Source organism: Armigeres subalbatus, unplaced genomic scaffold, assembly GCF_024139115.2.
Source record: "Armigeres subalbatus isolate Guangzhou_Male unplaced genomic scaffold, GZ_Asu_2 Contig1310, whole genome shotgun sequence".
NCBI classification, from domain to species: domain Eukaryota; kingdom Metazoa; phylum Arthropoda; class Insecta; order Diptera; family Culicidae; genus Armigeres; species Armigeres subalbatus.
In genome coordinates this window covers 1,164,014-1,225,580 of record NW_026942078.1, presented here as the reverse complement: position 1 = coordinate 1,225,580, position 61,567 = coordinate 1,164,014, and the positions used below count along the sequence as shown (strand labels likewise).

The window sequence follows — 61,567 nt, the reverse complement described above, 5'->3', positions numbered from 1 at the left end:
AATGTCATCCCTTATTTTTGATGTGTTTGTTATTGTTCAAAGATGTTCTAGTAGCCTACAGATTTGAAGATATCGACAGAATTCTAAGAGAGAGAATTCTGAACAAAATATGACCAGAACACATCGAAATAGGGAGGTTATCAAGATGTAGAAAGACCAAATGTATGTAGACCGAAGGAATCGAGAATACCATTGTCATAGGAAGAGATATCGAGACCGAGAGAGATATAGAACGTCGAGATGTAGAGGGTCGACTTTTACTCTCGCATAACAGTCCCATACCGTTTTTCGCATACTGGGATAATAGCCATTGAAGTTCCCAATGCATCCTCCATGAAAAAACTTCAAAACAATCTAATAAATTGAAGTATCATCGGATCTTGTTGAAATTTTGCTGAGTTGTTCATTATTCGATAGATTACTGTAAATAAACGATTCAGTTTGATCGATACATTTTTTGGTTTTGTGCAATCAGGTCATGTAAGTTCTTAACGGGACTGTTATGCGGGTACTTTCAATATGGGACGCACATGACTTGGTATTTTTTCACTCATGGACAGGGTTCGCAGAAATCGCTCACCATAGATAACGAACAACGATAAAAAAGAGGCAAAAACTGTTCCGAATCATAACCCATGATAACAAATTTATCAAACTTGTATTACAAGTGGGAAAAAACAGAATCGGATGGGCAACCCCCACAGCAAAATGGTGATTCTCGCTTTGTTTTCGCTCTTCTCGTGTTGGTTACTGCACAGCTGTGTATAACAAGTTGTAATGCATCATCAGAGCCTTTGCTCTTCGGAATTGGAGCTTTCTAAATTAACATGGGGTATAGCATCCCGATTCAGTTCTCTATCATGACAGCTTGCACGCTTAAAATCAATAACACAGAGATGTATTTGCTCCACACAAAACGGACCTAATGCAGAACAACACCTAGATAAGCGACAGTTACACAGGCACAACATGTAAACGTTTGTACAGATTCCTTGTTTCATGAGGAACCAAATACTGTTGAAAATATTGAAATCCAAGCTTAAATGAAACCACACGAGCTATTTTTGTGACTGTGTAACTGTCGCTCATCTAGGTGTTGTTCTGCATTTTGGCCCGTTTACATATTCGCTAGTTCTAGCGAACAATTCACTATCCGACAATACTAGCGCGATATTAGCATAATGTAAACAGGAATTGTCATCCGCTAGTATAGTGTTTACATTAAGCTAATATCGCGCTAGTATTGTCTAAAACTAGCGAATATGTAAACGGGCCATTAGGTCCGTTTTGTGTGACGCAAACATATATCTGTGTTATTGATTTTAAGCGTGTGCGAAAAAGGTCTCGCGGTATGCTACATATCAGTGCTGTCCAATGAGAGCTTGAAGTAGCTCGAAGTTTCTCCCTGTCCTGCTCATGCCCATTTGTTGACAAAAAAGAACGAGCAGGACGGGAACAACTTCGAGCTACTTCGAGCTGCTCATTGGACAGCACTATCGTGTATGTACCGTGCTGTGCCCTTATTCCAATCAGCGCCTAATTCCGTTCACGTAAGGCAAAATGATAAATAATGAAGAGTTTTGATCTAAAAACAACGAAAAATATCCTTGTACTTTTCTATGGTTATGTATGCATGAAATGAAATGCAAACCAGCGTCATTTTTAGCTATTAATAGTGAAAATTTAAACAAAATTCGTTGGTCGTCACTACGAGCGCCATTTTGACTGTTTTCATTAGTCCACTTGCTAAGAACGTCTTTCATAATATTTAAGCATTTTTAAGTGGAAATTTGTCCTGGATTTCAAACACAGCAGCATAACAAGACAAAACAGGTAGGGTAACGGTACCAATAGTGGAGGTATTAGTAGATCCTCAAAAGAAAATATTTTTTTAAAAATTGATAATTATGGGAAATTTACTGTTTTATTATCTTAGTCAATAGATAAACTAATAAATTTGCTAACAAAATGAGATAGATGTCATTTAACATCAACAATTACCAAATATTGCTTGCACCACTATGGGTACACTGTTCCTTTAGTGGCGGTAAAAATTAATTTTGGTTCCTATAGTGGTGCTATCCATTGGTTTCTTATGAGACTCGCCACTATTGGTACAGTTGCACCACTATAGGTGCAAGGGAGTCAATTTTGTTAAGGAAAATCATTGTTTTCAATAGTTTTTCAAGCGAAATCTTAAGGTAAGTTGCATTTAACAGAATATTTAAAGCACGATGCATCAACTGAAACCATCGTAAAGCCTATAAATATAATAAATCTCATTAAAACCCCACTACCTCCACTATTGGTGCTACCTCCACTAAGGGTACGGTTACACTAACATTATAGCGTATTACCAAATTGTTGCCTGTATTTTCCCGATAGAAAATGCTGAGAAGTGAAAAATATCTTGACCGGAATAAGGGTACATCTAAATCTACTTGTTACTTATTCCGTTCATTGGGTTTAGAGGATGGATACCGAAAATTCCGTGTTTGAGAATATAATCTATGAGCAAGAAAAGGTACATCGTACATGAAGCCATATGAATGGTGAACATTTGAAATTCTATCCCGCAAGCAGGCAGACCGAAAGGAATTCCGTCAACGACTCTACTCGAGACCTTTTTCAACTCGTGTCGGGAAAATACAGTTTTTCAGTTAATGATTTAATGATGATTTATAAAGTGAATGCTGGACAATGTTAAAAAGGGTTTCGGAGAATACGGACAGTTTTAAACAGCACAATCCATTGCGGCGTTCTTGTTTAAAAAGCTTTATCCAGAAATTTCTTGGCGAATTTCTATTTAAAAAAACACTGCCCTCTCTGAGCTGCAACTATGTTTTACCGAAATCCGTGAATACTTCGTAGAAGTCGGATTATCCGGTACTTTAAAAAACCGGAAGTTTAAAGAATATTCAAATTGAACGAAACAGTGGTACGAACAATTCCAAACAAACAGAAATATTGTTTTGGAAGGTTCATGTCGAAATTAAAGGCCTAGTATCCACGCTCTAGTCAAAATTACGTTGAGGATAAGGCGGAAAACTCCGATAAGCAATCGTATTTGTCCTTTTCTGTGGTGTCTAATGCTATTTGGTAGCTAGCATCAATGTTCTTGTTGAATATATCTCGAATGGTATCTATGTGAAACAAACGAAAAACAGCTATACTAAGGAAATATCATTCATTGTATTTTAAATTTGTAAGAAAATAACATTTTTAGCTTTTTATTTGCAATAATAATTAAAAAAAGGATGGATTTGTGAGAAAAATGATGCATGGTATTAGCATCTCCAAGAAATCAAATGTTTTTCGGGTGATTGGAATTAGGAACACAAATGAACAGAATTAGGAACAATGCCATTTCAGATGATTGGAATTAGGACCACATAATTTGTCAATTTTGTTTTCACTAGTGGAGCCTAGGTCTATGGATGCATCCCAACATATTTTATTTTCAATTGTATATAGAAAATGACACTATGTAGCGAAATTGCAGCTTCAAAATACTAAACGGCTATTTTTAAGAGCTTTTAGACATAGTGCATTGTCTTAGTTGAACGGAATAAGGGCACAGCACGGTATACGGAGATGATAAGTGAGAGACTTCTTTCTCTTTAGGATTCAATCCCTGCTCATGGACATACGAAATCGCATTTTTTTAATGATTTTTGGAAGTACGTTAGAAATGAACACTAATCATTGTGAACTCAAAATTGACGAAAAGTCTAATGGGACTGTTATGTGAGTGGGGGCAGTGTATGTCTCTTGTGATTGTGTATGAAACATCTAAACATTCAGATACTATGAGGATTTATTTATTTATTACCAGACTAAGGACGGGCTGGCCTGTGCAGTACACAAAAGTCTTCTCCATTCAGCTCGGTCCATGGCTGCACATCGCCAACCACGCAGTCTGTGGAGGGTCCGAAAATCGTCCTTCACCTAATCGTACCTTGCCCGCTGTGCATCTCGCCTTCTTGTTCTCGTCGGATCGTTGTCGAAAACCATTTTCACCGGGTTTTTGACCAACATTCTAGCTATGTGCCTGGCCCATCGAAGTCTTCCGATTTTCACGGTGTGAACGATGAATGGTTCTCCAAAAGCTGATGCAACTCGTGGTTCATTCGCATCCACGTACCGTCCGCCATCTGCACCCCACCATAGGATGGAACGCAGCACTTTTCTTTCGAAAACTCCCAGTGCACGTAGGTTCTCCACAAGCATCGTCCAGGTCTCGTGTCCGTAGAGAACTACCGGTCTAATAAGCGTTTTGTAGATGGTCAGTTTGGTATGACGGCGAACTCTACACGATTTCCTGCCATGATGCGTCTCCAAATTTTTCTGCTGGTATCGTTATCGGAGGTCACCAGTGAGTCCAAGTGTATGAATTCTTCAACCACCTCGATTTCGTCACCACCAATACAAACTCGTGGTGGGTGGCTTACGTTGTCCTCTCTTGAGCCACTTCCTATCATGTACTTCGTCTTCGACGTGTTGATGACTAGTCCAATTTGTTTAGCTTCGCTTTACTGTAGGCTTTCTTCTTCCACTCAAAGTTACGTGCCAAAATATCAATGTCGAAACGGACTTCGTGAAAATCGTACTACATGTGTCGATCCCTAAAACGCTTATTAGACCGGTAGTTCTCTACGGACACGAGACCTGGACGATGCTCGTGGAGGACCAACGCGCACTGGGAGTTTTCGAAAGAAAAGTGTTGCGTACTATCTCTGGTGGGGTGCAGATGGCGGTCGGTACGTGGAGGAGGCGAATGAACCACAAGTTGCATCAGGTGTTCATACCGCGAAAATCGGAAGACTGCGGTGGGCCGGGCACGTAGCCAGAATGTCGGACAGTAATCCGATGAAAATGGTTCTCGACAACGATCCGACGGGAACAAGAATGCAAGGTGCACAGCGGCAAGGTGGATCGATCAGGTGGAGGACGATTTGCGGACCCTTCGTAGACTGCGTGGTTGGCGAAGTACAGCCATGGACCGAGCTGAATGGAGAAGACTTTTATGTGCAGCACAGGCCACTCCGGCCTTAGTCTGGTAATAAATAAATAAATGTGTCGATCCCTGCCCTTCGTATTACTCCCTCCAAAGCGATGTTGAATAGCAGACACGAAAAGCCATCACCTTGCCGTAACCCCCTGCGCGTTTCGAAGGGACTCGAGAATGCCCCTGAAACTCGAAATACGCCCATCACTTGATCCATCGTCAACCGTATCAGGTATCAGTTTATCCGGAAATCCATTTCGTGCATTAGCAGCCATAGCTGGTCCCGATCGATTGTATCATATGCGGCTTTGAAGTCGATAAATAGATGATATGTGGCCACGTTGTATTCGCGGCATTTCTGCAATAGCTGAAGTACGGCGAACACCTGATCTGTGGTAGAGCATTCACCCATGAATCCCGCCTGGTATTGCCCCACGAACTCTCTGGCAATGTTTATGTCCTTACACATATCGGGCTGTGGCACGTGGCCCTTACGTGAATGATTTAACTTCTGGAGCTTTCGTGCGTTATTAGCGCGATACAGTTGCATCGTCTCTTCACGGTCTCGTTCTTCCGCTGGCGCTTTTAATTCCGAAAAATCGAGTTTTGTCTGTTCCGCGCCCGTTTGTATCGTGCCTCGTTCGCCCTCGTGCGGTGTTGCTGTAATCACGCCCATGCTTCATTCTTCTCCTCAACTAACAGCTCACATTCGCCATCATACCAGTCGGGTAGTGCTTCGGACTACCATTCCGCGGGAGGCTGCAAAGTTTATGCATCGTTGGCCGTTGTCGTTCGACGCGGTTCCCAACAATTTTGGTGCAAAAATCTTCAACTTCTAGCCTTTGGCTGTATAATATTTGAATAAAAGCAGCCAATGCTGAATAAAAGAAAAGCCTCCGCAAATAATCCATTAAACTTCAACTCGACTATTACCCAAATATGTATCAGCTAGTCAGTTTGTACCGAATATATTTCATCTTTTATCGTTCATGCAGCTTTCATATATTCATTAAACAGCTCTATCTGGATTAGCAACAAAGCTCATCGGTTAAGAGCTCATGTATGTGATTGAGTTGCTTGCTTGTTGCCACTAACAATATAGCGTAATGGCGCTATAAATGACCTAACGAAGCTTTGAGGCAACTTCTGTATCTTTAAAGATTACAAAACGTTTAAGTAAACCTTATACTGCTTCTTGTAATAGCTTATCAGTATGGAACGTCAAAACCGCAATGTTCACACTTGATTTTTGTTGCCGGAGCTGTGTATGAGCTATTGATTTCTGTAATGCAGCTACAAAGGTTTTCACCTGCTCTTATAGCAACTGACAAAGCGCTGTCATTAATGCTAGCAGAAAGTGTAAGAAAACAAGCCATTTAGAAGCGATATTTCTGTTGACGGCTACTGTTAAACGATTATTCGCAGAGTAGCATCTATACAGATCGAGAAAATGTTGCCTAAAAACAATGTCAGCGATTGATGATGTATATAAAAGTTAGCCAACAGAACATGCTGATAAATGTTTGAGTAATGGTTGAAATAATGCTGCATAATTTTAAAGCTTATGTGCTAAAAGCAGCATGTAGGCCTCTTTCTAGCGTTTATACAGCATGAATCCGAAAATAGCGTTAGCAAAATAACCTATAGGGTATGCGAAGAAGCGCATCCATAGTTTTCTTTGTTATTTACATATGTCAAAGTGACGGTGATGACAGAGCAGCGGCCATTGAATCAGGAGATCAGGAGTTTAAATCTAGATAGTATTAACGCATTTGCCCAAAAGTACACGCGGCGCTCCTCAAAGGAAAATACGCACCGCGGTTTTTGCTGCCCGTATACTCGATTCTTATGGGGAGATAACATTGCGTCGTTTCCTAGGGTGCGGTTGTTCCTTTCGAATGGGAAACGCCGCGTGGAATCTTGTGCAAATGCGCTTTTGGAAACATTACAACAGCCGCGTGGTGTATCGTATTGACAGCACCCTACAATAACAAAACTGATATTGCAGTTTTCACAAAAAAAAAACAATAAATCAACTCCGAAATTTACTCTCCTCTCAAATAATATTTAATCAAATTGAATTCAGTGGCTGTATAAAACTTATTTAACAGATTCAAAAAATCTGAATAAGTGCCATTGAAGCGAATTATATTACTAAATGGTTGAGTAAAGATTGAGAAAAAATTGTGTAACATGCTGTAAAGTAGTTGTGCCGGCACGTCAAAAACAGCTGAATAGATTCGCCAGATTTGCTGGTAAAGGAATTGAATAGAAATTCTTGATCATATGTATAGCACACATATTCAGCTTGAAGCCGTATAAACGAGTTGAAATAACATTTACATTGACATTAAATGTTAGTTGGGTATGCAGACTATCCGGTCCGATGACCGGTCTATACATTTCCTCTCTTCCTACCTGAGGGTTCATGTCCCCGATGATGATTTTGACGTCCCGCAGTGGACATCCGTCGTATGTCTGCTCCAGCTGTGCCTAGAACGCTTTTTTCTCGTCGTCGAGTCTCCCTTCGTGTGGGCAGTGCATGTCGATGATGCTCAGTCTTGCAAAATGTCGTGACCATCACCAGATGATCAGATATGAAAACAAAAACCACCACGCTTTTAAACGATGTTCTTTACTGAGGGTCTGTCTCATTTGGAGAATTAAACTTAAAAGTGACAGTTCGAAAATTAGCAAATAACCCGGTAATAAGAATGGCTGGTGCTGCCCAGCAATTCCAATAAGACATCGATGCAAAATGATTCGATATCTGTCAAAAGTAATCTTGCTCTGCGAGCAGGGTTATTTGATAATTATTGAAATGTCACTTTTAAGTTTAATTTCAGTTTAATTCTCCAAATGAGACAGACCCTGACAATCACTGCAAGCGCATCGTGACATGTAGAAGCTGACACGTGAGTACCTTCGGTAAGCGTGACACCCAGATTGACAACCACAAGCTGAGAGCCATAAAGAGCATCAGGTCGGTCAGCTGTCAAAAGTGCAGGTGAGCACCGTTATTGATTGATTTTGTTGTCGTTTGATTGGACTGACGTCGTTTTTAATTGATAAATTGGATAAATCAATTAGGGTCTCGCTGACATTTCTCACCAACACGAACGCACGGTTGTGGTTGCAAACAATCCCATTTGATTTTGCCGTGACAGCTGCTCGTGGTTGCAAACAAACTGAGTAAAAGTGTGAGTGAAATGTGCGTGTGCGTACACGCTCGCAGAAAGCCTAATAGTTAAATTAAGGGTTCATTCACAAATTACATAACGCTAAAATGGACCTGGGGGCTGAAAGCCCCCACCCACCCTCTCGTAACGTATTTTGTATGGGAGGGTTCTGAAATTTGTATGGGCCGTATTTGTGAATGGCTCTAACTAAGTTTTTACCAATTTGATCCAGACTATCTTTTGAAAAAGGCCAAATTTTTTTTATTGATTTTTTCAAATGGATACAATCAAAAAACGACGCATCCTACAAAAAAATGTTATAGGGTAAGGGAGGTATTTTGGACCACCAGTTCGACGGCTCATATTTTGGACCACTGAGTGCAAATTCCTCTTGGTGGTCCAAAATAAGAGCTCCCGTAAGGGTGGTCCAAAATACATCCTTTACCCTATGGGTGACTATCGCAAAATCAGTCAAAGTTTCTAATAGAGATATCGGAAACAATTCAAATTGAGCCCTACACTGAAAAAAAATCAGTTTCAACAGTTTCAAAAATTAAAACTCGATTTGCGAAAACACGCTTTTTTTGATTTGTATGAAATTGTGTCTCAAGATAGGTGATTTTGTTCCCTACCAACCGTCCATACATCGCAAGCTGGGCACTTTGAAGGAAAAAAAGTTTTTCTAACAATATATCATTCATGCTGGTGATCACAGGCAGAAGAAGTGAAGACATGGTGAGTGACCAAGCGCTAGTTGCTAAAATGTCACTTTCATGGTGATCGTTACACCAAGCATGTGAGATCCACATTGAGCATCACAATTGAGTGCTTGACACATGACCTGGATTTTGTTATTGTCACGCTTTGCGTGACTTGTACGGTGACACTTTGCAGCACTGAATGCTATAGTTCAAGAAACGGCCTTTTATCCTCAGCTTGCACATCCTTCCGTTGGTTGGCTGTCACCCAATCACGCGTTGGCGCATCTTACCCAGCACTATAGTGCTGTCATATATTAAGTCAATTCCCAGCTAGTTGGTGGTGCCACAGCTTTGGTAAAAGGTAGCCGCTCGATGCCCGCTTTTCAACACTTTCTGTCCTGTCCAGCAGATTTCCTGCAACGCTACGACGTCGAAGTTGCAGGGATGTAGTTCATCGTAGCTTATCATGCCGCAACCTGCGAAGCCTAGCGATTTGCGATTTTTTTTATATAGAAGTTTAACAGAGCCCACAGTCAATCCCCACCACATTCTAGGCAGGCACCACAACACGCAAATGGCATGGGGAGGGGTTGTCAAGGCCTTGGACATAGTCCCTTTTTCTCTTCGACATCACAAGTCTGAAACCTAAGAAAAATGTCCCAATCACGCCCACGCCCATACTTACAAAACAATAATTTCCACCTAGGAATAAGCTGGCAGGATCGCCAAATGTGCCTAATTCCGCCGAACGAGCTATCCGTTGGTTTGATCGCCTGTGTGCTGTCTTATCGAGCGTGCAACTCCGTTGGTTGCCCGACGAGAATAGGAGTATTGTCATGGCATGCTATTCATTATTCAATAGCAACCGAACCGTTATACGGATCATACGGATGATATTTGCATATCTGTCATCAATGCACGCTGGAAGTGGATTGCTCAATATCTACATAATATATCTCACCCTCACATAAAACATCATGCATTTATACGTAATTGTGTATTTCGTTTTATCGTTTAAAACACGTTTTTGAAGAAATAAATTATTACTTCAATTTAAATACAAAGTCAACTACAGTGGTTACGCATTCAGAATTCTGTCATGGTACAGATCATCGGTTAACAAAAACCGTCGGAGGTACATGGTTTCAAAATGAGAACGACGGTTAAAAACAAACTGAAATATGAGATTCCTTTCCACAGCTAGGAGGAAAAGCTGCATCATATTACATCATAACGGTTGTGTGATTCCTGCTCGGTAGATTCATCGTGTCATTTTTGAATATTCTAGCTTAAAATTACTTGTTAAAACCCTAACTATCATTCACTCCATGTGAATTTGTCCTATAGGTTACTATTCTCGGTAGGCCTCACATGCACAATGTTGTGTCCATTAGTCTTGGGTCCACCGATGCCGTTGATGAAATCGTCTGGCTGGAAGGTGTTGTTCTCGTGACCCATCTCCACCTGATTCCGGTGCTCTTCGGTGACTGGTTCGGGCTTTGGTCCGTCCATGAAGAACATCGTAATGAAAAACAGCACGGTACTGATACCATAGAATCCGGCATAGAAGAACATCACTGAGCCTCGGTAACCGATCGCCTTGGCCAGTGGATCAACCAAAATTGGCAGATTACCTCCAATGTTGTTCATCACAAACAGGAACATGCCGATGGTCGTCGAACGGACCTGCAGTGGAACGATTTCCACCAGCACCGCGAACACAATTCCGAACCACATTTCAGCTGTAAGGAGAAGAAGGTGTTTGTAGTTAGTATGAATATTGTTAGATATTTACGAGAGCCTCATTAGAAAACACTTACCGAAGAAGTAGCTGATTCCTAGGGTGATCATCGCCCAAAGTGGCTCGAAATAGACGGATCCGAAGGCAAAGGGAGTCGCAATAAGTTGACTAATGGCCAGGCATGCCACTCGAGACCGGATTCCCATCTTGGCTACGACCTTATCCGAAACGATTCCACCAATCACCACACCGACGCTTCCGATTCCGATCGTCACAGCAAAAAGCCACCAGCCGAGATCCACATCTGGGAAGTAGATATTGTAGTACAAATCGGCATTGTACGCGAAGGTCATTCCGCCGCAATGACGAATCGAAGCAGCAATCATCAACAGGATAACACGTGGTTGCATCAGAGCTTTGGTCAGTGAGACTTTTCCCTTGCCATTCGCTTCTTCGCCAATGCTTTGCCGTTCTGGTTCCTTCAGGGTGGTTCCGGTCAGGATGGCCACGATAAGCGCAAGTACACCTGTTCCGTAGTAGCAGATGCGCCAGCCTTGACCCCAAATGTCCAACTTGGTGATGTACCGACCAACGGGGAACGCAATTCCGTATCCACCGTAGATTCCCCAGTTGAAAATGGCCATCACCAGAGCACGTTTGCTTTCGGGGAAGATATCGGACATGATACCGGTGGCCAGTGGGTTACAACCGGATTCACCAGCGGCCATAACCATACGCAGCAGAATTAACTGCCAGTATTCCTTAACGGTTCCCTGGAAAACGATGGCAACGGCAAAGACCAGTGTGCATACGGTGAGCAGTCGGACGCGGTTGTATCGATCCGCGGCAAAACCCAGCACAACGCCCATAACGGTGAAAACGGCAATGAAGCTGGGACCGGCCAGCAGTTGATACTCGAGACCCAGTCCGTTGTAGTTCCATTCGCAGTACACTGTTCCGTTCAGGTGTTGCCCGTGACATCTGGAAGGAAAGGGAGAATTCCCAGTTATCCGTGAAGTTTAATGTGAACAGCAGTATTAACCCTTTCCCGCCCACGACTTTTTTTTTAAGATTTCAATAGGAAGGAATCATCTTTGAGAAAAATGCTAGAACAAAAGTTATTTGGCATAGCCAAAATAAGTGGAAAACGAAAAAAAAAGTTTTTGATTGTAAATCAATAGTTAATTGATTGTTTTTAATAGTTTCACTTTTTGTACTCAAAATTGATTATATTTCCATTCTGATGGAACCATAAAGATGTGTCCAATATTCCTTTTTGTTGTTGAAACAATTCGATGAAGGTTAGAAGGTGCAAAATTTGATGGTGCACCACAGACACCATGGGTTAAGGTTAAGGGTTAAGGACCATTTATTGTTCCAGTTGAAAATCGAATTTCGAGCTCGGGAAAACCGATTTTATTCGCGTTTAACTTATAGCGCATATTTGCGCAACTAGTATACATTGTTCGCAACCAGGTGCTCTATGCAGCGCACCAGATGAGCAGTAATAAAACTTGCGACGAATAGGAGAAACATTGATATTCGTGAGTTCAAAAATTCGGTTTTGAGCTGCACAGATAATATAAGACGATGATGAGCTTTTAAATCGTTAGTGCCAGATCTTCTTCTTCTTCTTATTGGCATTACATCCCCACACTGGGACAGAGCCGCCTCGCAGCTTAGTGTTCATTAAGCACTTCCACAGTTATTAACTGCGAGGTTTCTAAGCCAGGTTACCATTAGTATATCAGGTTGCATTAGTATATCATGAGGCACGATGATACTTTTATGCCCAGGGAAGTCGAGACAATTTCCAATCCGAAAATTGCCTAGACCGGCACTGGGAATCGAACCCAGCCACCCTCAGCATGGTCTTGCTTTGTAGCCGCGCGTCTTACCGCACGGCTAAGGAGTGCCAGATATAGATAGTCAAATGACATGTATCTATGTATAGTGCCGACTACCTTTTCGATGTGAATGCAAAAAGGTAAAAAAAAAGAAATTTCCAAATATATAATCCAAATTTATTTTATCACACAAAAGGTGTTATGCTAATACAAATTAATGCGATATTAGTTTGGACAATCCAGTCTTGTTAAATTTAAAAGGATTTTGAAGAATCATAAAAACGGATTTATAAGAAAGATACCATTCCAATCTCCTGGGGGCTTCTATGTAAGAAGTGAGATTAAAATTATGTAATCTTTCGTAGATTTTTTCAAAGACAGGACCACCGTCTTAGACTAGAGGTCATATAGACTGAATACTTAACACCCAGCATTAGACAGCAGACAGGACATTTACACAACGTTCAATTAAATTGTAGAGAGTTTTTCCGAAGTTACTGTGCGGGCATCTGTTACTTACTGTTACTTACTGTGCGGGCATCGTCTCTGACACAGCGCGCAAATGCGTCCAGACGACTGATGCCGCCGATGCCGCTAACCGCATGGCCGTGTCGGTTGTATGGAACATACTAGGGATCCTACATTCAGAGATATGCGAAAGCGGCCATCTTGAGCCAATCGAGCATTGAGAGCTGTCAGAATCTGAGCCAAATGAACATTGTTATTGTTGCGGATTGAAAGGTATTGCGATTGTAATGAAAAAGATTTTACGAAAAGTTTTGTCGAATAAACAATTTGTTTTACATTGGCAAGTTGAAGTAGTCTAGTTTATGCATGGTACTTTGTTCATTTGTATTGCACTTTTATTTTAGTGATAATGCACTGTTGGACGTTAGATAACGAAATCTGAAAATGCCATTATACGCAAAGTCATGTTCGAGCTCCAACATTTTGCGCCACGGCAAGTGCTGGCAGCGTTTGTTTACGAAAGTAACAGCGTTGCTAAATCGTCTGGAAAAGTATTCGCACATCTCTTAATATAGGATCCCTAGAACATACGCATTTTCAAAAAACAATTTTTGAGATGCATTGCTCACAACGTTTTAATTTTTTTTTCATTCTGATCATTCTGATTCTGCGAATCAAGAAAGTGGATGAAAATATTGTGATTGTAAATAAATCATTTGTTTGAGAAACTGCATAAGTCCATTTTACACTTTTTCGAGAAAACAAGAAAAAACTGGTTTTGAACAAATTTGTACCGAATCTTTCGATTTCTTCGATACAGATCAATACAGACAAAACCCAACATCCTGGGGCAATTTCAATGCAAAAAATGTAAGCAGTATTCCACAATTGCTCTTCAAAGTACGTATGCATGTAGTTTTTCATACAAACGAAAAAAATTCATACATTCATGAACAAAAAAAAATCGTATTTTTTGCCAGAATACGTATTTTTGGACGAGGATTCAGAATATATAAAATTCTCATTTTGACCAAAAATGTTACATATGCAGTTTCTCAAACAAACGGTTCAAATATGTTTCAGATCATTTTTATGGACAGTGGAACTTCCGTCAGCACGACAAGTCGCCGTCGTCCTGTCTCTCCATTTTTATATTCTTTCCTTACCAAATTGTACATCATTAAACCTTTTCTAAAAACTGTGCAAAATTTGAACTTCACAAGGTAAAAGCCCGCCTTGTTCGTATGCAGTTTTACGTGGGCGGCAAAACAACGCATGAAACGCTTCAAATCGTGATGCCATGCTGTCAAAAGCTTACTAAGCTTTGCATTCCATCACTCATCATTGCCAAAAACGCTTCGGTTCGTATAGATAAAAGCTCCGCCGAAACTTACTCATGTTCCAGTTCGATGTCGGCACACTGCTGTGGGAGCAGATGCCGATGAACTTCGGTATGGTTCTGCTGGCACGCGTGGTCACCGTAGTCCAGCTCGACAGCAGTGGCTTTGGACGTTACTCCAATCAGATAGTGGCCAAGTTCGCCCGCAATGTATCCAATGGTTAGCACAGCCAGGACGTACGGCTTGTAGAGAAATCTCAGCTTATCCACCAGGGACTGCATTTTTCTTGAGGTGTTGTTATAACCGTTGGTTTATCTGGAAAGAGTTATTTAAAAGGAAACTTATTAGATCTAAAGAGAAGCAGACGTGGTGCATTAGTGTTGCAAAATCGCACAATTTATAATATGGCTTTGAAAATTTTATCAATCATTTATCAATAATTCTTTTAGAACTTTTAATAGACGGTTTCGGAGTCGCATAGTCCCAGTAGTCTCAGCTCGACGAAATGATTTTTTTTCAGCAACGCTGGGTAGACACCTTTGGGTGGTGTGTTACGGTATATAATCTACCATGGTCACATTGTCAGCTACAGGCAAATCCCCAATACCCAACTCCGTGGTACTTATGAGGGTGTTGCTGAGTCGGGGGCCTCTCGTTAAATAAGTGCTACATCAACACTTCCTTCCCCTCTCAACACGCAGAAGAATCTTGCAAGATTGAAACAACTATTTCGATTGTTGCACCAAACTACGTGCATATTGTTGTTTCAATCTTCAACATTGTTGTTTCAACGATGATTCATTGCTTCTTTCAATTGAACATTATTGTTGTTTCAATCCTGCATCGCATGATTGAAACAATAATAATATCGTTGTTCTGGCAACTATTTCGTAATATGAAAAATCTGTAGAAACTGATCAACATAAATCATTCTGTCTACAAGAAGTAAGTATGAAGCAGAGGTAAGGTGGATGACTGTTACTCCCCTTGTAACTAGTTCGATTCTGCTTCTGTCACATTTTCCTATTTTGTTGATGTCATCGTAGTGTCGATAAAGTAGTTTCGTAGCATTTTCGAAAGTGAAAACAACCATAAAAATAGTTGTTTTCTGATGTAACATTTGACAGTGACAGCTGAAAAGTATGGTTGCAACAAATATATCCGATAGTTGAATCAACTATCGCGTATGGTTGATTCAACCCTATTTGTGGTTGTATCAACCAAAAATATTGTTATTCATAAATCAATGCAAAAATATTGTTGATTTGAAGCAGAATCAGGTTGATTCTACCACATATTTTTCTCCGTGAAGTTACGATAAAGATGAGCGTCACCAGGAGTAGTAATCCTCATGCTTTTGTGATTTTTATCCTAGATTGAAATCAAGGACCACACCTACCTTGATTTCTGATAGCAATCTGAATAAGGATTTTAGAAGAAAAACATGAGTATCACTAGTGTCCAATCTACGAAGTACACCGTAACTATCCTATGCTATGCTATGCTAGAAGTTCACAAAGGAAGTTTTATCCAGCTTTTTATTATAGCCACGTATTATTACCATAGTTGATTTTGACACATGCCGTGTACAGATTTTATGGTACTTGCCATCCCAGCAACCTAGAATACTTGCTGAACAATTGAGACGTCAAAATTTTCGCATTGTTTTGATATCCAATTAGCTATTTATTATTTCTTCAAGATAATTTACTTTGTATTTAATGCTTTTTATATTTTAGATGGAAATGCAAAACAGGACAAGAACAGTCCTCTAATATCTTATTGGATACTAAATATGAACCCATGTGCACTGTGTCGACCGCCAATGTGGAGCTTCATTCTATTCATGTAGGGAATCACGAAGTTTCAAATGTTTGGGATTTTTTTGACGAGAAGTCAGTTTTTCCATCCCAGCTTCACAATGTACTGCCGAGTTCTGATGTCAACGAATTGCCCCTTATGTGGACAAATTATTGGCTTATGAAGTATGTTCAATATACAGAATGTTCAGGGCATAGAGAATCCTATATGTTCCACCTTTTCTAACTCAAATTGTGTAATTCTAACGGGATTTTAAGAACCTGTCGAGAAACAGCAATTATTCAGAATTTGAAGAATTCGTGAGCGTGAACGTTTTTCCAACAGAGGAAATATGAAAATCTACAAGCTAAACGGCCTTCAATTGACAATCTGCCATCAAATACTGTAGCGATTGAAAAGCTGTAAGCGAGACTTATGTGTGAGAAGATTAACACATATATTAATTAATAAAATGGCTAATTGTTAACCAGAACAACGTGTACAGTACTGCGTATCTATGAATATCTATGCTTCTTTCAATCGTATTGTTTATTTCTGAGATAAGGCCTCGAATAATTATGTCATAATTTTGGGTCACTCTTGGATTCCAATTCGTATTCTCGAGATAGGCTTCATCAATTCATATTCAAATATCAAATCTAAAGGTTATGTTTTTCTAATGAATTATATTCAGTGCTCAACTGCAGATAAAGCTTCGAATTAATAACCACCTAAAAATAAAAACGTATTAAATATTCGTCAACACATCTGAAAGAAAATGAAAATGGTTATACTGAATCTGTTTGGATTCCAAAACAATGCAATTTTTTGACATATTACTTTTTTAGCACGCCTCTAAGGCTACTATGACTGTCCTATAAAAACTGTACACACCATGTGTCAAATTTGAATTACCATAGTTGAATTATGGCTAGCGTAAAAAGCTGGATTGGCTTTCGCATTAGCATTTCTAGTTATTGAATAATAGTTCCTATGCCTGCCATCGCAAAAAATATACTGATAATGATGATTGGACATCGCGTTCCTTCCAATCCAAACTGCCATCTCTTGATGATAGTTCAGCTTCCCTAACAAATCAAATAATTCTATCAAATGGCTTAATTACACACCTCTATATAATCTTGCATGAACGATTATCTCATCAGTAGGTATAGATCGCGTCACCACTGTTAGTTTCATGCTCCGCTGGTTCGCGTGTCTGGTTAGGCGTTAAGGTTTAAGAATTTCATATATTTCGATTCAGCGCGTCTGCTGCTCAGACATTATATTAACCCTTCTATTCTTGTTCAAATTTTACCGGATAATTATTCTAAATTTAAGGTAAAGTGAGGCAATTAAATTAGATTGAACTCGTCATTTGATGAGAAAATAATCGGAATTAAGGTCATCCGTGACATAAAACGCAGACAATTTTCATGTTTTTTTTTTACTTAACAAACAAAGGTAGCTGTTGCCATGCAACCGAATTGTAGACATTTTCAATAATATTGATAACATTCATATTACAAGAAAAATTGTTACGTTATGTTGTAAACTCATACAAACTCGCACCTCGTTGGAAAAAGCCAACACGTCCCAGCTTTTGCTCGTTTTGGAATGGACATTGCATAAAAACGAGTTGAAGTGCGCTATACATTGTAAATTAATTGCGCAATCTTAATTTTCAGTTCTTCATACCTACTTCCTTGTCCATCTTTTGTTCATCAAACCAACATCAGTGCATTTTTTTTTCATATTTATCACAAAATATTTCACCTTTTTGTCGACTGAAAACTTCAAAATATAACACAAATAAGTGTCTTCTGGATTCTGAGCCCACAGGGTTAATGCGGACATAAGTAGGTATAATCCAGCAAATACGGGCGTTGGGTCAAGTTGTATAATACGTCGTGATCGATTAACTATATCATTGTTGGTATTTACGACACATTATATTCATTGTGCATGCATTCATCATGCATCGGAACCAGGAAAAAAATAATCAATTGAGTTTGTAAGCGCAAATCAATGTACCTGCCGTGAAGTTTGTAAGTGTTATTAGAATTGATGGTAAAGATATTTACGACAATTAATAATTATTGATTCTAGTCACAGATGACATATTGCATTGTGCATACTGCACACTCCCATAGTTATCCTGAATTTGTCATGTAGGCGGCAGACTGTTCTCCTAAGTGAAACCCTAATAGCCTGATTACGGATTACGAGCTTTATGACATAAGAAGGAGTAGGTATCTTGATGTCAAAGTGCACCCTTCTTATTTCCATTTAATATGATACATATCACGTAAGGCACCTCGTAATCTGAACGCTAAAGGTAAGAGGAGTTTTGTGGGAGACGGGTAGTCTGGAATAAAAAAAGGAAAATTACGATTCAGAAGAGGGTGTTCAAATGGATCATGAGACAGCGGCTTTCATAGTTCGAAAGTTGGGAAGCATTTTTCTAAATCGGTACACGATGCAATTCTGGAAACAGGGTTCTAAAGATCAGTGAAGTGACTTCAGATGGTGAAACACTCTAGCTTTCACTTACTCAGAGACTGAGTAAAATTGTATTGCTATCTCTTTTTTTCTCATGGAAATTTTACTCAGTTTCCGTCAAAAGCGGGACTACTCATAGCTATGAGTTATCCTGCTTTTGGCGGATCTGAGTAAAATTTCCGTGAGAAGAAAAGAGAGGGCAATACAATTTTACTCAGTCACTGAGTAAGTGAAAGTTAGCGTGAAGTTTTTTTTTCCGAACATATGAAATAAAGCCAATATTTCGTGATGCATTTGTTATATGTTAGAAAAAAATCGATGTTTGTACATAAACCTGTTATCATTTATTCATCACAATTCACAACACCACTTCGAATGCTGTAGGTTCAGATAATAGAGGTGATAAACTGTAGAGGAAGATTGTCGCTGTTCTCACTGGCAAACTATCTTTTGCTGGCAAGGATAGGGCGCTAAATGTCAACGAAGGAAAAATCAGTTCGTTTTGTCAGTTGTGTACTCAACAAGTTTGGGAAAAGGAACCGCAGCGACAGTCTTCCTCTATGGTTTATTACTTCTATTGCTCCGATGGATTGGGCGAAATGAGAAGTAGGGAAGTTGTGGTTAAAACATTTGAACGCTAGAGGCGCTATTATCCAATACAGTAGGTATTTGTGATCAACATGATTCAATCATAGTAACCCGGATTTTGCATGAAGGGTTTGGCCGGTACCTTGAATGTCAAATTTATTGTTTTGGATTGCTTGTTTTCAAGAATAAAAATTGGGCTACTATGAATAAAAACGTGAATATTAAGTATCGTCTTGAACAACACATGTTGATCACAAGATTTGTAGCGTTATTAGCAATTTAATGCTTATGCATCTACTAGTAAAAATGACACTGTGGTTAAAGCGCCTTCTTCAAATCAAATAATTTATTTTCAAAGTTTTGTAATGCAAGTATTGAAAAAACAACTCGATTAAAACCATCTGCACCTGTTGTAGCGGTCAAAGAAGCTGTCCAAATCAGGTCGAAACATATTTTTTTGCGCATAGACTGCAGAAGAAACATGTGTACAGTCTGTTAAAAATCGGACACCCATCTTCCAATGCGATTTTCAAAAAAAAAATGTCAAACTGCACCTCCGACAGTAAACTGCTAATGAGCGGACACCAAAGTGGCCGTACCTTTTGAGCTATAACATAATCAATATTTTTCCCATTTGCATAGAAAAAATTTCCTGTCATCGTACGTAGAATTTCTCAGTTATGTTGAAAAATGAAAAATTGAAAACGATTTTAGGACGCAGAAATGGACATAAAAACTTCCACCGAAGATCCATTTCCTAAGATAAAGAAAAACGGCTACATGCGATGACAGAAAAAAGTGTGTAGATTTCAAATATTGAAACTGCATTCGAATCGAACAAGCTGTTTTAGGCCTGTTTACAAATTAAGCAAATTATCAAAGTTTTTGACCCCCTCCCTCTTCCAAAGTGACATTTTTTTTACCCCCTCCCTCCCCCATATAACGGGATTTTTTTCCTACAGGGAATCCTCCAGGAATTCCTCCAGGGTATACTCCAAGAATTTTTCCAGGGAATCCTCCAAGGATACCGAAGGGGATTCTTTAGGGATTCTGAAGATAATCATTCAGGAATTCCGAAGAGAATCCTTCAGAGATTTCGAACGAAGTCCTTCAGATGTTCTAAAGGGAATCTCCCTAGAATTCCGAAGGAGAACCTCCAGGGTAATTTCCAGAGATTTTGAAGGGAATGTAGGAACTGCATGAAGATTTTCTTGTGGAGCAATAAGATCATTATTAGATGTGCAGGTAAAACTTCAAAAAGATTTGTTGTAGAAACATCAGGAGAAATAACAAAGGAACTCCCTAGGATGGTTCTTTTAACTTTGGTTAGCCAAAGTTAAAAGAACCATACTAGAAAGTTTTCATTCTATGTAATTGCATTTCAGTCTAACCACTCAACCACGTCAACAGCTCAATTATAAAAATTAGGCATGGGTAGATATGTTGATCCTATTTTTTCGAATACATAACCGTGTGTTTGGGAGAAAAAAAATCCACAAAAATGGTGAATATTCATCGCAAGATAAAAATGCGTTTTTCTAAAAAAATCGAACAAAGTTACCTATCTTTAAGAATCAAGTATCTTCGACATCGTTCAATACCTTTATTAAATCAAATAGACTACTCCGATATGAAAAGTCAAAGTCTACGAAGACTAACATGAGACAATTATGCGTACAAGAACAGTGAATAGGTTAGGTGGATTTGGATTCATCGTCTTAATTAAGCCATGTCAGCAATTGTTCACCTCAGACATTCAAAAACTTAAAAAATCACGTTATGCGTAACATTTGGGAGTACCCACCCCCTCACCCACCTTTTACTGTAACAAAGTGCAACGCACATTGGACCTCCTAGACAGACCCTTATGAGTAATGATGTCCGCCAGCTTTGAAGACACATTTTCGAGGTAATTGCGTTTTGTCTAATGAATCGATCAGGAAATTTTACAATAAAGTAGACAAATATAAATATTAAGTAAAAAAAGTGGTATTAACGTTTAAATCTTAAATGAATTCGTGACGGTCACTAATTTTGAAATTCAGTGTGTTTTGGACTCATGATAATTCGTAGAATGCGAGTCGAACATACATATTAGAAGAGCGGTTTCAATCTCGTCAACTCATAAACCGGTCAAAACTAAACCTTTCAAAAATCCAGACAAAAATTATTGTAATAGAAACAAACCTTAATCTCTGGATATATGTATTTCGTCTTTAACAGAATGATGATTAACGGCGATTGATGAGCATTTCCGGTAGACTGGTTCTTCACAGTCCCCTGCTTATTCTTAATTCAGATTTATCATCACCGGCCACGGTTGACTTTTTCAACCGGCTCTCATGAAGAGACTAGACGGAAGTCAATTAAGCATTAGATACGTCTGTTATAAACCTTTCAAGGTTGTTTTGCGTTTATTAGTTGTTGTCCATGCCCACCCAATATTGTATAAGGCAGTGCTCGGCAAAATGAAGTGCGTGTGCGAGGCTAAATTAAAGAAATTGATTTGATGTTCACAATTTTGGAAGAATGTATCCGAGTTATATTTTGCCAAGTTTGATGTTCCCGTACAAAAGCTAATCGTTAAATGTTAAATAATCTTCCATCATTAACTTCTTCACACATTTTAGCGCCAACTCGCCATAGTAAACCCGTACGGCTGCTTTAGCAGGTGGTATGTACACCAATGTCTTTTTATGCCATTATAAGGGGATCTATTCCGATATCCATCTCACTGAACATATATTCATCCCATCGCGAAACAAAAAAAATACGGCACCAATTTCGTTGCTTCTTTCTGTCAACATGTGTGCTCACTTTTGAAAAAAATCACAAAAATAAGAAATAAATCCAATACCTTTTCATCGTTTTGTTTTTTTATGGGATATACATCGGAGCCATGAGATGAAATCCAGGAGCAGTTCCCCTGTATGGAAACGTGCAATGGTACTAAAAACGTGAATAAAACTTATCTATCTATCCTTTTCCGCGCTATTAGTCAATACCAGCACTAGACATCTCTCTTGTTTGATCAGTTCTTACGCAATTTTCGCATCATATGTTGTACATATTTTTTTGAGGCAAATAGATAAGATCGCACCAATTACATAACTCCATGATATCAAACTTGTTTCACATAACCATATCCACTTAAAATGTTCATAACTACTGATACACACTTCTACCTTCCAGACACGTAATTGCTCATCATTGAGAAAAAGGCTGATTTCTCATAGTCACTAATAATTAGAATATGCACAGCATAACTTTGTTCTATTAACACACTAATGTAGCTGTTGTGATGCCGTAAGTTCAATGATTCCCATCATCATCAGGTTCATGACCAGGAAAATAATAGATCTGTTGATCTGAGAATAACTGGCAGAGGGACTGCGTAGTTTGGTAGTAGGAATGTTTTTGGCACGTGACTATCGAGTATCGAGGTACGTTCATCCGTCTATAAAATAAAATTTTAACGTCCATTCGGCATTTCTCGGACACTAAGGTCTACTGAAATACTAGAAGGTTTTTTTTTTATAAACGGATTTGGGATATGAGCTTCGGAGATTTCCGCCAGCCGATTCCATATGTTCGTGTACAACATTGTGAGACATTTTTTAGTCCTACTTGGCATTACGCCGGTTGGGTAAAATGCGCCAACACCTTTTCTTGGTTTATATTCCAAATTTTGTCTCAAAATCGTAAGCAGATGAAGCAAAAATCATTTGAAAGCCGTCAAACGAAAAAACTCAGGTGAGAACTCTGTATTAAAAATTTTAAAATTAAAATAATATTTTGGCTCATTCCAACGCAATTTCGGCGGTTTTCAATGCACAAAAAATATTTTTTCCTTATTACTATCAGTATGAGACATTGACTAACTGAAATGATAGAGTTGACAGACAGTAATCTTGTGCAGAAGGGTTTGAAAATTTTGGTGAAAAATATTGCCCAGCATCGTTCATTTTGGATTGAAATTCTCAATTTTGGAATAAAATCGTATTGTTCCAATATTGATGGCTTTACATGGAAATGTTTGGACCATATGATGACTGATATGTTAGATTATTGATAAACACTTCGAAAATACAGGTTTTCGGAGGAAATCCCCATTAAATTAAGGGATTAGCTTAGGGTGCGCATATTGACCGCATCTCCCTTACCGGTTTGTAAACTTGAAAGAGATCTGCAGCGACGGTTCTTTTTGATAATAATGCTGTCCAATGAGCAGCTCGAAGTAGCTCGAAGTTGTTCCCGTCCTGCTCGTTCTTTTTTGTCAACAAACGGGCATGAGCGTGACAGGAACAACTTCGAGCTACTTCGAGCTGCTCATTGGACAGCACTAATGATTGGGAGAGTTGGTCGAGATTAGGGACGTTCCGATACTTCAAAATATCGATATTTTATTCGATACGATAATCGATATCACCGATATATTGGAATGAAAATATCGATATATCGGAAAATCATATGATATTTTGAAAATGATTTTTTTTAGAATATATTTGGTTATTCAACTATAATCGTATTACCGTAGTACCTCTTAACAATAATTATTAGAAATGACCTTTTTTCTATTACTTAATCCTGCTTAATCGGCTTCTTGAGTGTGTTTGTCCAATAACCATCGGCAGCGGCGTAGTTTTAACCGGTCACAGCGTCGTTTTTGGAATGATACTGGCCTCACTAGTTTCCGTTTACTCGAAAAAATCAACTGATCAATCGAGAAATTTGCTGAAATTCCAATGACATTTTTTCTGTCAACCAAAAAATTCTTGTCAACCAAAAATTCTCTTTTCCGAATTCCCACGGAATTTTTTTTAAGGTTGATTTAATTTTTCCAACAGAAATTTAGAATTTTCAGAAAATCCATTCAAATATGCTTAACTAAAAAGGAAATTCTCTCAAATTTTCACAAGAAATTATCGTTTTGTTTCACATGAAACTCCCTTGAATTTCGGCAGGAAATTGTCTTCGATTTTTACAGGCATTTATTAAAATTAACGCAAAAAGTATCATCAGAACAAAAATCAAAACTATCATCAGAAACCCCGTAGAAATATTTTAAGGAAATTCTCTTCAACTCCTACGGGGCATTATTTTGAAGGAAATTTTCGTTTGTTTTCCAATTTTTCCAAATTTCCATTTCCACAAATACATTCCTACCCTAGTAACATTTTAAGTTTTATAACGCTCTTGAAGACCGTAGTTTACTCTACAAGAGTGTGATAAATCCAGTATAAAGCCAAAATGGTACTAGAGTAATGCCTTAAGGTCACTCCTGACAGAATCCAAGTTTCAAAGTGCTCGCGTTTTCGGGGGCACACCACTCGATACGGAGGCTGCGGACAACTGTCATTTTTGTTGATTCAGCTTTGCTGCGTCGCAGCATGCGTGAAAAAAAAACAAAAATGAGAGTTGTGCGTTGCTTCCGTATCGAGTGGTGTGCCCCCGAAAACGCGAGCACTTTGAAACTTGGATTCTGTCAGAAGTGACCTTAAGTTAATTTATCTAATTTATCATATATGATAGTTCCTATAGGAACACGTCAAATATATAATTGAATTATTCGCATTAGGATTCAAGGACCAGCGGCATGACAGATGTTGCACAACACGACGAGTGTCGAGTTGCCAAAACTATTTGTGACGGCAGCGCACACCTCACAATCCACGCTACCGAGAAAAATCCTCTAAACCATTAAAAATGCTGTATTTCGGATTCATTTCTAAGTATTTTCTTTCACAAAATACAACGAAATTTTTTTGTGTTGCTTTGTTCTGATTCAATATATCGATATCGAAAGCAAAAATATCGATATGACCGATATATTGAAAGCAAAATATCGATACAAAAATATCGGATATCGAAACAAAAATATCGATATTCCGATATATCGGAAGTATCGGAACGTCCCTAGTCGAGATGTAGTTTTTTAATTTTACAGTAGAATTTGTAGCAGCTTTCATAGACGCCGTGTGAAATCATTAAAGTCATTAAATTAGTTAAATTCTCGTAAAATATGATTAGGACACATTATCCTAGCGATTTCTCATACCAATAGTTTGGGCACAGACAAACAGACATAACACATGGAATATTATCCGATAAAATTCATCGTCACGCGAACACTAACGACATCTGTTGTTTACGTCGACTTAGGCAAATCACGAACCAGGTGGCGGTAGTGAGCAAACGTCAAACTCGAGCAAAACCGATTGGTGCGCCGCGGTCGGTCAATTGGCCAACTAATGATTATTTGAATTGATCGATAAATCAATGAACGATGGAAGAATCTTGAGTGTTATGTCTGTTTGTCTGTGGTTTGGGCTTTAGCCTTCTTTAGTCCGAGTGTTTCTTTTCATTACTAATCACCGCAATTGGCATAAAAAATGTTTTTTTTTCTCATATAATTATGAAAATTTTAATTATTTGTTGTTAAGACGCTCTAAAATAATTAATCATTTAATTATTTATTGCATTTGGGGGCCATAACCACAATGTGCACAATTTTCCTTCTTATTTTCATCTTAATGTTAGTTCCATGTTATAATAAATTCCAAAAGTACTTTTCTGAACAGACTAAGCCCTGAAAAGGAGAGTTAACGGTAAACTGCAAATAGGGGAACGGTTCGGCACTTCATCTCATAGCTCCCATTTCCATCCCATCAAGAACAAAGCAATGAAAAGGAATGCGATGTGTTTTTTATTTTTGTGCATTTATTCAGCAGTAAGGTCGTATGTTAGCAGAAAGAAGCAACGAAATTGGTGATGTATTTCTTTGTTTTGCAATAAGATGAATATATGTCCAGTGAGATGGAAAACGGAACAGTTCCCCTAATTGAAATGGCGTAACCTATATTTCAACTTATAATTGTAAAGTAGTTCACATACTCATCATTCCTTCGTAGTGATGTTGTGCAGGGCCATAATTTATTTCATATCATTTCATCTTTGCTACCAGAAATGCATATACATGCACTGCACATCCTCCACTATCATCGCTGTCGCTGCGTTGTTCCAAGTTCCAACTGAAAGATTGATTACACAGGTAATGATTGTCAATTCAATCATCGCCCACCCAACACCTACACCATTGGGAGCTGTTGGAATACGCCGGTCGGACGCATCTAATGGAATAGAAAGTATCACAATCACCAGGCTGTAAAATCATTCCGATAAGTTATATTTATACTTTACAGAAAATAGAGGGTTGGAGTTTCATAACGAATCGACTCAGTCCGGCGAATTGTAGTTATGGGTGCATGTGCAAGTAGACACATTAATTAAAAATTTACTTTAATCAACTTGATCACAACAGATTGCATTCAATATCGAGTCAATTTATGTTTTGTTATTGAAAATAGGATGAATTCAGCATTGTGTTCCAGAGTTCTAGCCAGACCGCTATTTTGTACCGTTTGGTACCGAATAAACCCAATTTGAGCTTGATTCCTCTCCATAACTTGACCAAGCGGCTTTACTGATTGATATATTGGATTGAAGTCTATCTAGCGCTGTTAAATAAGAAAGTCTCTGAGTTAAATAAGAAACTTCTGTCAATAGAGAAAACGGAAATTCAAGAGGAATCATTGATATCATTTAATTGCGAATAAATAGGTATACATTAATTTCGAATTAGAGCAAGCAAGTGATTCACCGTTAATTTTCAAAACTAAGATGTTATCCCAGTACTCAATTGAGAACTACACAGCCTCAATTCACATTCGGGTAATAAATCTCAATTTAGATTGAGATTTCTCTACACTGCTTACATGGCAGTTTCCAGACATCTAAAGGAAAAATACTGCGGTTCGTCTTTGTACTTCAATTGCCTACGTCTCACCACTCGTTTTAAATATGTTCTAGTTACATGGACGCAATTACTTGTAATTGTAACACTTTAATTGACTGCTCCACAGGCGACCAAATAGCTGTCATAGCCAACTCGATAGAACACAGACTTCCGAGAACTTGTTACTAAAATAAGCGGACAAATCGAATGTCTGGTCAAAACAAATATCGCGTCAATTTTGTCATCAGCAATAACAAGCAAGTGCCCCAATCAGTTCCGCGTGACGTTACAATCCGCTTGCTTGTGCTGAGCTGAGATCGCCTCGTATGTGTGCGGTTGTTGCGGTGCCAGATTCCGGTCGGTCTTGGGAACTTGTGGTGCCGTGGCGTGCATATTAGTGCCAGGTGGTGGCCACCCGCATGTCACTTTCTATAAAGGTTCCCCCAAACACACGCGACGCGACAGTCGCGACGCGATTCTATCGCTTGGCGACAGCGATTCTGTCGCCGGTGGTATGGAAGCGTAAATAGAACATTGCCTGCAGCGACCCAACGATAGAATCGCGGCGACTAGTTGTCGCCGTCGCGGCGATGAAATCGCTTAGGTCTGGGGGAGCCTTAATTCACGTACGCGTCATCGATCGACCGCACTTGGCATGAGACAGGTATGTGTAACCAGGTGTGGCACGTAGAATATCTCATTCCAGATTTACAGCGCGTGCGGGAGATACAGAACAAACAGCAATGTAGAGACCTAATCACTGATTGTTACACTTGACCACACAGCTGGATTGATCGGCTTGATCGTTCGCGACAGGTGAGGTTCTTCTAGATCGCGTGCTAGATCACGGCCGAGTTTAAGCGGATCAAAGCTTTACGCTGCGGGGCTGTCAGATGCATGTGTCATGTTTATTCAGCACTGGATCTAAATGGTCGGGTGCGGACGACAGGGAAATTATTAAACGCATGAATATTTACATTCGTAATCGCTTTTATATGGCGTGTGCTTATGTTCGTTGGCGTAATTGGTGCGAATATTGTAATTAAGGTGTCAATTTCAGAAGCTAGTTATTTCCGTCTAAGTTTGTTTATCGGTAGCGCGTATGCCACTGACATAAAATTATTGGAAAAGGAATAGGCGATATATGTTGATTTAGTGAGGTATTGAGTACGTAGTTTGATATAATTGTCACTTTGATCTGAAGTGCTTAATGAAACATAGCGAAGGGTAAGTTCGATAGCAAGGTGCACGGTAATGGCGGCTTCTGTAGGGTTTAAAATGTTTAAGTCCTTGTACTTCTTTGACATCTGGATTGGGTTTGACATTTTGATTGCCCTCTCCGCTCATCCTGGAACAGGGGGAAAACGGAGTACGCTAAGTCCCTTCTTCATTTATGCCGATGATTTTTAAAAATTAAGAAGTTCAAGACCTTGAGATATAAGGAATTTTGAAGATACAACACGGTTAATATTGTATGAAAAATACATGAGTTCTCAGAGCAAGATGTATGCTCATCATGAATCGCCAATGGAACCTTTTGCAAAAGCATTATGAGAACGGTTTGCAAAACTAAATGTTTGAGTTTGAATTTTAATTTTCAACTCCAATTTTTGACCCCTCCGCTTCTAGAGGATCATTGACAAATTAAAGAAGAGGGTTTTTAAAAATTCCACTTAAAATTTATGTACATGGCCAAGCCAAAATTCACTTAAATTTAATTTGATTGTTTAGGGAATTAAGAATAATGAGTGCCATCTCTAAGGAATCATTTAACTTTTACCACAGAGAACAGACGTTCATCTTGAAGAGATCAGAATAGCCCTGTCTTGAAGTAGACGCTTTTTTTTATATCCTCTCGTCATTTTTTTTGCCTGAAAATTATATTACTTTACGGCTTACAGCTGGTTTGAAAAATTATGCTGTTTCTGGAACCTGAAAATGCCTGAGAAGTTCTTCTAGAATGGACCCGCAAAGCAACAGTTAAGGAGAAGCAAATTCCCCTTGAGGCGTATAAATTCCATCTGCAGCTCCGCAAAAGTTTTAGTGAAATCGCACCACATGAAGGTATAAAGGAATCAAGAATAGGACGGCAATGATGATCCGGATTGTGAAATATTAAATCAAAACATCGGTGCCGTTCCTCCTAAATGTACAGGTTTTTGGTATTCGAAGCTTTTATATCTCAAATCTGAACACAAAGTTAGAGGACGCTTTACTGGTGGACATGGAACGGAAGTAGATGATTGGATACGGAAAAGATGCAGCTTATAATATGTATTACTACTAAGATAACTACGTAAGTACGTTCCTTTTCTCGTTCATGCTTCGGTTGAAGGATTTGTCCACCCAGGAATCATCCGGGAAGACGAGGAGTGTTTCGAGCTACGTGGCACCAGAGGAGCTCGCGAACGCATCAGGGTGACTTCGGTTGCCAGATGGCAGTGCGAGTGGGATAACTCTTCTAAAGGTAGGTGGACCCACCGGCTGATACCTAACATATCGAGCTGGGTGGAGAGACCCCATGGGGAAGTTCACTTCCATCTGACACAATTCCTGTCAGGCCATGGCTGCTTCCGGCAGTACCTCCACAGGTTTGGGCACGCGGAGAGTCCCGTCTGCCCTGACTGTCCAGGTGTTGACGAAACTGCAGAGCACATACTGTTCGTATGTCCTCGTTTCGACGTCGAAAGAAGAGCTATGCTAGACGTTTGCGGTCGGGACACAACCCCGGATACCCTTATCCAGAGGATGTGTCAAGCGGTGGAGAAGTGGAACGCAGTTTCGACTGCAACCACTCAGATTGCCTGCAGCTTGCAGAGAATCTGGCGCGCCGAGCAGCAGTCGACAAGCATGACTAACTTGTGATTGGTTAGTTAGAGCGAAAACAGGCTGAGCGCGGGGAAGTGAATGAGATGTTTGCACATGTCGAGGTAAGAGTGTTGCAGTGGGTGGCAACCGCAGTCGCCACCACGAGGCATGGCAGAAGAGTGACCACATAGGTGTTAGTATGGACTGCATATGCCGAGGTAGGTTGGTCGTAGCGTAGAACTGTTGGTACCTATCGCCAGTGTTGTGCTGAATCATTATCAGACGATAATGATTGCAATTTTCACGTGAAAACAGTAGGCGAATTGTCGCCGGCGACTACTTCTCAAATTATGTTTTTGAACGATAATAAACATAGAATTTTCATTCAAAAATTGATCTTTATTATGATCAGCTAATTGTCAACAGTCGCGTTATATCTTATATTTGGCGTTATGGCTTCATGGTAGTAAGGAAAAAGTGTTCAAAATTTAACAGTAAGTGCTTCAAACCAAGATACGATTTTCAAACGATTCTAAATCGATGGCGAGTTTTTATTACTTGATAATTTAAAAGTAAGATCGCTGGTGAGTTTGATCATCCTCGATTTTTTGAAAATTTGATTCTTCCCAACCCTGCCTATCGCTATCGACACCTCGAGGCATGACAGAGGTGAGTAGAGTGAGCATCCAAGTCAGACTCACATGGTATGTTAAGGGCGTGCGAGTCAGACTCGCATGGCATGTCAGAAGTGAGAACCTAAGTAAGTCCCACATAGTGTGTCAGAGCGTGTGTCAGGAGGAGTGGCAGGGCGTGCTAGAGTGAGCACACAAAAAAGTCTCAGATTTGTGTGCTAGAGCGAGAATCAGGTGGTAGGGTGAGCATCCAAGTTAGTCTCACATGGCGCGTAAAGGGTGAGCACCCAAGTTAGACTCACATGGTATGTCAGTGGTGAGCTTCCAAGTAAGACTCATATGGTGCGTCAGAAAGAGTATCAGGGTGTGTCAAAGGGTGTGTTAAAGAGAGCACCCAAGTACGGGATGAGTACCTGTGTGAGCGTGAATGAGCGAGTACATTAAGTATTGCCCATCCCCCAGAAGTAATGCTGGGAGGCAGTTCCTGGGGGAACCAGGGCAGTAGTAGAGAGGGTAACTCAAGTAACCTTCTGTTGCTTGGATGGGTTTAGTGGGTCCGGTGGGCTGGTCTTCTGCCTTCCGCGCCAACCCCACTCCCTGAGTGATAATTGCAGGTGTCTGTATGCAGATTTGTTTTCATCCCTCTATAAAAAAAAACCATCCCTCTATAAAAAAAAATTATTACTGAAATTTTGCTATTGGATATTGCATCCAATTTAATTGATTGTGATTTTATTGAAATTTGTGTTGAACAAAACAGTGTAACCATTTTATTCTAACATGTCGCTCTGAATATTTCGATTTCGAATATATTGCGATTCTTTTCTAAAATTAGCATACTGGCTCAACGGTTACGCGCCGGGTCTCATGCGCCGTGTTGTGCGCCATGCAAAAAGTAAATAAGCCAATGTCAAACAGGTGTGAGCTTTCGGTGAGCTTTTCCACATTCGCTTCTAAGGTATGCAGCATATTGTCGTCCTTTTACAAAAAGATATTCTTTATTGAAATTCATAGAGTTTTGTTAGTTTTTTGCATTTCTTTCGCCTGCGTTGCGTTTAGCATTTTGTTTGGGTGGATCAATAGTCGTATAGGTAACAGAACATCGGCAATGAATGAATGTTATAGCTTTGCATTTAGTCAAGTTCATCTGCATAGCGTTGATCTTACACTAATTTGAAACATATTCGAATGATCTTACATTAAGGTGAAGGTGGGTTGAGTACCAAAACAAAGCTTTGAAAGTATTTGTACAATAAAAACTGTCATATACTGTAGTAGTATTGGTGTCGTATTAAAAAAAAACAAAGAAAATTAGTAGGGTGGTTCAAAAAATGACCCAGCACCACCACGCTCACTCGATTCCGTCCCATGCTCCGAGTGTCCTCCAAAAACCGATTTGAACAAAAAGTGGTTGAGCGCATGCCGGTTCAAGTTTGTATGAAAACTAGTATGGAAACTAAACCTTTTATTACACTGGCTACAGTGCCTCCCCTCCATACGCTGGCGAAAAGAGAACCCACATAGCTGAAAGCAACATTCCAGAGACTTCACTGAAAGAAAACCGCACCGCAGAAAAGATCCATTGATTACGTAACGCAAAAATAGCATTTTATACCCCACTCACCCCCATGTCACACTTTTTGTATGAAGCATCTGCCCCTGGTGCGATAGATATCACAGACAAATTCTGGGTATTTTGTTGAATTGCACGTTTCACTGATGCCTTCTGAGAAGCCTAATTATCATGCTAAAGATTCGCAACCTCGATTAAAATCGACTCGCAACTATTGGAACGACCATTCAATATGGATTGTCTATGGAGTTGAAGCTCTTGAATATTTCATCCAGTCATATGGTCTCCCCCCTCGCCAGGGCCCAATGACGAAGCACCAAAATCAGAATAATATTAAATTCAACCTCGCCATATAAACTGTCATACAAGCCTGTGCACGGTAAGCCTCTATTCAAACCAGCCCAAACCATCGGATGACACCCAAATTATAAATCACAATCGACTGAGCGGGAGCAAAATTATTTTTTGAGCCACCCTAATTATTAGTTTGCTGCTGCCGGTGCCGTTGTTTACATTCGCTCCGCGATCAGTTTTTATTCGTTTTTTTCGGGCAAAAATAGCAGTTTATATTAAGTTTTCGGTTTAAACAAGTGACTGATTTCGAAAAGTGATGTTTAATTTGCATTCCATCGACATTTCGGGCTCTTCATGTGCGGAGAAGTGAGTGAAAACTTGATTTTCTCAGTGCCCTTTGAGAAGAAATGAAGTGCAGTGATAAGTCCACCAAATCGCGAACGGCTAATAAATTGGCACGAAACTTTATATTATTCGAGCCGAAATGCACGGGACTCTTCGGATAAACATGTTCATTATCACGGGAAGTGAATAAATATGCTGTGAGCAGGTCAGTAATTTGAATGTTAAACTTTTATTCGATGCTGTTCGATGCATTCGAATGTTGGTGGGAGAGGAGTGCGGGAGGTGTGGGGTTGGCCCGTGGAAGGTCCGGTGCCATATTGGCGGCCATCGTGGTACTCTTCCAACTATGTCCTTAATTTGAAACATATTTCGAAAGATTGCAGGGTACAGCAGTTTACAAGCGGTTTAATGGAAAATCTCCAAAACGTCCGCAAGTAGTTTTCCGGAGTTCAGGTTATATTAACTAATCGTTAACAAAAATAATTAGACCTAGATGACTGGCCTACGTTACTCCAGAGGGAATCGCATACGGATCGGATTTCGCGCCATGTACTTTGACGAAAGTCTTGCAATAGAATCAGGGTTCGGATTTCTCACTCATTCACGCGACAACTGATCATTCCACCATGCATTTTATCCGGATAAATAACAGTGCGATAAACTCCGGCACAAGCGATGGTGCGAAAAATTGTTATTCTTCTTCCCATGTTTCGCGAAAATCAAATGCTGCTACTTTGCCTCTCCAAACTGATTGAATCTGACGATGCGCCACGATAAGCAAAAGGTTAAATACAGCAGTTTTTCTCTTCGCTTTCAATCAGTTCATGTGGTGGTGTGATTATAGTGGGCGCTCTAAACATTTTAAAATTGTTTTGGGTTTGAATCCCGTTGCGGTCCTATTTTTTTGTAAAATATGCTTGTAAAATTTATCTGGTGAGGCGACGAGAAGGAAAATTTGTGGAATAAAATTAAATTATCCGGCGCTCACGAATTTATCACCCGCCATTCTATCCGGATAAAAATGTTGTGTAAGAATACTTCCTCACAGGGGAACATGAAAAATCACACTCCGCTTAATAGATTAATCGCAGGTTTTTATTCATATGACTGAGAATTCCGAAGCCTGAATAGAATAAATCTCGCGCTTAGTTTCATAGGGGCGTAACTGTATTGATCGATTTCTCTTCATCGATGTTTTCTTTTGCGGTTAGCGGCAGTGTAGGTCCAGAATGATGTTGGATCTTTTTTTAAATTAGCATGAAGACTTTCCATATCCTCAAGGAATCGTCAATGTTGCAATCGGGAATACTCCTCTTCAGCAAACCGTAAATTAGTTGCGTTCACTTGCATTCTATTTTGGGAGAACTTCTTCCGTTAGCAACGACTAACAATGTATCGTACAAAGGAACTAGCGTTGAGTCCATAGAACAAGCTACTAAATTGTTTGCTGAGTTCTTCAACAATGTTTTCTCGGATTTCCCACCTACTTACACCGTCAATGGGTAAGCGGTATAGGCTGGTTTACAGTTCGGAAAACGTGTCACGGGATTTGGTCCCCCATGCATCTGTGAAAAGGCGAAGAACGTGGTCCAGACAGTTTGCCGCCGTTTGGAAGATCGCCTAAATTACTCATATTCACAGATCCGGTAATACACACAATGCAAAAATCTATCATGGGATTTCCATCTTCAGAAGATGGTTCACGAAGTTGTGCATCACACGGTTCGCCCTACAATCTCCGAATATCTACACGGCTTTGTCCGGAAACGCTAATGAAATAGGTACGTTACGTGTTCGATTTTAATACAAGGATTTTTATATAAGTTATGTGGTCTATATATTAAGAATACAAACCCTAGTATAGCTAAGAAATATCTGTGCAATTATTCGTTAGTGATTGGAATAAGTTCTACTCAAAGTATGAGGGAGTAGATCAAGGCTGCCAACGTACGACCTGCGGGCCGGGTATGAGAAAAAATACTTCATAACCCACCCAAAAGCTCCTTCTTATTAATTATTAATAAATAATGCAGGTTACTACCAATTGAAAAAATTAAATTTGGGCAAGCACGGAATCGAATAATGGAGCACGGGCCATTTTTGCTGTGAGATTTTGGAAATACGGATGAAGCCTTTCCAGCACGGAGAACTTGTTAGGGAATGCATATCGGCTGTTGTGCTCTAAAGAAAAAGCTTCCTTCAGTAGTATTAGTTTGTCGTAAAGCACGACGAAGAGTTAGAAAACTACGTTACGTGGAAAAGCCACCTGCTTCTGAATCTAACTCAGACCTGCCCAACCTTTTCAAGCCATGGGCCAATTTTCAGAAAGGCCACTTGCAGTGAGCCAGAAAATATTCGGTACATATTTTTTATACATTTAAAATAATCAAAGTAAAATAATTGTTTTGAGAATGTCATTTAGTTTTACAGAATGGCTAAAGTTGTTTTATAGAAAAACTAAACACGATTAAATTGCGTTTGAACATTTTTTTAATGCTTATTTTCTATTTCTTTTTGCGTAACATGACATGAAATTGTTGGCTTATTTCCATGAATCGACGCATATTGATTTCGCAATCGGAGATTGAATTTCGCATGCATATAATGAAGATCGACAATTACTTTTTACTGCTTTCATTACTATTAAGAATTATTCTCACAGATATGTACATACTTCTGGGAAAAGAAAATATCTTACGAAAGATGTGTCTTTCTGAATTTAGATTTGAGCACGTTGCTGTTTTGGGGGTCAATTATCTCCATTATGTTATTCACATCAATAAACGGTGTTGAGGAACTGTGTTTTCAAAAATTGACGAATAAAATTGAATATTTCTGGCTTCGACTGTTTTGTACAGGTTGCATGTTGGGTAATAAAAGTTTGACGTCCCTGATTTACAGCTTTATGTTCAAGTCATTGAGATGTTTGGTGACATCTACTATAAAGGCCAAGCCACTCATCCATTCAGGCAGGATCATGTAAAGTTGATTTGGCTTATAACGAGCGTCGCTACATCACGAACAATGATCGTTTTTGTACATAGATCTTTTTTTGTAATAAACGAAGTGTGCAGAGAAATATAACAAATTAACTTTTGTGGCTGATTAACAAACTATTAACAGAAAAACAAATTATTGCTTTGACTTTCTAGTGTCACAATGCCGGTGTTCTTTCCCGGTGTTCAGTTGTTAGCCCTTAAGTTTTCAAAGAAGATTTCAAGCTTTTTCATACAAGTCTTAACAGCTTTCCTCAAGCTTATACCCGTGGTAGTCGTTTCCTTCATTGAGATTAAAGATGATCATCAATTCCCCTTATGAAGGTAGCTACCTGTGCCTTGTTTTTTACATTCAGTATTTTCATCGATTGTAAGTAGTTAGATCAGGGCTGCCCAATGTACGACCCGCGGGCCGGATGCGGCTCTTGGCTTCATTTTTGTGTCTTTTCTCAATTCGAGTATTAAGGCTGCCCCAAACCTAACCGATTTTAACGTCGCGACTCTATCGCTGAGTCGCTGCATGCAATGTTTCATTTACGCTTTCTTACCAACGGCGACAAAATTGCAGTCCATACTCGAAGGCGACAGTCGCGTGTGTTTACAGGAACCTCAATTCGTACTTTTTCTTGTTGTCATGCTCCTTTAAACACGGATCCATCCATTATTTAGTTCGAGTTTCGCTAATTGATGCGAAGTTATTTACCGCTCTCCGTAGTTTGATGAACGCTAATCTAAGACAGCTTTGATGAAGTAACAATTAAACTAATGTAGGCAAATCGTGTCATAATATTAGCTTTTGTACATCAATTTGCGTAAATTAGCTCTAGAATCAATAAATATCGATGACGCTGCGCCAGGTGGTGGCCCCTAATAGTTTAATTCTCCTGTTCTCACATTACATACTGAAATATCTGGAAGTCATCCGCAACACCGATCATTTTGAATTGGTAATTAATTCGTTCCGTTTGTCATAGCTTATAGACAATTTAGCAAATGATCACTTTTGTTTGTAATTATTTGCCATCACATCCAGTGGAGCAATAATACTTTAGTGGGGCTATATAATTCGCGGATCTATGCCGGAATTGCAATTTAAAATTCAAATATCATTCTCAACCGAGGCCGGTCGCATAAGGGTGCCTTGCCTTATGGCACCAACGTCAGCTTAACTACGATACACTTTATGAATTAAGGTTGACCACGGGATAAAATATCTCTGGTGCAGAAGCGGCACTCATTTGCAAGTGATTTCCTGCTTACTCGGTTGTCATCTGATAGGAGAGCTTGAATTGTCCCAGGTGTTACGTTTCGACTCGACAGGTAGGTGGAAGGTTTCACATCCAAACAGGATCAATCGAACAAACATTACTGAGTGGGGGTGCAGTTATATGGCTGCGTTTATCACTAACTACATGTTGCTGGCGACAGGTGCTAAATACTTAAGCTCAGAACTAGTTCAACTAGAAACTAATTAATACTGAATATATTTATATTACATTCGCATTTATTGTCGCTTCTAGCTATCGAACCAGCGCCTTCAGCATTCCGTTTTGGCATGAGTTCGTTTGTCTCATACGTAGGTACTCGCTATCGCTCTTCCGGTTACCATCGGCGGGCTAAAGTCGAGTGAGGATGTTATAAAACTGATTGCAGTAGTTCCAGTCTTGTTTTTTGTTCTGTCGCCAGACTACTAGCCGCATATGGCTTGATGGTGTATTAAAATTTGAAGCCTGAAGCACGCAAGAACTTAATTGAGACGGGAGACTAAGCACAATGTAAACCACGTCGCTCTATACAGAAAGTGAAAGGGTTCTACTCTGCTGGGTTCCAGTCTATTTATTCAGGTTGGCGGCCTTGGCAAAACAGGAGTATCGGGTTTGGCTCGTAATGCATTGGCCTTTTGCAAATATTGGGCGTTAAACTGATTAGCTAATTTAGGTAGCTCAGACAGTTGCACATTTATTAAGCTTTGGAATGCGGAAGTTGTTAGATATTGAGACCGTTTTGACATGCCGTCTTCAATAAGTCAGGGGATTAGATTAGGCATTCGATACGTAATGGTTATGATGTTTTAATTGGGTTAACTCACTGTGGAGTCCTTTAGTTGTGTTGAACATACATATTTTGAATGTTAAGTCAAGTGCGATGTCGACCTACGACAGGCTATGGAACACTTAACGACGCTATTCCGCTTTTTCGTTAGTTGCTCCTGCATTCGGCTTTTTCGGTATTTTTTACCATGGGAAACACAAAAATTACTGTGGATGATTCTAACAGATTATTCAATTCATGCGTTATGAGTTTGGCGTACCGCAGGGTCTACTGTGACCCGTGGAACCCTGTTCTAATTATCACTATTAGTGCATTCATGTAGCGTCACTTCTTCATGCGTGAGTGAACGCATCTCCATCAGCTCACCTTGCTGCACGATAGAATTGAACAAAGATGTCAATTAAGATTTATGTGACACATGATAAGTCGCGCACTGCTGCAAACGTTAGATGCGATATGCATTCATATTGATATGAATCAGCATTTTTTCGCCGAGTTGTGTTGCATATATCGAAACTCTATACCATTCGCCCTCGTGATACGGTGGGGGTGGAGATGCGGCAGCCGGGTGCTCTGCCATCTCTCGTATCAGTCAATTAAATTTTACAACTTTTCACGTGTGGAATTTATGCAATCGCCATCCGTCGCGTGTTACTCCCGTTCGTTGTCGCTGTTACACTAAAGTAGTAAGAACTTTGCTTCAGAAGGGTTCATGTTACCTTTTTTATTGAAGCAAGTCTAGCGTTTGTTGCAAATTACATCACCTGTTCGGTATTCAACACACCCAACAGATGTGCTATTTTGTGTAACAAACTTTAAGGAATTTTGCTAATATGCCATGCTGGATTTCAGGGTTCGATGCCCCCCACTCGCCATGCTAATACGCCTTAGTTAATCTCTATGCCATGATGAGGCGAAACGAGCGCTGCATACAAAATGGGAAGCAAATCAACAGCTGATTCTAGGCGCCTATCGGATTGTAATAGCGCCCATATAGATATGCACTTTATGCAACGATTTATATTTCGGTGTTGTTTAGCGGGGCGTTTTGTACCCGGGCATTGTGATTAGAGCGACATCCATACCCGCGGGGTTCTGCCAGTGTAGTAAGAGAGGTCAAGCGCTTGATATAGTTTTGCGCTTCGTTGTGCAATGGGGTTAATGAAGCGGCGAAATACCGTCCAGTCATGGCACTGGACAAGGTCGTCTCATAGTGCTGAATAATTGTAGCATTCGCGTACGAACGGCGTACGAATATTTCCGATAGTTGGTACAAGTGTGAGAAAATTTATGGCATTTGCACGTTTTGCCAAATTACAAGGCTTCTATCATGAGCGGGATTGTCGGAATTGTCGCCACGATTAGCGCGTCTGGTGCACTTGAGGAATGTCTAATGTATCGTTTCTCTTCCAATTTTATAGTGGTTAAAATGGTCCATAAACGCTGAAGGATGTGTAAAGTGCAAATTTATGGTGCCTAATTGCTAAATTATCAATGCAATATGTTTCTATTTGGTTGTTTTATTTCAATGATTTCATGAACATGCCTTCTAAAATATAAAAATTAGTAACGCTACTTGAAAACCCGCAATTAGGGTAAGAAAAGACATAGACAAATAAACCTAGATATCAAATTCGCAAAATCGGGAGCTTATAGCGACGAAGTTAATGAAAATTAACACAGGTCCACTATTTCCACAGGTTATGGTAATTGATACCAAACATGTTCCTGCGGTAAAATTCTACAAAGACACAGGCCAACTTTTCGTGTCGTAATATTTGTGCCTTTGAAAGAAATTGCGATACGTTCTTACGGGGCAGACCGAGGGACGACGGATTATACAATTCGGAACCGATCGGTTACCGGTACCTGATCGTTAAGTCGGGTCTGATACCTAATACCTATATAGCGATACTGATCTAGAAAATTGAAAGGTGATTACGGAGGTGTGATCAGTTTATTGCATTTTTGCACGTGCTGTGGCTACCTTGTGAATCATTTCCAATACTTTCCGAATTTAGTTCAGTTATAGGATCAAGATACTTAGACTGCTACCCGATCAATAATGCATAACAAAATTATAACAAGGGGAGTCATTTATTTCAGAAAAATATTGTAACAAAATGTGTTATTAAATTGGCTGGTTAGTAGTTAAAATAACAAAAATTATATAAAAAATACCTCTTTCAACATTGTACAGACGTCAACAGAGGTTGATACAATCAACAAACGTTGATATAATTTTTCTATACAAAAATCTACTTCCAAGGTAATTGCCTACATCACGGATAGAAATCTGGTACTCTACCACGACAGATTTCCATCCATAATGTAGGCAATTAACTTTTTTCCAGCTATGTAATAATATCGAGCGGGTTCAAGTTATACTGAAGGTGATTACCTCCTATTTTTTCCAATGTTTTCAAAAAATGTAGGCAATTATTTTGTGAAAATATACATAACTAATGTTGTTATCCTTTGATATAAAATAAAACTGATCGAAGACACATTTTTATCGAATTATCTAATTATGACATACGTTGTTTTAAATAACAACAATTGATAGAATTGAGTTATAATTTTGTTATGCATTCCTGATCGGGTAGGTATCGAAACAGTCCCGGATAAAAATTTACAGTACCTTGAATGGTTTAATCCATTGGAATATCATAGATTGTGTGGTAAACAATACAATCCACTGTTCATTGAATGTAGATTATTTACGTTTGAAAATCATCTATATTGTACTTACCTCAAAGGAACAATACGCCCAAATGTCCCCAATACATTTTATAATATTTGTATTGTTCGCTAATGTTAATTAAAAACTTTACCAAATTTTGAAAATAAGTCCATTCCAGATCAGATCAGATAATTTTGTACGGCGATCCCCATATTGGACTCGACCGTTCAGAATAGCCGTTCCTGAAATAGTCGTTCAAATCGTCGGTGAGTAAAATGACGTGACAATCTGTCAAATGGATTATCGATGACAATCAACATGTCATAATCATCTGATCTCGGTTTGTTTATACTTTATACAAATTTGATGTAAAATATTGTTGTTAAAACAGTAATTGAATTTTTGCAAGATGGAAAATCAAATTTTGAGAAATGTAGTGCATGAACACGCAAGTGTGAATACGAAGTACCATTGTCTGTACGGGTACTTCTTCCTCGGTCTTTCACGTAGCCAACTGGCAGTCGTTTACCATAAAGCTAAAAGCGACAATTACATATTACGTCACTCTTCTCTCTTCGGTTTCTATGGGGCTATTGGGGGTGTTGGAATCAACGAACCGTTTATGAGTGCATGGCTTACATGAACACGTACTTTATGAAAATTCAGGCGAAACTCACGTAACCAGTGAATTCCAGAACTTTTATGATTTTCACGTGAAATATGAATCTGAGAGAGTATCAGGTACATCCGGTTCTTTTTTTACACGGGTGGGTTTTAGTTGATTACGACCTTTAGCGTTGATGAAACTATGAGTTGATCCCATGAAAAAAATCACAAAATATCAAAGAAAATTCAGGTGGTATTTCAAAAGCTGTGAAAAATCAGGTTAACCGGGAAATTAAAAAATACCAACCGTGTAAAAAAATATTGGGTGTATATTCTCTGTGAATTTCAGGTAAGGATTTGGTTGTGAATAAAATCTATGCGTGTTTCAGGTAAAAACAACGTGCAGATTTGTATGAGTGCAGCTTTTGTAGCCAATCTAGTAAGTTTCACTTAATTCCAGTCCAGAAGGATGTTAATTACCTGTTATAAATTACACAATAGAGTTAAACTCCAATTCGTAATTTATTATGTCACTAGACAAATCTGTCACAACCTCGCTCTGGGTTGTTTATTTTATTAACTGTCAATCGTTTAGTTGATTGCAGCGATTTAAATTCGTACTAGATGGTTTTCTTAACAACACACACACATGTATATACATACTGCTGAAACGATCAAAAAGAAAATCTTGCATATCGGTCTTCCCGTACAGGAAGTATGTGGCTTCAGAATATACTTCTCACAAATTTAAAAAAAATCCGTAAAATCCATCGATCATTGATGATGTTGGAAGTAAAATAACATACAGAGATATTGTAGAAAAAATCGGAGATCTAATTAGTGTTATCACACGTATGTACGCTGTATGCGGTAATTGGCAGGTGAAGTTCCTAATAAGTCCTGTGAGATAATAAAATACTTGAGAACTTGATATAGAACGCAAATGCCTTCTTGGACTTGGCCCACAGAGAGCTTCTTCAAGAAGTAGAAGCTTTCGTTCAGGAAGCCAACAATTAACAAAAGCCTAGAAAGTACATTTCCAAGCCAACATCGCGTTCAAACCGCTTGCAAATCGATTTCCAAGGAAATGATGGCAGGTCTGAAGAATCACATCGGTCATACGGAGAATGGAGAAACTTCCGAAGAATGTGCATCAATCATAGTAACCCATGAGTCAGCAGACAAAATTTGACAGCTCTATCAGTCGAAATATAAACAAAAACACTGAAGCAACTGCGTTCAGAACTGTGCGCGTTCAAAAAACGCCACCCTGCCGCGTCGAAAACGGACATCGTGCGGAACTTTGTGGACACGTCCATTCAGGCATCTACAACATCTTGGCACTATTAGACAGTGATCAGAGCATCGAAAGAAAGCCCGGTTTCGGACGTCCGACGACCCTGAGCGACAAGAAGCTCCAAAGGAAGCTGAAGAGAAATACCGAGGGAAAAGTGGCTACATCGCTACGTGTGTATGGCCGGGAGATGCAATTGAAAGTGAAAGTGAAAAAGTATCTGGCGAAAATGGGCATATATTTTATCGATTTTGAGCTTCTTTTCAAAAATTCTCGAACATTCTACCACTTCTTTAAGCTTTCATGGTGAATATGTGATAATTACGATCCACAGTGTTTTATTTCGTCATTTTCACGATCGAAATACAAAAACTTGAAAAGTGTTGATATTGGCTATAGGGTTTGTTCACAGAAGTTTCAAGATATTTAGGAGCGTATCTTTTGGTATAAACAGGTTGATGATTAATCTCCCTAAAAGTGAGTTGAGAAAATAATTTTCCCACCAGAATGAGATGGACACGTGGTGGTATTGATTTTCATAATTAACCCCAAGTGCAATTTCTCTGCCACACAGGAATCTTTCTCAGAAATGAGAAACAAGTCCATTTGTCCACTCATTTCATTATGATGGTGAATATGGGAGATAACTCTTTTGTCGTCAAACTTTTTCAGTAATTCATTATGCTATCCAGCTTTCCACTTTCACCATAATGGCGGCTGCTATAAATAATTTTGACAGTAACTGCTTCCGGGCACTGAACTGAAATTTGACTCCAAGCAAACCATGATTCTGTGTAACTAGCGACTTGTTTATTATTTATAAACAAGAAAACTTTTGCAGACGTAGAAGGGCCTCAAATTATATTCCAAATTTCAATGATTAAAAACAATTATATCTTTACAGGCCAACATCTTTGGTGAAGATCATAAGTCTCAACTATTGACATTCAAACGAAATTACGATTTGTAAATCGTTAACACCTTTTTTCTCACGGAACGTGGAGGCGGAACTCTAAACCTCATAAAAGAGTATTGTAGTAACGGTCTGCCGTTGATGAGCTGCAACATGCAAAATTCCGAAAACGCCGGATGGCTCGCAATACATAATTTGCATTTTTGAAATCTAATGCAGATAGCATATTCACGTAATAATCTTTTTCTGCTGTGCGCTGTTTCCACAGCAAAAGAAAACATGAAATTCGAAGCATTTTGATATCTTAATAAACGACTAGATTGTTTTTACCTGCTATATTCTAGACTTATGGAAAGGTTTAAATCAAACTGACGATTAATTGTTTATCTATTTAAAATTTAAACTAAAATATTGGATGAACATTACGCCCTTTGTCTATAACTAGAAAATGTCTTGAAGATTACCACTGAAAGAAAAAGACTTGCTATAACAAACTACAGAAATAGTTTTGAAATTAATGACGAAATACTTATTCATCGAACCAATATTTTATTAAGAATACTATAAATAAAAGAGACAAATAAAAATGATGGAACATCTGTTATAGTATTCGTTCAATTGTTTCGTGAATAATGTGATTCAATGAATGGCATACAAGACATGATGTTTGATTCTCCCTGGATGAGATATTTCATGTTCAGACAATCTACGAGAATCATTTATTCAATCGCTACTAAAACTTTGGAATCTGAAGAATTAAAGACAGCCTAGACACACTTCAGAGGGCGGTTATGATGACTACGAAGCTTCGAAGGGTTTATATAAGGAATCGAGCAGTTGCGGGCAAAATTATCCTCAAAATGTTCTAAGCCTCCATATCTTCATAAACTTCGCTATTGCCTGTAAGAAAATAAGGGGTTTATCATTTAAAAATAAGATTTGCAATAAGTTTTGATTCTTTTGTACGTATGAAGTCAATCGAAGCTTTTCATGTTTATAAATAATAAACAAATGCCTAGATACATAAAATCATGGATTGCTGGGAGCTAAATTCCAGTTCAGTGTCTGGAAGCAGTTACTGTCAAAAATATTTATAGCAGCCGCCATTATGGTAGCGTGGAAAGCTGGATATGTTGAAAATTAATATCACTGCTAACTGACTTTTCAAATCATAAGGGGGCTATTTTTTCTAAGGAGAGCTAAGCCCCCCCCCCCTAGCCCACTAAGCCAAAGTTGATAAGTATCGTTTTTCGCAAACAGAGATAAGATAATATATTTGCATTTATCTTGCATTTACTTAATTATTCGACGAATAATAATCGTTTGGTGTATTATCAAAAAAATATAATGAATAGTTTGACATTTTTCATCTTTATTGTAAAATCATAAAATCACTATGACTAGTCCTATATGTGTCCTATATGTGTCTTTTTTCTTAGTCCTACAATTATTATTCAATGAAGTACACCTGTAATTTGTGTACTTAAACACTTAAACACATGTAACATTTCAAGTTTTATTTCGCTCTAGGAATGGTTTTCAGCATTGAATTAGGGTAAAGTGCCCAATAGTGGACCCCCAACCAATAGTGGATCCTCCAGCTATTTTTTGCATTATTACAGCCAATATAAACATTTTGCTATGAAATTCCATCGGGAGAACCTACCTTACGAAACGGAACATGACAATCAAATGAAGTGTCGACTATTGAAAAGCAATTTCCTTTTATGGACCCCCAGGGAGTCTATTGTAGGGCGAATTCAGTCAAACTTTAAAACAATAATTTTCACAAATAACGTCGTGCATTTGAGTGTTTTATGTATGTATCGTGGAGAGGAGATGCAGAACTTGTTATTATAGATATCAAGCAGAATTAATATGTTGAAAATTTCTACTCTTTACAGGAAGAGCAAAATTCCGCTACTAGGGGTCCACTATTGAGCATTTCACCCTATAAGAACTAACAGTAAGACCCACTACTATAGGATAACCTTCTCAAGACCACTATAAGAGTAAGATATGGCCAAATGGCCCTCTCTAGATTACCGCTTTAAACCTATTATAGAATGATTATAACAGCAATATTGTACATTTTCACTGAATCTATTGATATTCCAACCAAATGTACAAATAGATTCTCCTTTTCAATATGGCCATAATAAATTTCGATCAGAAATGTATTGCTTTTATTTTTTGTTATAAACTTTTTATTCATTTGACTGGCTTTGATCGAGTTTTGAAAATAGGACTTATAACGCTCTTCGTCAAAACCGTAAAAGCTCATAAAGATCAATCGACAAGTTGCCAATAAAACTGAGCAACTAGCCATTGTGACTGCTATCATAAATCCGCTGTAAGAATTGAATTAATCCTTCAATAAGGTGGTTTTTTCAAATATTTTTATAGGTCGCCCTCTTATTCGGTGCCTGATGGTATGGACCTGATGCTCTGGACAAAATTTCAGCTAAAACGGTCAACATCTGGGCGGTGCTTGGAAGTTTATATAGAAAAATGTATGCAGAAACATCGAAAAACAGTTTTTTGCTGTTAAATAGCACAATGCACGATGAAGAATCATGATAAAACTTGTAGAATTAAATACAGAATGTTATGCTGAAAACCGCGAGAAGATCAAAGTTTATCAGGCGAAGTTATTGGGATTTTACTGGAGTGTTGTATGGGCGGTTTTATTACATTTCTAGGGCAATCGAAACGAAATTTACTCAAACTACACTTCAAAGAAATGCTAATAACCTCGCCGGGGAAACACTAATCTTCTCGTGGTTTCAGCATAACATTCTGTATTGAGTTCCACAAGAACCGAATGAATATCATAGTTCTTCATCGTAAATTGTGCCGTCTAACTGCAAATCACTGCCTTTCGATGTTCTTGCATAGGGGAACAGGTGGTAAAATGAACACGTTAAGGACTTGCGTTGAATTCAATCATAAAACGAGGATAATTTGCTAGTTTTATCACTTGGTTCAGCAATTTAACTCATATTCTTATTGCACTGAACATTTTTTTCGCTAATTAACATTGTTTTATACAGTTTTTCATCGAAAAAAAAAACATCGAAATTTCGTATATCTAAAAATAGTGCGGGTAAAATGAACACTGTCTGGTGGTAAAATGAACATCGCTTCTTAAACCCTTTTGGAACATTTAATTTTTTTGTTTTTACTCAGGCACTAAATATACAACTAATTGAGATTACGAGAGCCGTTTGAAAACTCTGGTATAACTTTTGAAAAGCTCCTAATTATCAAAATAATAAAAAGAAGGAAAAAAGTTTTAAAATATCAATTATTTTTAAATTAAATTTACATATTCAAAGTTTTATCTTGGTTATTTGATATGGTTTGTTTTTTGAACTTCCGCTTCACAATCGCACAACTTTTACCATAAATTTGTGAAAGTTTGATACAAGTGTTCATTTTACCCCCATACGTGCCTTGTGATAAATAACTCTTCCTCTAACTATGCAAACCAATAATTTTACTATTTACCCCTGCAACATCTTTGTGAAGGTTGTCCTATTTGCCGCTGTGGTTAGAACAGGTTTAAATCAATGTTATTATGAATTTATTAAGAATTAAAGCTTGCAGAAAAATGGTTAAAAATTACATCAGACCCTATTTTTACGGCCTCGTTTGATATTTTGGATAGTAATAGCTATTCGTAAGGTCTCAAAACCAAAATATTAGCTCAGGTACCTTATTTTATTTCGAGGAAAACGTGTGCATGATTAACATACGCCTAAATAGTGTTTTAATATAAATATAGCCAACTGTTCATTTTACCACCCCTGTTCATTTTACCACCTCTTCCCCTACATTTTTTCATATAAACTTCCAATGAGTTTGGCACCGGCCAAACGCTGATCGATTTAGCTGAAATTTTGTCCAGAGCATCAGGACATCAAATAGAACCGAATAAGAGGGTGGCTCTTCAAAAAATTTAAAAGCATTGGACGATAAAGTTTCCATGACAATGATTTTGATTGTGGTTTGTTCTAAGTGAGATATCTGTTTCTCTGTGATTGTACCTTCTTAAATGCATGGACAGTTTGGTATTCTTGTCTTCTGCAATTGCTAAGCGGGTTCAGAAATCCAATTAGACATGAATCCAAATAGGCTGAAAACTGACAGTTACGATCTTTTTTTCACAAGCTACTTTTGGATGGTCAAAACTCAACCTTCAGGGGTTGACCTCTAAACATAAATATTTTGACCTCAGGGTGGTTTCAGGGTGTAAAAGTGTTTTGAGTAAAGGAATTTGTGTAAAGTCAGCAATTCATAATCGATTTTCTAACAGCATGTTTCTACATTCGATAGAATCCAAATACATGTCGATCAATAATGAATATGATCGTCAGCGGTCATCGAATTTAAAGGTTTTGAAGCAAAAAGAAATTAGTTGGGATAATAACGGAAAACTAGACTCCGTAAACTAATCATAGAAATGTGTAATGCAATCACCAATTAAATTGCTCCGACAATTTTGGCCAACTAGATTACTAAAATACCCCTTTATGCAGCGAGTCGACAGCAACATTAGCCGGATGCTAATATACTCGGGGAGGAAGTTCGAAGTTATGATAGAACACTTTTATGACAGATAGCTTAATGTTGCCAATGGAGATTAGCCAGCAGACTGCAGATCTTTTAGCATTAGCATTAGCATTGAGCAATTCGCACAAATTCGTAGGTGGTACAAGCCTGGATTATTGTATGAGAGTAGCATCACTTTCATCCGTTACCACAGATATTGATTTGGGACTAATCACTATCTCTTAGATGGAAGCAATGCACTCTCCGATAGTCCAGGTCTGTCCTGGCCACGTTCTCGCGAATGCTAGGGAAGGGGTAGGATGGTTAGTCGGACACCTACTTAAGAAAGATGCAGAGAACTCTACGACCTCTCATAGGTGCCACGGGAGGTTTTGGAATTGCTAGTGTGGAAGGTTATAACAGTAGGAATCGTGTTGGTAGAACGTGAAACACAGAAAGAACTATGATAGAAATACAAAGTAGGAAAGGGACGAGCCTGGAATTGAACCCACGACCTCCTGCTTATAAGGCAGAAGCGGTAGCCACTAGACCACCGAGCTCGTCTAGCCAGCAGACTGCAGATCTTTTATGCACAAAGTGGCTGGCACGGAAGAAGATATCACGCACGAGAAAAACAGTAAAGTGCAAAATCTCATGCCTTCACAACTAAGTATATGTGCTTGGTGCATATGCCAGCGCCAATTCATTTTCTTACTCATTTGGAGGGGGTCTCTTTGGGAAAAAACCAGCTACATGATACCGCATCTAATATGCCGGTGTAGTGAATTAATAAGCATGTTCTTATCGGCATTTTTCAAGTTCATATTCATGATTAATTCTCGTTGCTGGTATACATTAAATTACATGTATTTAACTGAATTAAAGCATAAAAATGAACCGATGCGGCGTCGTAAATTAGCTTAGAAGGTCCATCACGACTTCATAACTTCCTAATTTCACCTTAAAGAATGAATATGAGTCTTACGTTCGCCAGCAAATCATTGTTGTTTACGATCAAACCGATTTGCGACAATGTCACGATCCACTTGTTGCTGTTTCTCCCACCATCCACCAGCACCCGAAGAACAATGCGGATGTATAAAAGTGCTTGGATCCTAGCCCAAACAGCACCCACAAGTGCGTACAGTTTTGGGAAATCTAGCATCGGTTATTGGTGCTCATTAAGCGGAATGATTAATAGTACCCGGCTGCTCGACGAAGGGGTGCGAATTGCGATCTGTCAAGCCAAAGGAACGCCATCAACGTTCCTCGCACTATTTTTTTTTACCGCAAATTAAATCAAGATCCCATCACGATGGTGTGATCACCAAGGAAGGGGATCATTGCTCTTTCGGTTGAGTGATTGTTCTTTACTAATGGGTGGGCTTAGAATAGAACTGGTTCTATCTTCTGGTCTTGAAATAATTTCCAGTTTCAAGGCTGTCGGAAGGTTTAGTTTATGATCTGCCCAGTATATTTTATTTTTCCTAGTTGGAATTGATCTGTTGATAGGGGGCAATGGTAGCTTCAGGGTAGGCAATGAATCAGTAATATTATGTTACTCTTATTCTGGGCCATAAAATTCGAATTCTTGATATAAAGGTCGCTAGACCAGTTACATTTATTCAACAAAATGATTTTCATCTTAATATTGAGAAAAAAAAATGAACAATGATTATGCATATGTACAACATGTGATAGATTTAGTTCGGAAAAGGTATTGGAGGGTAACCGCCCCTTCGGTGGGGTTTGATCCCACGACCCCAGTTCGCATGACAGGTGCTTTCCCTACTAAGCTACGAAGGACCTCCGTCGTCCACCGCAGCTTAGCGGGTACTGATGAAACCAAATTCCCAGCACCAGGTACCAGCCGATATCTCGCAATACATTTTCAGAACTAACTCTCTCAAATGTATTTTTGTACACAATGTCAACCAACCAACAATGAAATATTGGTATTAGGTGTAGAGCCAGTACGAAAACCATCAGCGGCGGCAGCATTTGTCATGTTTTTGCTCTGCGGAAACAGCGTTTTTTTGCGTCAAAGCAAATTTAGGATCAGCGTGAATCGGAGTGACGATTTGTTTTTTTGCGCTTCCTTGGGAAAATATTCGGAGCATTGTAAAAAAATAGGATTTCCCTAAGGGCTCATTCACAAATTACATAACGCCAAAAAACCCAGATATGAACCCCCACCCACCCCTCCGTGACTTGTTTGTAACATTTCCTTTATACCCACCCACCCCCAAAATTTCACAAAAATGATAAACTGGTATTTTAGCAAACTCTTCCTTAACTTTCTTCATGGTACATAATAATACTGTCAAATTTGAATTTAATTAGGAATTTCGTTTTTTATATTATTTTATTATCTTAAATGTCACCCGTAACAGAACTAAACAAACCCACCCACCCCCTAGACAAACTGTAACATTTTGTAACGCAATATTGTGCACCCACCCACCCCTTAATGCGTTATGTAATTTGTGAATGAGCCCTAAGATGTTTTTCCGAATTTCTTCGAAAAATATTATGACATTCCTGAAAAATTACATGGGTTTTAAAAAAAAATACATTAAAAATAATTAATTACATAACGCGAAAATAAACCCCCTCTCCCTTGTCACACTTTTTGTATGAAAGATCTAAAAATTGATATGGATCGTCACTCTTTACTTACTTTTCAAGTGAAATTTTCAAGTTCCAAGGAAATTTGTCAGTTTTTAACGGAAATTCTTTTAAATTTCTGTAAAATTCTACAGAATTTGCAAGAGAAATTTTTCGTAAGTTTCAATGCAAATTCTTTTGAATCTGCAGCAAAAGTACTTCTGAATTTTCCATAGATTTTTTGAATATCCAAGAAAACATTTTCTGCACTTGCAGATAATCTTATGAGTTTCCTACTGCAATTCTTTTGAATATATCCAAAAATTACTTCTGGATCTTCCCCGGGAAACTCTACAGAACTTACAAAGAAAAATCCTTTGTAAAAATATATTCGGCGAATATTTTACAATAAAAATAAAAACTTTAATGTAATTGCAGCAATCGTGCACTATTTCAAAACTTTTAAATGACAACTATTAACATTCGCTTGTTTTCTATGGATAAAACTTAGACTGTTAAAAAACTCCTAAAGTAATGTGAACAATGTTGGCAGCGGCATAGCGTGCGGTTGGCCAGGTTGGTCCCCGAACAAGGGCGCCAGCCTATACACCCAAAAAAACAAATCTGGCAATCATTGTATAAAATCTTGGCATATACAATTCTGTTAGCTTTTTATACAAATATTGTATTAAAATAAAACAAATTTGTATTATTTCAATACAAATATTGTATTAAAATCTTCCGAAATTGTATATGCCAAATTCTTATACCAAGATGAATAAACCACTAGGTGTTCCAATCTGTCAAATTCACGATTCAGCCATCTTGGATTTTGGTATGGGAGAGCCAGCCGGTTTGTTTTCGTTTTGCAGTTAAAATGAATTTATCATCCCCGCACGCTATGTTTAAAGGCAACTATTATGCAAAGTGAATGCACCTCGGATGTTAAGCCGTTAGATCATAGTTTTTGACCTCTAGTTTAAGGATCTGTGTCGAATAAAATATTTCATCGGTGAAATTTTGACTTTTTTACTATTTGAGGTAATATTTTTAACCTAAATACCTTTTCTGATTTTTTTAATTTTTTTGAAACAAGTCATGTAAAATCCAACCACTACATTTTTTTTCTGATGCTTTAAGAAACATTTTTATATGAAAACATTTTTTATATGAAAAATTAGTAGAAGTTATATTAAAATTATTGCCAGTTCTAAATGATCTGAAGGTTTATTAAGAATAGATCTGGAGCCTTCCTTAGCTATGCTGTAAGATGCACTGCTACACTGCAAGACCATGCTAAAAGTAGCTGGGTTCGATTCCCGGTCTTGTCTAGGACATTTTCTCGCCTTCCCTGGTCATAAAGTATTACCGTAGCCTCATGATGTACGAATGCGAAAATGGTAGCTTGGACTAGAAACCACGCAGTTAATAACTGTGGAAGTGCTGAACTGACACTAAGCTCCGACTTCCAAGGCGGCATATGTCAGAGTGGTTGATGTAATGCCAATAAGAGGAAATATTATTAAATTTCATAACATAATATCACTTTTTTACATTTCAAATCAACAAAAAATTAAAACTACGAACTACATAGTTCAAAGTAGTATTTATGTCCTGTATTTCAAACTTGATTGAGCCTCAATGGACGTCTGCATTATGTGACCACTGTTATATGCTACCACCGTGGATAATAGTACAGTTTATTTGCATACTGTTCGTGGTTTTCCGGCATTTTGTAGTTTTGCTAGGAAGTATAGAAATTTCTGTGGATGGCTTCCGTTGTATACTTTGTAAGGCCTTCCTGTGATGCGCTCACAAAATTTAAGAATGCGGAATTTCAAAATAACAAAATTTTCGATGATTAGTAGCCCGGCTGCTATCCAACTGTCACAAAAAGCTCGTATGGCGTCTGAATAGAAGTCCAAGAATGTTACACTAAAACGCAATCAACTACCTGTGGTAGACTCTCCAATACCATACCATTGCATTATTTTCCTTTCAAAACACCTCACTCAACTAAAAGACTTCGGCAGTAACGGCCAGTGAAACCAAGTTGAGCGTGATGGGTTGCGTTGACCTCTGATGTCTAGACTTCAGATTTGTCTTGATAGTTTTTTTGCTACAGGGCCGAAAATTTGGTAGACCAATCCCCTCCAGCCAATGTAGTGCTGGAAGAGGGGTTTTGTCTAAAATTGTGTCATAGTCTCATCCTTCCAGAAAATGATTATGAACACAATTGAAATATAATCGAGCATATTTCTTGACCTGTCCAGCGTTAAATTTTGTTTCTTTGGTAACAAGTGGACGGTGCAGGGTTGCTGTTTTTTTTAATAGACACGTATGAGATAAGCAGTTACACAAGAATTCAGTATCGAAAAATGAAATATATGTTCGGTGTCAACAGTATTTTTAGTATAACTTCTGCTACTTTCATCATATGAAAATTATTTTTATATGAAAATTTTCCTTGAAGCGTCAGGAAAAAATTGTGGTGCCTGAATTTTATATAACTTGCTTCAAAAAAATTTAAAAAATCAGAATTGAGTTTTAGGTTAATAATATCCCCTTAAATGGTAAAAAAGTCAAATTTTCACCGATGAAATATTTCAATCATTACAGATCCTTAGGCTAGAGGTAAAAAACTATGATCTAATGGCTCAACATCCGAGGTGCATTCACATTACATAATAGTTGCCTTTAAACATAGCGTGCCCCGCCGTCTTCTCTTCCACAAACTTGGCAGGTTGGAGCACCTACTACTGTATTCATCTTGTCTTATACAGTCTCTGTAAGGTTCTTATGCAAAATTGTATTAATTGTATCTGCCATCCGCTAGTTGGGTGTAGGGGGCGCCAAAATCCAGAAATACGCTATGCGAAGTACACTGACCCCACATATATGGGTTACATTGTAACAATAGTTGGTCACTCCATTTTGCAGGTAGGCTAAATAGAAATGACTCATATTAGTGCGTGACCCATGATTGTGGAGTCAGTGTAGAACACTGTCATTAGTGAAAAGCGCAATCAATAACAAAATTACTACAAAGTCCAAAGGCATATGGAAGAAGAGCTTTTAATAATCAAGGAATCTAGAGCAAAAATAGAATATTTCTTCATTTCCACTTCAACATGGCATGTTTCTGTTCTAAGGTTTTATGGAAATCATAATGTTTGATACCCGGATTTGATTAGTTCCATTTTTGGCTACTGTTATGGTCATCGAGGAACTTCCAGAACTTCAAGGCCTAACATCAATAAGGACAAATTACTCTCAAATTAATTGGTTTGAAAAGCTTCAAACTGTTGTCTAAGTTCCTTAGAGCCCTCTTTCTCTAAAGATTGAAGTAGTAGTAGTATGTAGTATGTATGTTGTGTAGATTTGTTATAAATTTGCCTGTTTTATTCAGAGATACTCCATGAGGTCCGATTCCAACAAACTAGAAGCATTTACAAGTAAATTTTACTGTTTTCCACTAACGCCTACACGGCCCTAAAACGAGGATACATATTCCAAATGTTGGTATCCTTTTGACGATTTTGTTGAATAGAAATTAATCGAAGGATTTCAGCAACTAAATTATGTGCTTCGTTGAAATTATTATTAGGGCATTAATTATTTGAGAAAAATGTCCTCAACTACTATCTCTGTAACCTCTGAGTTGGACGTCATTACTCCAACTATGACCTGAAGTGTCCCGAACGACCACCATAGTTGGATTGTTCTCGATGCAAATAGGTTCACAATTTCGGTCACCAACCAAACCACACCAGAGTTGCAGTTTTCTTGATCCAACTAGGGTCTAAGGCGATTCCGATCATTGCTGGGTTTCACTGAGTCTCCAAATCATCGACAGACGAACTCCAGATATGGATTTTTCTGGATCCGAAAAGATCCTATAGCGATTTCAACCATTGACCGATATATGTACTTCAGAGTTAGGTTTCATCGACTTAAAACATTTTTTTAATTTTTTAAAATAAAAACATTTTTTTAAAGACATTATTGAATCGACTAGAAATTCTTTGCAAACTCATTTATTTAGTTTTAGGTATATTCAACTGCCTTTACTGCTAAATCATGGACTATAGGGATCATAAAAGAAAAATTTATAGTTGTCCCTGCTCTAAAAATTTCAGCATTTTTTCAACTTGTCTGTGCCTTTAAGAACCCTTTCCTTAACTTCTCATAAATTTTGCGAAAATTCAAATATTATTATAAACTTCACATAGTAGACTTTCAGGAGACAGGTTTATGCACATCGCAGAATATTGACTCATGCCTTTTATTTGAAACTTCTTGAAGTCACTAGGCTCTTTAATCTTGGGTATCTTGTAGGATTCAAATTGCTCTTTAAATGTAAAATATTGCAAATATAAATTTTCTTAGTAAGATTGACGCCCAATAATGTTTTGCCAAGGGTGCTGGAAGGTCACGCTACGGCTCTGAATGTTGGTATAATGCAAAGACCTCAGCTAATAATAATATTAGGACTTTGCAAAGCATTTTGAAAGGTAATCATAGATTACGAAATCATAGCTAATAGAATCATGATTTCTCGCTTAACTTTTCAAAAGGACCTAAGTAAAATTCATGTTGTTCTGTTGATTGCGCTATTCAAATTAATTCATGAAAAAAATGTTACTTAGGTCCTTTTGAAAAGTTAAGCGAGATTTGTCAAATTATTGTGAGAGACAAAAGCTCTGGAAATTGTTGTGACTTTTGCTTAGGAATATAGGGGCCCGATCTTGCTCGGGTTGTTTTTTCTTTCTCCTAAATATCAATCGTTTAGTCATCGCCCTCTAGATCGATTTTAGCTCGAGCTTGATGGTTGTCTTCAGAATTCATGGAAACGTAGCATTTTTACATGTGTTCAACTTTCCCAGCAAAATGTTCTATTTTTTCATATACATAAACACCTTGCAAATTGATCAGCCCGTTCGTGAGTTATATTGCCTCAAAAGAAACGTAAACTCATGTAAAATATTGCAAACTAGTCAAACCTGCCCGATCTCGCTCGTGATTTTGTTTATCTAACTGCTAATCGTTTGATCGAGTGGAGAGCATCGCACTCAAGATCGATTTCAATACGAGGTGATGGCTTTCTTCTGAACTCTTGAAAACGGTGTTTTATTACAATTTTCCAACTTTTCCCGTCGAATGCACCAACTTTTTGTATACATAAACACAGTGGATCGCAAGACGAACCGATTAGTGAGAAAACCGTACAAATTGGTCAACCCGTGCTTGAGTTATATTGCCTCTAAGGAAATGCAAACTCATTTTTATATAGATAGGTATACATTTTCTTAGTAAGAATGGCGCCCAATAAAGTTTCGCCAAGGGTGCTGGAAGACCACGCTATGGCTCTGAATGTTGGTATAATGCAAAGACCTCAGCTATTAGGACTTTGCATAGCATTTTGGGGCCCTCCTTAGCCGTGTAAGCCGGTAAGACGCGCGGCTACAAAGCAAGACCATGCTGAGGGTGGCTGGGTTCGATTCCCGGTGCCGGTCCAGGAAATTTTCGGATTGGAAATTTTCTCGACTTCCCTGGGCATAAAAGTATCATCGTGTTAGCCTCATGATATACGAATGCACAAATGGTAACCTGGCTTAGAAACCTCGCAGTTAATAACTGTGGAAGTGCTTAATGAACACTAAGCTGCGAGGCGGCTCTGTCCCAGTGTGGGGATGTAATGCCAATAAGAAGAAGAAGAAGAAGATAGCATTTTGAAAGATAATCATAGATTACGAAATCATAGCTAATAGAATCATGAATTGTCAAATTATTGTGAGAGACAAAAGCTCTGAAAATTGTTGTGGCTTTTGCTTAGGAATATAGGGGTCTCTAGTACAATAAACACAATAATTCTGAGATTTCGCGATAAATCCTTAGATTAAAAAATACCACAATAAAAATTTTGAGATTATCGTTTGAATGATAAACTTTTGAGATAACTTCAAACTGTTGGTTGACAAACATAAGTCAAGAATCAAATAACTTTCAAGACTCTATAATTCATGAATCCGTGGTTATTTATGGAGAAAATCAATCATATGAAAAGTACAAAAAATCCAGAATAAATTTGAAAAAAGTCAAAAATTAATTTGATTTACAGATGAAACCCAATCCGAATAAATCAAATTTGTAATCAGCCGCGCCTTTTTGTAGCATATTTTGTTATGAATGGTACCCCAATGGTAGTTGAAATAACAAAACAAACCAAAATAATGAAACGATATAACTCATGAATGGATGAACCGATTCGCAAGATTTCTTCACCAATCGATTCGTCTTGGGACCAGCGTTTTTTTCTCTTTATTTCGGTGAATTTTGAAATGAACTCAGCAGTTCTTCACTTGATCAGCTGTGTTCATAAATACTATGAGGAACGTTTTCATGAGTTCTAAAGAAAACCATCAAGCTAGAACTGAAATCGATCTAGAGTGCGACGTTGCAATCAACTAAACGACTGACACATATGATTGGGCCGTACACATAATACGTAAGCACTCATTGGGGGAGAAGGGGGTCTGTCGTTTTCTTACGCACCATATAAATAAAAAAAATTGTGTGAAAGAAATCTTAAATGGGGGGAAGGGGGATCGAAAAACCCAGAAAAAATGCTTACGTAATACGTACGACCCCTTGATCGAAGAAATACCCGAGCGAGATCGGGCAGGTTCGTCTAGTGCCGAATTAATTTGATAAAATATTTATAAGAAATACATGGCAGTTACTAAATTATATCAATGTTTGTTATAAATATCTGAAGCTGTTATAATTTTGTATTGTCTTTCTGGTCGAGAAGCTTCCTAATTAATTACTAGAACTTCCATTTGAATCTAGCATACAAAATACTAATCCCAGAACAATAAATTCAGAAATATGGGCATTCCCAAAATAATCAAGGGAATGTAAAAGAAAAAATAAATTTATATACTTTTATATTATCTGAATAAGAATATTAACTTTAAATATCTTGCTTACACCTGGTATAAAGCCTAGAGGAAGTTGAAGCTTTTATTTTTTCTAAAATCCTAATTAATGCCAATTACATAAGGACTCTAAAATTTGTTGAGATCAACATTATGTAATTTGAGGTTGAGCTGGAGCTTGATTGACTGACCGTAGTTGCTTACTCCATTTATGACCAGATCAGCTGTTCATGCACAGAGAACCAAAAGATGTTTGTTTGGGACTAGCACTCATCTTTAATGTGCAAGCACTGGTGATCCTATTTGTTAAGGTCACACTGGTGCCTGCCACGTCCGAATGCAAGTCAATCTGCGGAAGGGGGAGAAAATGATGACGCAACTACTCGCCCACTGTAAGCCGAATATACCTCTGCATTTGCCACGAGTTCATGCGGAATTTGTTGGAATTTGTGGGTAAGGTTTGGGGGGTAGAGGTTCGTCTTGGTTAACGAGCTGCTAATGTGACAGATAGGAGAAACTGATAGAATTTATTAATTGGTTGGCTGAAGGAAACGAGCTTTTTCGTTCATTTCCAATTCTATATGCTATAGCAGTTACTACTAGAATAGTCTAGTTGAAGGTATAGCATAGAAATGGAAACGATATGGAAGTCTCATGCGATCTCATGCGTAATTTTTTTGTTCACAAATATTTGAATTATTTTTCGTTCGTTTGAGAAATTACATATGTACACGCTCTTTGAACAGCAATTATGGAGTTTTCGAATTGGAAGTCCCCCAAGATGTTGAGTTTTGTCAAAAACAATTGAAACAATTAAAAAAACACATTAATAAAGTTTAAAAAAATTGATCTATATCAAAAAATCAAAATACTCGGTGCCAATTTGTTCAAAACAATTTTTTTTGTTTTCTCGGAATTGTGCAAAATAGATATATGCAGTTTCTCAAACAAATGATTCAAATATTCTTTAGAAGCAAGCCAGAGTAGACGCGACGAGCGATGCGACACTACGCGACTCACGTAAAACAATAACAATCATTATCAACAGGCTGTCAAATTACATTGTTGCGTCGCATCGCACGTCGCGTTTACTCTGGTTTGCCCTTTAGCCTTTCTTAGCCGCGGTACGATGCAATTCCAGATCCGGTTTAGGAAATTTTCTCGACTTCCCTGGGCACTTTTATGCCACTTGGGGCGATTTAAATATGAAAGCCACTACTTTTTAAGATTTTTAGGCCCCCGGTTTCTCCATCTGTCACGCTTTTTTGTTTAGCTAGTACATGTGCTGTCACAAAATCTTTAATCCCTGCCGCCTCTAAAATCTATGACGTCATTATTGAACAACGTCATCATGGTATACGAATTGAAAAATGGTAACTTGACGTAGAAACCTGCTTAGTGTTTAGAGAACCGCGGGGCGGAAATGTCCCAGTGGGGGATGTAATGGCAATTAGAATGAGAAGAAGAAGAAGAAGAAGTTATGAATCTCGTTCCAGTTGTTTGGTGGTCAGTGTACTAATCATACGTTCCAATATATGTCTGATTGGTTTTGTAAGGTTTAATTTTCGCTTCGTGGTCATCACCTTCTTTTAAACCTGATAGAGCTAATGATTCATAAATTTCAGTCCATACATTTATCACCGAGTGCAGTACTAGGTTCCCATTCCCAATTCCACGTGTTTTGACATTATTGATACCATGTGACTTGCCCAGACTAAATAGACACCTTTCATTACTTGTTTTTCATCGATAATAAAAACCACCGAAAAAGTGAACGGTTCAATTAATTGTAGAACAGTTTATTAGTCATGATCTCTAAGTTCTGCTGCCTGGCTTCTAAAAAGCTTTAATCGCAGCAACAGAACTTAATTTTCCTTGCGAGAAATATTGTTTTCGGGAGGAACGAGCGTTTCAACTAAATAAATCCATCAAAAACTTCTTCAGCCGGCTTTGAAACACGATGCATAGCGATGTTTTGTCCTCTCTTCAGCAGCTTATGCTTTATGCAAGCGCATGATGATTGTCCATTTTTTTCCTGCATGTACGTTGTACATTTATCTAGTAAACCTCTCTCGCTTTTCACACTTTAAATTATCTTAGATTCGTGATCCATGGAAGTCTACGTAGATAACATAGAATTAAGTCAGTTTGATTATAGAGAAAACAAAAGGACCCTGTTCTACCGAGAGCATTAGTTCCTTACAAGGGTTGTCACTCGAACTTGGTAAGATTTCTAGCATGTAAGATTTGGCGAACATTTTTGTTTTAGTCTACAAATTGATTAGGCGGAAACGTGCCTGTGCTATCCGGTTTATCAAAGGACACCCGAGAGTACGAATTTCTTCTTTTTAGATTAATCAATAAGTATCTAACTAAAAAAATCTTCACTGTTTTAGTTTTTTGTCGGTTTTCCAATATTTAGGATTTAGAGAGATGTGGAACAAACATATCTTGAAATTATATTCAAAAGGAGTATCGTAGTAACTCATAAATCTGATTACTTATGAAACAATTTAGTAAACTGATAAGATTTATAACAAGGTTTAGAGATATCGTCAGGAGAGCACACATACGATTTATAATGCACAAAACGGGAGCTGTTTATGTATTTGTGACAACATTCTTTGAAGCTAAGCTATGTTATTTTACTTTCTAATAATTTAAACACCTCATTCGCAAATAATTGACGCTAATCACCCGTCTATGTAATTTGCAACTATGATATTTGATCTCTCCAGAACGCACACTCATCCCATCCAACGTTACAGCAGGGGTCAAACCCCAGCAGATTGTTCTGCTGTCGTGTCTACTATTCTTCCCTTCTAATCGTTAGCGCCAACTTTGACCTGGCAGCTCCCAATCATGCCAGACACATTATTTCCCCCTTTATTCTTCTTCCTCTATCCCAGACCAGACGAAAGGGGTCACGTATAATGCGTATAATTAAACAATTCAAAAGCAATTATTCACCTTTAAACCCGTTGTAATCGGCGGTCCCTGTGTGTACTCCTTCTTGTATAGATTCCTTGTTAGTTATCTGCAGGCCGTTTTCACACACATCCGCCTGGTGCACAAGTTCACTTATTGCCTGCCTGCAGTGAAAAATTAGTTCACTATCGTTTTTATATCACTCAATGTGCAAAATCCCAGGCAACGCTTTTGATTTGATCAATATTTGTTTGCTTTCTTCCTGAACAAAGGTAGTTTGTATTTCCTTCCACAGTTAGTATTCTGTAAATTTCGCGCGCAAATCTTCCACCGACTTCACGTGTTTATTTTTCTTATTTTTCACCTTTTTCGCGTAAAAACTTTTAGTACGGAACAACTGCTTCAATTACTTCTGATATCAAGTGCTATCACTAACAGTATCGGTCAGGAGTCACACACGCTCACACTCCAGTGGCGTTGGGGTCTCCTCCTCTGGCCGAACAATTTCTGTGAAGACAACCGAATCTACCGCCGATCAGTCACTAACTAAGTCCGGATCACTGCCCGGCACTTCAATAAATAACAAAAGCACTTTTTGTTTCAAACGTTTCTCGATCTTGCCCCAAAGCCTTCGCACCGGACGGTCGGTCGGCTGGTAGGCTGCAATGTGGTAGGTATGTGCAAAGTAGTGACGACAATCGATGGGTCGCGAGAGGTGGGGTGGCGACGGTGGCAATCAGAACAAGCCAACAATATCCAGAGGTGAGATTTGCGGCCTCTGGGTTCAACACTGGAATGGTGTGCAAACCCAACAGGGGTTTTCAGGTTTTCTAGTGGGAAGCAGCTATGTATAGATAGAAGTTTACATTATGTATCTTCAAAATTTCCATATGCTGTCAAGTTATTTTTTCCGTAAATGAGTGAACCGATGCGACTTTAAATGAAAAAATGAAGCGTGATGCTTTCCATTAAAATCGCCAAAAGAGTTTGATCACGCTTGAGTGCTCGATTGAGATTTGATTATGATTTTGCCAACACTGATAATTTTTAATAGAGTAGCCTCAAAGAAAATAATTTTCAAAATTTGATTATTTGAGGAAAGATTATTTTTTACTAGTGAAAATTAACTAGTTTCATCGTAAAAACTACGAAAAATAGTTTCCATCACTAATGGGAAAACTATTCCTTTAGTGAAGATAACAGCTAGCTACGGTTCCCAAACTGATTTTATGTATTGATTTATTATGTGACTACCCAGTATCCACTATTGGTACAGTAGCTCCACTATAGGTGAAAGAGAGTCAAAACACATAAACTGAAACTATCGTAAATGGTTAAATCATAGATCAATGTATTGGTCTGGTATATCTCA

The 61,567-nt window shown here is 38.4% G+C and overlaps 1 protein-coding gene across 1 annotated transcript; it reads right to left on the bottom strand.

The window, feature by feature from the left end:
• Positions 1-9,866: 9,866 nt before the first annotated feature.
• LOC134202645 (putative metabolite transport protein HI_1104) lies at positions 9,867-60,823 on the bottom strand. Its single transcript, XM_062677660.1, has 4 exons — positions 60,238-60,823; positions 14,339-14,599; positions 10,709-11,610; positions 9,867-10,630 (listed from the first exon to the last, which is right to left on the bottom strand). The coding sequence occupies exons 2-4, from the start codon at positions 14,563-14,565 to the stop codon at positions 10,230-10,232; spliced, it is 1,530 nt and encodes a 509-aa protein (XP_062533644.1). The 5' UTR covers positions 14,566-14,599; positions 60,238-60,823; the 3' UTR covers positions 9,867-10,229.
• Positions 60,824-61,567: the final 744 nt, after the last annotated feature.

What these genes read in the sequence shown, in the direction of transcription:
- LOC134202645 (XM_062677660.1), bottom strand. Translation starts at nt 14,565, where the DNA reads ATGCAGTCCCTGGTGGATAAGCTGAGATTTCTCTACAAGCCGTACGTC. An exon ending in GACATCGAACTGGAACATGA is followed by an intron (nt 11,611 to 14,338) that starts GTAAGTTTCGGC and finishes CTTTCCTTCCAG; the next exon opens with ATGTCACGGGCAACACCTGA. An exon ending in AGGAATCAGCTACTTCTTCG is followed by an intron (nt 10,631 to 10,708) that starts GTAAGTGTTTTC and finishes TTCTCCTTACAG; the next exon opens with CTGAAATGTGGTTCGGAATT.